Consider the following 72,089-nt stretch of genomic DNA (forward strand, 5'->3'; position numbering starts at 1 on the left):
GGAGCCAGTGCAGAGAACGGAGAAGGATAGTTGTGTGGGAGAACCTGGGGCGGTTGAACACCAGACGAGCCGCAGCTTTCTGAACAAGCTCCAGAAGTCTGATGGCAGATGCCGGAGCACCAGCAAGGAGGGAGTTGCAGTAGTTCAGGCGGGAGATGACAAGAGCCTGGATGAGCACCTGGGCTGCCTTCTCCGTGAGGAAGTGGCGAATCCTCCTGATGTTGTAGAGGAGGAATCTGCAGGTCCGTGTCACTGATGCAATGTTAGCCTAGAACGACAGTTGATCGTCCAAGGTCACACCCAGATTCTTCGCAGTCCGAGTTGACGTCACCACAGCATTATCAATGGTGATGGCCATGTCTCGGTGCGGACAGCCCTTCCCCGGATCCCTTCCCCGGGAGGAACATCAGCTCGGTCTTGTCCAGGTTGAGCTTCAGGTGGTTCGTCGACATCCACTCCGAGAACAGTGGTACAGTGGTGTTATACAGTCAGTGAGACAGGGTTAAATAATGAATGTGTATCACTGTCTGATGACAATGTAAATATCACTCACCAAGTTGATCCAAGACTTTCATTTCATTTGCAGTGATGCCAATCTCCTCATATTTAACACCTTCATCCTCTTTGTCTTGTTGTGAGGATGTTCTTACTAAATGACAACACAGTTAGAAAACTACTGGTGCAAAGAAAGAAGAAAATTATATAATTGCTTTACTGTTGTACATGTACTATCATTGTACTTATACTGTACTTGCCACAGCAGAGCATTCTTATTATTATCATCATCATCACTATTATTCATACTATAGGATAACATGTCTTCACAACATGGTGCATGCACGCACGCACGTGCACACACATGACACGCACACGCACACGCACACACATGCACGCACAGGCTGTGTATCTGTCTGTTTCTTTTTTCAAATGTATTAAAAAAAAGGAAAAAAAAGTATTAAAACATGTCATTCATTGAATTTGCATGACATGATAAAAGAGAATATCCTATATGACTACAACCACGTTCATAGAATACATTAATATAACATTACTCACAGTTGCTGGCCTGGCCTGGAATCAAACCTGGACCAACCAGGGCCTCTGTCTCCACAGACTGGCTCTCTAATGATTCTGCTATGACCACTGCAAATATGCAGAATGGTATTTAAATAGATGCTAGGTTCATTGTTTACCTGGTATCATATGTTTTCTCTGACACACTATTGTTGTGTCCGCCAGGCCGAAAGGCATGGCGAGAGAGTATGTTTTGTGTCCGTCCGTCCGTCCTGTCCGTCCGTTAGCTAATCTCTGGCACTGTTGCCCCGGCCGCTGCGAAACTGTGCACGCTAGTGCACAGTTTCGCAGCACTGTGTTTTTGTTTGTGTTTGTGTTTTTAACTATAACTGCACCGATCTGTGTAAAACTTTGTATGCGCATTCCTTAGAGGTCAAGGAAAAACCTTTGCCCTGCATTTTTCACTTTTTTAGCGCTACCAGGAGGCCGACTTATGTAAAACACATGTTTTTATACTACTCCTTCCCATTTTATCCAAATTTCACGCAAATTGTTACACAGGATCTCTATGTGATGAAGACGGAGGTGTTTGATTTTTCATATTCCATCCTGATTGGCTAAGATTGACATCTAAAGTTTGCATCAGTGGCATGTTTTGAACAAAATTCTGCAAATCATGAACGCACCGTCCGATTGCGGTCAAACTGTCCACACACATTCACACTATGTTGAGGAACAAATGCTACCCTTTTAACATTGGCCTGTTATAGCGCCACCAGCAGGTCTAATTTAGCAAAACAAATGTTTTTAACAAAATGCCTCAAATCATGAATGCAGTCAGTTTCCGATTGCCGTGCAAGGCCTAAGAAGAAATGGTACCCTTTTCACATTGGCCTATTATAGCGCCACCAGGAGGCCACAATAACCTACCTGACCTGGCGGAGACCTGTGCTCCGAGGAGCACTTTTTCTAGTTCTCTCTGAACTCTATTTATGTAATTATTTACCTTGGGTATATGATTTGGGAATCATGACATTTTGCTAAACATTCATGCTAAACGCACTATAATCTATAGTGGTAAAAATGTATACCCTGTCCCTGTTACAATGTTTAGAAGAAACAGGAGCACATCTATCATAAGACTGAATAATACGTGTGTGTTTGTGGGGGGAATTTTATTTTCTTTGTTTCTTAAAAAGCATATTTGCCAATAACAGTGCACTTTCAAATATGTAAAGCATTAATTTTCTTTAATGAAGAAAATACACAAATGCAAATCAAATGCACATCCACATGATGTTGTCAGCCAGGTATGGGGAGGGGAGGGGGAGGTGGTGAGATGGTCAGGGGAGAAGCAAACCACGCCTACTTAGGAGACCATTGGATTTGTGTACTACTTCGACTCTAGTGGCGAGAAGGTGTAGACACTGAAAAAAAAAAGAACAATTAGTGACCCAATAATAGTACAAGGCAAGCAAAACTGAGGTGTGTACATGCAGTGGTGGAAAGTAACTAAGTACAGTTAATTAAGTACTGTACTTAAGTACAATTTTGCGGTATTTGTACTTTACTCGAGTATTTCCAATTTCCAATACTTTTTCCAATACCTGCAGATCTAAGTTATAATATTAGGAAACATACATTAACCACTTTAGCCCTATTTTATACATACGCTATTTGAAAATAGCAAATCTACAAACTCACGCAATGCGTTGTGAGCTTGTAGGTCTGCTATTTTCAAACATTTTAGTACTTTTACTTTTGGTACTTTAAGTACATTTTGATGGCAATACGTTTGTACTTTTACTCAAGTACATTTTTAATTATGGACTTTTACTTGTAACAGAGTATTTCTATATTGCAGTATTGGTACTTTTACTTAAATAAAGAATTTGACTACTTTTTCCACCACTGTGTACATGTGCAAGCACATAACATGTCAAATAATGAGAAAAAGGAAGAAATTGTGAAAATAACCAATCTTCAAGCTCTGTTATTTTCACAATACTTATCTGTGGAACTGAAAATGTAACGCCTCAACTACATTCCAAGGTGGGGGGTCCCCAGTTCAAATATGATTATTTTGTGGGGGTCGCGGCCTGAATAACTAAATAACTAAATAACTTGAACAGATCTAACAGACAGAACACATGAGCCAAGGTTCTCTGTCCCATTTATTAATGATACATTTGGGATTCCAGTGGTGGAAAAAGTACTCCAATGTTTTACTTAAAAGTATCAATACTGCAATGTAGAAGTACTCTATTACAAATCAAAGTCCAGAATTAACAATTTACTTGAGTAAAAGTACAGAAGTATTGGTATCAACATGTACTTAAAGTACCAAAAGTAAAAGTACTAAAATGTTTGAAAATAGTCGATCTACAAGCTCACAACACGTTGCGATGCGACGCGTTGTGAGCTTGTAGATCGGCTATTTTCAAATAAGCTAGGTATAAAATAGAGCTAAAGTGGTTAATGTATGTTTTATTATGTAATAATGTATATCTGCAAAGTAACTACAGTAGTAATTAAAGTTTTCAAATAATTGTAATGGAGTAAAAGTAAAATTGTACTTAAGTACAGTACTTGAGTAAATGTACTTAGTTACTTTACACCTGTGGGATTCTCACAATTAGCATTAGAGCTTATCTGGGTTAATGTAAGCTAGCCTAGGCATGCTGTATGTAAATGAGCCAGCCAACTCAACACAAAAGGACATGTATCAGGCTCTTACATACCAGGAACTGTGACATGCAGGATGAATTCACTGATGAATGCACCGTCACTGCCATGGTAGGCGACTGTTAACTTAAAAAATAAAGTAAAATGAAAGATAATTACTTACACAGATAGAGGATGACAATGCCATTATGTAATTCTTATTTTCCTATAAACCAGTTTCTCTGAGCACGCTTAATCCTTCCAGTAAAAAGTTGACAACATTTTGGACAGCCATAGCTGAATGCGTATAGAGAGTCCGCATAACTGTTTGAAAGAACCATCTGAATATGAAAATATTCAATTATTTGCATATTTTCTCAGGAATAAACTTTCCTCTTGCATAAAGCGTTTTCACTTTATGCAAAATGCATACATTTCACTTTATTTGTGTTCAAGATATTTCCAGGTTAATAATGGGTGTGCTGTTGTGTGAGGGCCTGGGGCCATCCTGTGTTCTGCTTAACTCACCTTGTTGTCATTGTCAAACTAACTGGCATCCTTCAAGGTGATGGGAAGAACTGTGTCCCCAGAAAGAGGAATGGCAGTCCAAGTCGGAACATTGTAGTTCACGTTGGGACTGCCCTTCACAGCAAAAGTCGTTGCGTTGGAAGGGGCACTCCTGAAAGAAAGAACGATTGTGATTCAGGGCTGATGAGCAAATGAGTGTCTTCTTACAAATAAAGTGTGTCAACAACAGTAGAGTATATGTGGAAAGTACATAATATTCTATTTCAACAGGCAACAGCTGGATAGCCAGCTCTAAATGAACTGTTGGATGCATGCATCAAGCTGGGGATGGGACTATTTGTCTTATGACTTCATAGAGAAATACTGTCACGGCAAAAATTAGTTCATTTAAATGTTCATTTATTTATTTTTTATGTTGTTTTTGCAATGCTGTTTATTTTTTATGGTGTTTTTATCATGCTGTACAGCACTTTGGTCAACCTGGTTGTTTTTAAACGTGCTTTATACATAAAATTGACTTGACTTGATTTGACTTAACTTAATGACTGACATGGGGTGGTGAATAAGTGGAGCTATAAAGTGAAAGTTTTCTTATGGACTATCCCTTAAAATGATATGTCTCCTTGGGCCTCATGCATAGCTCTGGAAGGAAGATTCAAAATGGTATGTTTAATATAACAAACACAATCAACACATGTATTTGGGTTGTATTTTATCTTCCTGAGATAAGCAGTGGGAGTTTCTCTCTCTCTCTCTATATATATATATATATATATATATATATAAAAGGCTGAACATTCACTAGCCTATGTCAACTAAGTAGGGCACACAACAGATTCAAATGTACCAAATCTAAACTCATACAGAGTAGAAATAACAGATATTACATTACATTATCTGACATATTCTGGTAATTGTTGGCTTACCCGCTGATATCAACAATGAGTTCCGTCCCGAGCACGTACACAACGTTTTTTTGAGTCAGTCTGATTGGTTTGGTCATGACTGTTCCTCTAAGTTGGCTGCAGGATTCTATGAATATAGCAATATAAAAGTGTATCAACATGTACTTAAAGTACTAAAATTAAAAGTACTAAAATGTTTGAAAATAGTCGATCTACAAGCTCACAACGCGTCACGATGCAACGTGTTGTGGGCTTGTAGATCGGCTATTTTCAAATAGCCTAGGTATAAAACAGGGCTAAAGTGGTTAATGTATGTTTTATTATGTAATAATGTATATCTGCAAAGTAACTAAAGTTTTCAAATAATTGTAGTGGAGTAAAAGTACAATATTTGCCTCTGAGATGTAGTGGAGTAAAAGTAAAATTATAGACAATAGGAAATACTCCAATAAAGTAAAAGTACCTCAAAATTGTACTTAAGTACAGTACTTGAGTAAATGTACTTAGTTACTTTACACCACTGTGGGATTCTCAAAGTTAGCATAAGAGCTTATCTGGGTTAATGTAAACTAGGCATACTGTATGTGAGCCAGCCAACTCAACACAAAAGGACATGAATCAGGCTCTTGCCTCTTACATACCAGGAACTGTGATATGCAGGATGAATTCACTGATGAATTTACCGTCTCCGCCATAGTAGACGACTGTTAACTTAAAAATAAAAATGAAGATAATTACTTACACATACAGAGGATGACAATGCCATTATGTCATTATTTACAGAATATATAAAGGTTTGTAAAAAGATTATGATTTTACACGTCAAGTGCATTCAAACTATTATCCATGAAATATCTCATTCAAGTAGCTTAGATACTAAATAGGTACTGAGCACATCACAAGCAGTGATATAAGGGAACATGATAATGAAAAGCTGCAGCTTAAAGGGATAGTTCACCCCCAAAATGACTTTCTCTCTATCGATTAGTCACCCCATGGAGACTTGAACTCATGGATATTTTTTGATGACCGGCAGTGGTTCCGGTAGGAGACACAAAGAGTCTCCTTTGGGTCTCCTACCAGAACTGCTGCCTACCGATCCGCTGATCCGAAAGAACCATCTGAATATGAAAATATTCAACTATTTGCATATTTTCTCATGAATAAACTTTCCTCTTGCATAAAGTGTGTTCACTTTATGCAAATGCATACATTTCACTTTATTTGTGTTCAAGATATTTCCAGGTTAGTAATTGGTGTGCTGTTCTGTGAGGGCCTGGGGCCATCCTGTGTTCTGCTTAACTCACCTTGTTGTCATTGTCAAACTGACTGGCATCCTTCAAGGTGATGCGGAGAACTGTGTCCCCAGAAAGAGGAATGGCAGTCCAAGTCGGAACATTGTAGTTCACGTTGGGACTGCCCTTCACAGCATAACTCTTGCCGTTGGAAGGGGCACTCCTGAAAGAAAGAACGATTGTGATTCAGGGCTGATGAGCAAATGAGTGTCTTCTTACAAATAAAGTGTGTCAACAACAGTAGAGTATTTATGTGGAAAGTACATAATATTCTATTTCAACAGGCAATAGCTGGATAGCCAGCTCTAAATTGACTGTTGGATGCATGCATCAAGCTGGGGATGGGACTATTTGTATTATGACTTGGTAGAGAAATACTGTCACGGCACATATTAGTTCATTTATGTCACCCTAAAAAAAAAAGTTGTGAGCTTGTAGATCTGCTATTTTCAAATATGTTAGTACTTTTACTTTTGGTACTTTAAGTACATTCTGATGCCAATACTTTTGTACTTTTACTCAAGTAAATTCTTAATTCTGGACCTTTACTTGTAAGGGCGCGCTCTCACCAAAAGTTGGCTGGCCGCTGTTAAACGCAGGTTGTGCGCGGCCCAGGGCCGTGTTAATGTCAAAATGCGCACTAGGCAACGGACAGTTTTCGGGCCCCCCCCCCCAGCGCGCGTGCATGTGCACGACCCACGCGCGCGCGCGAAGCGCGCGCGCGCGAAATTTTGCGGTTATTTCGCGGATTGTGGCCGTTTTTGGGCGTTTCTTTGTTACTTTATTTCGGTTTTAGGGTTAGGGTTAGGGTTAGGTTAGGCTTATGTTATTTAATAAAAATAAAAAAAAATAAAAAACTTTTTAATTTTTTTTTTTTTTTTTTTGGGGGGCATTTTTCGGCCCCCCCCCCCGACAAGACATAGGCATGTGCCTACATTGCCTGTGCATAAACACGGCCCTGGCGCGGCCACAGTTTTTTGCAGCCAGCGGATTCTAGAAAAACGCTGTGACGCACCTGTCACTCACATTCAAGACCGTCCCCGTAGCCCGCACCGCCACTAGACACTAGCCACTAGACAAAACAAATGTCTTTGCACTTTCACACTTAGGGTTCGTACATCTACATACACATTCAGATTTAAAATATAAAGTACTTACCCCATGGCCACGGATGTTACAATCATGTACGGACCCTCATAAGTATCCGTATCTTCCGTATTGTTCAATAAAAAGCATTTTAATCCAATCAGTGGTCATTTTCTCCGTATGCTTTCAACTGCGCGACCCTAGCGGTTAAGAGGTGTATTGCACTGTTGGTACATTATAAAATGGCCACCAATCGGATTAAAATGCTTTTTATTGAACAATACGGAAGATACGGGTACTTATGAGGGCCCGTACATGATACAGCGTAGCTGCCGGGCCCCTGGGCCTGAGACTGCCTCAGGCCCCCCCCCATCCCCCCACACATACAGTACATCTCAAAATGCAATGAGCAGATTTGCCATGAAACTTGCAGGGCACATTCATGCCCCCCAAGAGGATGAACCCTAATAATTTGAGAGACCCCATGACCTTTTCCCTACTATAGCACAAGGCCATAATGTCCACTTTGTACATAACGAAAAAACATCACATGGATGCACCTGGGACGTATCATCAGTGTTGTAGCCAACGGGTGTTTCGCACAGATATAGAAACCTGGATACCTCATTGGCCTCTGCAGTTCATTGGAGCGACGTGCTTGGTATGGTGGCCGCCATATTTCCGGGGGGCACGGGCACTGGCCAATCACAGCGCGTTGACTACTGGCCAATCACAGCGCGTCTTTTCCAGGACTTGTCAGAATCTAGTTGTCCCGCCCCCACCTGCCTCTCATTGGCCTACTGAACGCCCCCTTCTGTGACATACGCGGAAATTCCCAGCTGCCCCCCAGAAGCGGAAGTGCGTCCGCCATACACACGCTTTAGAGCCAGAGGAGGCGTCTACCTTTATATGTCTATGGTGTTTCGGGTCTTGCAACATACATCCTCGCCCAGGTGACCCAGCCGGGGTTGATCAAGCCCCGACTTACGTCCCAATAGCTACCCACCACGGTCAGTCCTCTTAGGGTAAGACAGATTTCTCATAATTGAATAGGCAGAATTACAGAAACTACCCCAGCAACATATAAGTGGTTTAGTTCTATATGGCAAAAAAAATCGTTATAAAATATAATAAACAAATACAGCTTCAGTCTTTAAGGATTAGAATAGGCTTTATTATTAAAAGCACATTTTGCCAGACAACACACAGGCTGCAGGGTGTATGTGATATTGTTGTGGTGAAAACAAAACAGTTTTTTTTTGGTTAAAAGGTTAAAGCACTATATTCTGTAATCGTTGAGTGTTTGTTCAGTACAGGGGTCTCCCCATCACTGACTCCAGCTCTTTAATAAACAGAAAATACATTACGGTGGGTTGCACATTTTCAACCAATCAGGAGAGAGTAGCCTATAGCCTACCCATTCATCAGCTTTTTTCTGTGTCATCACTTCCAATTTCACTTGTTGTCTCCGCCAGGCCGAAGGCATGGCGAGAGAGTATGTTTTACCCTCCGTCCGTCCGTCCGTGTGTGTGTGTGTGTGTGTGTCCGTCCGTCCTTCTGTCTGTTACCAGCTAATCTCCGCCACCGCTGCCCCAGTCGCTGTGAAACTGCACACACACACTCCCTCGATGCCACAGCAGAACCTCTGCCCCAAATTTTTCACATGGGCCTGTTATAGCGCCACCAGGAGGCCGATTTGTGCAAAACACATTTTTGGATATTACTCCTACAGATGTTATCCAAATATCACGCAAATCGGTACACAGTATCTCTATAGTCATGTGATCAAGACGGATCTGTCCGATATTTCATATTACATCCTGATTGGCTAAGGTTGGCTTCCAAAGTTGGCAGGATTGTTCCGTTTTGAACAAAATGTCTCAAATCATGAACGCAGTGTGTGATTTCCGTGAAATTGCACACACATTCCCACTAGGCCAAGGACGCAATGACCCCCTTTTCACATTGCCCTGTTATAGCGCCACCAGCAGGTCTAATTTAGCAAAACACATTTTTGCAACAAAATGCCTCAAATCATGAATGCACGCTCATTCCCACTAGGCAGAGGAAGAAATGCCACCCTTTTCACATTGTCCTATTATAGCGCCACCAGGAGGCCACAATAACGACGTGACCTGGCGGAGACCTGTGCTCCGAGGAGCACTTTTTCTAGTTTAATTTGTATCTTGTCTGAGTTCTCTATCCTGATTAGCTACAATAGGTATCCTGACCTGAAAATGTAATTTTAGGTTCATTAAAGAGCTGGAGAGACATGTTACTGGAGAGACATGTTACTGAACAAACAATAGCAATGGTTTCTATCTGAATAGCCTACATAGGCCTATATAGAAATTCAACACTTATTTTAACAAAGGAATATCACTGACTCTACCTTTAATCAACAAGCACCTGCCTCTGCAGCAGGAGATAAGCATCAGTGGTGGAAGAAGTACTCAGATATTTTACATAAGTAAAAGTAGCAATACCACATTATAAAAAAGACTCTGTTACAATTAAAAGGCCTGTGTTCAAAATGTTACTTGAGTAAAAGTACAAAAGCATTGGCATCAAAATAAAGTACCAAAAGTAAAAGTACAAAATTGTTTGAAAATACAGATCTACAAGCTCACAACAAGCTCACATCGCAACGCGGTATGAGCTTGTAGATCGGCTATTTTCAATTAGCCTAGGTATAAAATAGGGCTAAAGTGGTAAATGTATGTTTTATAATATAATAATTTATATCTGCAAAGTAACTAGTAAGTTTTTATTTTTTTGTGGAGTAAAAGTATAATATTTGCCTAGTGGAGTAGAAGTAAAAGTACCGAAAATTGGAAATACTCCAGGAAAGTAAAAATACCTCAAAACTGTACTTAAGTACAGTACTTGAGTAAATGTACTTAGTTACTTTACACCACTGATGTGATAAGCATGGAGATAAGCCATGAAGTGGACCTGTGGAAAAGGACAAAGTGACAAATTCGAAAGAGAAAGTGGAGTTGGATGGGTCACGGCATGCACACACTCAGACAACCAGACAGCTCCACATGTTAATGACAGCTGCCACAAACATCACCCCAACACCACCACCACCACAACTACAAGCCCTATGGTGGCCCCTGGCCTGCAATGGAACCCCTGCCCAGTTGGAGAAGGAAGGGAGGTCGCCCCATGAAACAGATGGAGAACCAGTGCCTGTCCAGTCCAGGCAGGAATGTTGTCCAAGAGTGGGCTTATAGCTCCATATGGGGGAGATCTCCACAGAACCACCTGGAGGACATATTGAAGTGGAGGACATATTGTCAACGGTAACTCGGTAAGTAATCATTACTATTACCTGCCCACGGTGGTTCCCAAACTTTTTCATGTCAAGGACCCCAAGCCCAAAATAATATGCATTTGTCCGCAAACCCTCATCTGTAAATATTGTGTGCAGGGAACGCCTAAGTATTTGGGTGGTTCAAATGTGGTTAAAACAACAGATAAAGCTGGTATAGATGAATAGGGTTAAAGTGATTGAACTGATTTTGTTGCTATATTATATATTATATTATATATTTAATTTATCAAGGACCCCTGGGGGTCCCCGGACCCCACTTTGAGAACCACTTATAGACCAAGCCTGAGAACGCACGAGGCAAAGCATGCATCATATTTTGCAGTGGTGGAAAGTAACTAAGTACATTTACTTAAGTACTGTGCTTAAGTACAATTTTGAGGTATTTGTACTTTACTTGAGTATTTCCAATTTCCAATACTTCTACTCCACTACATCTCAGAGGCAAATACTTTTACTCCACTACATTTACTTGAAAACTTTAGTTACTAGTTACTTTTCAGATCTAAACTATGATATAATAAAACGTACATTAACCACTTTAGCCCTATTTTATACCCAGGCTATTTGAAAATAGCAGATCTACAAGCTCACAACGCCTTGCAGCGCGACGCGTTGTGAGCTTGTAGATCAGCTATTTTTCAAATATTTTGTACTTTTACTTTTGTTACTTTAAGTACATTTTGATGCCAATACTTTTGTACTTTTACTCAAGTAATTTTTTTATTCTTGTAACAGAGTATTTTTATATTCCAGTATTGGTACTTTTACTTAGGTAAAGAATTTGAGTACTTTTTCCACCTCTGATATTTTGATATTATAACAGATCTAGCCTGGGATCAAGGCTATAATTTTGTTTAATCCAAGGGCAAGGCTATAACAGATCAAATGGAATGGAAAATGTCGTCCAACGTTTATTTATGTTGGTGTCTCCATCTATTCAGAAAAAAACAAAGACACGCTTCTATAATAAAGGCATTTATACGACGAATTATGACCATAGACCAATTATTTGTTTACTAACATTGAGCCTGGACGCACAGGTGATTGTTTCACGCAATCAATTCCCAACCTGTTTCGGGGTGCACTGGTTTCAGCACACCCCAACCCCCTCTTGTGTGTGTTGGCTAGTGAGACGCGTCCTAACGAGACCTGATATAATGGGTTTCGTTGCGCGCATACTGGCTGCGTGCAGCCAGTGTGACGTCGTCTGTTAAGGGGTCTATGAAATGGGCTCTAACTGGACGTCAAAAGAAAAGGGGCGGGGCACGTACGTACGTATGGCGTCACACACCCGGAAGTGTCTGCAGCCACGTCGCACAGATGAGAGCAGAGAGAAGCAGGAACTAAACATTCATTCACTATAACAGTAAGACATGATAATAATATTAATAATATACACTAACACCATGTTTATATGTTTAACTAAACATTCATTCACTGTAACAGTAAGACATGATAATAATATTAATAATATACACTAACACCATGTTTATATGTTTAACTAAACATTAATTCACTATAACAGTAAGAGATGATAATAATATTAATAATACTAAAAACATGTTTATATGTTTAACTAAACATTCATTCACTATAACAGTAAGAGATGATAATAATATTAATAATATACACTAACACCATGTTTATATGTTTAACTAAACATTCATTCACTATAACAGTAAGAGATGATAATAATATTAATAATATACACTAACACCATGTTTATATGTTTAACTAAACATTCATTCACTATAACAGTAAGAGATGATAATAATATTAATAATATACACTAACACCATGTTTATATGTTTAACTAAACATTCATTCACTATAACAGTAAGACATGATAATAATATTAATAATATACACTAACACCATGTTTATATGTTTATCTAAACATTCATTCACTATAACAGTAAGAGATGATAAAATTAATAATATACACTAACACCATGTTTATATGTTTATCTAAACATTCATTCACTATAACAGTGTGTATGTGTTCTTGTGCTGTGTTGTGTATGTGTATGTGTATATGTTCTTGTGTTGTGGATGTGTTCTTGTGCTGTGTTGTGTATGTGTATGTGTATATGTTCTTGTGTTGTGTTTGTGTGCTTGGCTGTGTTGTGTATGTGCTCTTGTGCTGTGTAGTGAATGTGTTGTTGTGTTGTGCTGTGTATGTTGTGTTGTGTTGTGTTGTGTATGTGTTCTTGTGTTGTGTTGTGTATGTGTTCTTGTGTTGTGTATGTGCTCTTGTGCTGTGTAGTGAATGTGTTGTTGTGCTGTGTATGTGTTCTTGTGTTGTGTTGTGTAGTGAATGTGTTGTGTTGTGTAGCTTTGGGTGTGTCCAGCATTGACGCTGTCAGCTCAGATTAAACTTTATTGAGCTGATCATGTATTTTATAATACCTCTGATAGCTCTTCATGTAAACTTTGTCCTCCGTCTCCATGGCTGTAACAACAACCTGCTTTATTCCATTAGAATTTAAAGCATTTTGCTTTGCTTTCTGCTATTGTCATGTGACAAACTGAAGTGCTGAAGTACTCTGTTACAAGTAGAAGTCCGGAATTCAACATTTACTTGAATAAAAGTACCAAAAGTAAAAGTACTAAAATATTTGAAAATAGCAGATCTACAAGCTCACAACGCGTCGCGACGCGTTGTGAGCTTGTAGATCGGCTATTTTCAAAGAGCCTAGGTACAAAATAGGGCTAAAGTGGTTAATGCATGTTTTATAGTGTAATAATTTACATCTGCAAAGTAACTAGTAACTAAAGTGGAGTAAAAGTACAATATTTACCCCTGAGATGTAGTGGAGTAGAAGTAAAAAGTATAGACAATTGGAAATACTCCAGTAAAGTAAAAAAAATACCTCAAAATTGTACTTAAGTATAGTACTTAGTTACGTTTACACCACTGCCATTTACCGATCAGGTTTTTCATGTTGTTTTGATGTTTTGGTATGTCTCAGCGATGGCCCAGTTTGAGGAAGTGTCCCTGAAGTCCACGCTGCATCCAAAGCCGGCAGGCTTGGTTTTGCAGTACGGCACGGCCGGCTTCAGGACCCACGCCGGACGGCTGGACCACGTCATGTTCAGGATGGGCCTGCTGGCCGCGCTGAGGTCCAAGAAGACCCGGGCCACCATCGGAGTCATGGTCACTGCGTCGCACAACCCAGAGGTAACAAAAAGAGATCCACCCCCCCCCAATATCTTTGTGTTTTTACTGCAAAGTTCCTCCTGGGTCATTTTGCATTGCAGTGTTCATGTACAACAGGCCTGTCACAATTATTTGAGACTAGACCATTGGTTCTCAAAGTGGGGTCCGGGGACCCCCAGGGGTCCTTGAGGGAGTTCCAGGGGGTCCCCAGCTAAATGATAGATTAGGCACCAAATGGACCCTTATGGGTCTGTAACTCTGAGAGTGTACAAATGGAACCAAATGGACCCTAACTGGGCGGAACCAATTTTGGCCTCACCACGCACTACACCACTACAGAGGTTTGTCATATTATAGGAGGATAGGAGGATAATCGCAATTATTTCACATAATCGTCATAATCATTTCCATGTCGAAAACATTTTCAAAAATAGTGGAAATAGCAGACAAGCTCACAATGTGTCGCGATGCGACAAAAAAAATACATTAAGAGAAACATGCGGAGTGGCATGATAGTGGAGTAGGCGGAGGGAAGGTCTTGATACTTTTCCTTAAAGGAGAGATCCAGTCATTTTAGGTGTTTGCTTTGATGTGTCGCTAATCACTCACCAACATACCAGGGGCAGTTGATTTTTTTCATAGAAGCCCCTGTTGTCCATTGTGGAGACCCCTTCCACTGGCATAATGGAGTAATGTGTATAAACGAAAATCGCCTATTTTAGCACCTCCAAAGTTTTTTTCCCCACTTATCCTCATTATGCAGTGTCCTGACACTCAAACATGCACTGAATGTCCCTTATGAGCTGCCGTTCATGCAGACCGACATGGAGCTGGTTGCTTGTTTCTCTCACAGAATCTGGCAACGCCGAGGACTAGCTTCCACGTCGTTCTGCATGAACTGCCCCTGGTATGTTGGTGAGTGATTAGCGACTCATCAAAGCAAACACCTAAAAGGACTGGATCTCTCCTTTAAGGAAAACGTTTGTGTACTTTTTCCACCACTGGCGAGGTGTCAAGTCCAAGTTGCATCCAGTCAAACCTCACTTCTTTTTTAACTTACTGTAACTTTACAATCCGTTCTTTCACGTTTACTGCACACGTTTACTCTCTGTGCGCGTGCTTCCTAACGATGACATTCCCCTATCATTCTACCATTGTTCTTCCTTCAGGAGGACAACGGCGTGAAGCTGATCGACCCCATGGGGGAGATGGTGACGGTGGCGTGGGAGGGCTACGCCACCCAGATGGCCAACGCCGAGCAGGACCACCTGCTGGGCGCTCTCGGGGACGTGGTGGACAAAGAGGACATCGACATGTCGCAGGAAGCCAGCGTCTTTGTGGGCAGAGACACCAGGTATGTCGCTACACTTTGATCAGGGCCTTTTGACTTCATACCTCGGGACAGTGCTTCCTAACCACGTGAACTCTAGCGCAGTGTTGATTTTGACAGCAAATTTTGATTTAGTTTTAGTCATAGTCTTTTGAATAAAATTGCATTTAGTTTTTGTCATATTTTAGTCACCTGAAATGTTTTACTGTTAGTCTAGTTTTAGTCGACTTAATGTACAGTTGATTTAGTCGACTAACATGTATGTTGGTGGTGCCTTGATGGCGTCGTGATGGCTGATTCTACACTTGGTTCTTGCTGAAAATAGCCGATCTACAAGCTCACAACGCGTCGCGGTGCGACGCGTTGTGAGCTTGTAGATCTGCTATTTTCAGAGCACAACACCCGAGCGCAACCAAACATAAAATGACTTGTCTTTCAGTTCTACTGGCTCTTTTCTCCACTAGTCCCTCACTAACATTTTAGTCTAGTTTTTATTTGTTGACAAAATTGTCAATATATTTAGTCTTAGTTTTAGTCATCGTAGCTTAGTTTTTATTTCGTTTCTATTTAGTTTTAGTCAAGTGAAAAAAATGTAGTCGACAAACATTTTTCGTCATAGTTTTGGTCGACGAAATCAACACTGCTCTAGTGTCCCTCTTCTGAGACAAATATTTGGCGATAATAGCAGATCTACAAGGCCTGAAAAAACATCCATCAGGAGGCCACCAGGGGAGTTTAAATGCAAATTCCCATAGAAAGGAGGTGTCATTCACTGCCGCAGTTTTTCCTTTTTCTCCTTTGTACATAACACAATAATACATGTTATCAACAAACACAACACACTATATTAGCATTTTGTATTTGTTGATGACATGTATTATTGTGTACATTTGTTATGCTATGTTGGGACCCCCCCCCCCCGGGAAAGTCCCCAGGTATTTTTTGTGTTATCCTTCACCCATTAAGACCTGAAGCCGATTCTACAAATGTCTTCTAAATCCCAACAGTATTCGGAAAAAACGTATGTTTCTATATAAGTGGTGCTCAAACTTTTCCATGTCAAGGACCCCCAAAATTATATATATTTGGCTGCCGAGCCCATCTCAAAATATTTTCTTCCAGGGACCCCCCAGAAGCAAAGATTTGAGTTACAATGTTCATTTTAAAACAATATATATTGAAAGATTTGCACACATTTCCACGATTTTTGAATAGCCAAAGTGTAAAATAATGCTTTTTAGCTTAAATCAAAACATGACACAGATGCGTTCCCGGTCTTAACACATTGGGTGCCAAAACCGTATATATACGGTTTTTGAAAAGGAGATATCATTTTTCGAAGATTTAGACTTGAATCCACTTCCTGGTTAACTTATGACTTCAAAAGCCTGTATCTCTGCTCCTGTGTACTTTTTTTTTTACAATGTTAATTTGACTATTTTCAACTGGCTGCAACTATTCGGATTACAGAATGTTTTTAATTTTTCCCCCCTGATTGTATGAGACCTCTATGTGTGTAATGAGGGGATCACCGTGAGGACGGTGATCACTGAAAATATTTTGTGACTACTTGAAAAAGGTTCAAAAATGGTTAAAAATCCAGGCACTCAACGTACATTTTTTTTATAAACCTCTGGCACCTCACATTCAGTGCCAAACTTATTTCTGGCTTTATCATCCCTGTGCCAAGGCCAAAAATACATTGTAAAAAAAAAGTGCTTAGGAAGCAAGATACAGCCTTTTTCAGTAAGAAGTTAAACAAGAAGTGAATGGAGCAGCAAATCTTCAAATCATGATATCTTGGGTTCTGAACATTTAAAAAAAAAAAAAAAAAGAATGACGTTGGCGACGTCATTGGCTAGCCTGGCGTAGCTAGACTATATCACTGCATGGATATGAGTCTGGTGCTTCCATGAGGACGTTTTGTTTCCCAAGGGGCGGGATCAAAACAATGTCCCTCGACGCAATTGGTTAGACCTACAACCAACTACCAATTACAGTCGCCCATATTCGAATACTGGGCCCTGATTGGTGCCCCACGTCTTCTGGGACAGGAAATGGATTCTCTATGGAGCGGTGCCAGACCCACTCGCAGATTCGTCTGGTCCCAGGCTAGTCATTGGCACTCTGGGCTTATAAAAAACGTGACGTCGGCGACGTCATTGGCACTGAATGAGTTAATGGGTTAACTGTACCTTGTGCTGTTTTACATTTCTGACTAATAAACAGGTCTAAGCCACAATGTCACCTGTCCTGTTTGTTCTTGTCATTCCAGGAGCAGCAGTGCGATTCTGTCCCAGGCTGTGTTGGATGGAGTGTCTGCCCTCAGTGGTCAGAGCAAAGGTAACCTAGTGACACTACTACAGTATACTGTATCCCTGAGTGTGTAATGGATTATTTATGGTTAAAGGTAGGGTAAGTGCATTTTTTTGTTGATTCTTTTTTAGGGGGAAAACGTAATATTCTGTTTGTTAAAAGCTTAAAGCTCAGTTCAGTAACACTGGTTCTCAACGTCTCTCCATCTTTTTAGTAAAGATAAAATACCTTTTGGGCTCTATGCACAGCAGCCATGTTATCACTTCTTTCACAGGTGTTACCAATGATACTAATGAAGGCTCTGTTCCATTTAGTCTAGCACAGTGGTTTCCACGACCCCCATAACTCTGAGAGTGTACAAATGGAACCAAATGGACCCGTATTTGTACACTCAGAGTTACACACCTGTAAGGGGCCATTTGGAAGCCCATGAGGGTCCCTGGACCCCAACTGTAGACCCACTGGTGTAACAGAGTCTTTCCAGTGAGCCAACATGCACAATATCAGCACCCTGACTCTGTTTGACCAGAATGGAACAGAGCCTTCATTAGTATCATTGGTAACACCTGTGAATGTCTTCATAATATGGCTGCTGTGAATAGAGCCTACAGGAGAGAGATCCCCAAAAGGATCATTTATGAACTTTATAGCTTTATAGTGTTCCAGTTCCAATTTGGTCACAATGGACTTGAAACTTTATTTTTTGGTTTTGTTTCATCACTTCCGATTTAACTTATCTCTCTCCTCCTGATTGGCTTTAGCAATGATTACTATGAGTGTAGAGCTATTTGACACTTATTTTAACAAATAAATATCACTTACACCACCTTAAGTACATCCAGTTCAGTATCATTAATATAATTGTTTTAATGTTCTGTCGTTCTCTCCTCTCCTCTCCTCTCCTCTCCTCCAGACTATGGTCTGGTGACCACCCCACAGCTGCACTACATGGTGCGCTGTCAGAACACACAGGGGGACTACGGCGAGGCCACGGTGGAGGGATACTACAGTAAACTGTCCAAGGCCTTTATTCAGCTCACCAGGAATGTAAGAGCATCGCATGCAAAAACACTTCCTAACAGGCAATGCAAAACGGATGCTTTTCAACGATAATCGCCCGATAATATTGCCCATCTCTATTCGTGCAGAACCGAGGAGAAGTTGTCTGTGGGGTGGGGGGGGGGGGGGGGGTGTCTGACAAGACAGACTCAAAGCGATTTCCATACTAGACAACGGAGCGTGGTCTTACAGTATGTGCTGGATCCGTGGCTTGCTCGCACATTGTTTGAATCCAGTCAGATAACTGCTGAGGGTCACTTTGTAAAACCGAATGAGTGTGTACTACACTGTGTGTACCGGGTTAACAGCTTAAACGTCCCATCCCTGTTTTCACGTGCATGGTTTTCAGGTCGGTAAAAATCTATTTAAAGGTAGGGTAAGGGATTTTCTTTGGTTAAAATAATTGTTATATAGCTCTATATTCTGATAGTACTCATTGATATTGAGTGTTTGTTTAGTAACAGGAGTCTCCATGTCTCTCCAGCTCTTTATTAAACAGAAAATGCATCTTCAGGTCAGGATACCAATTTTATCCAATCAGGACAGAGATGTCAGACAGGATATAGATTAAACAAGTCAAATTGGAAGTGATGACACAAAGAAATGAGCAGACAAAATTGGAACTAGAACACTATAAAAATGAAGCTGATAAATGGGTACTCTCTCCTGATTGGCTGAAATGTTGTCACGTACCTGAAAATGTATTTTCTGTTTGTTAAAGAGCTGGAGAGACAGGGAGACTCCTGGTACTGATTGAACAAACACTCTATAGCAATGATTACTATCAGAATATAGTGCTTTAACCTTTTAACAAAAAAAAATGTTTTCACCAAAAAATATCACTTACCCAACCTTTTAAGCTTGTTCTGGTTGCTACCCGCACCACGTACAAAACACTGATGTTGGACTATAAGGCAAGGGCATTGTACCCCCATGTCATCAACACTATGTGAGCTATCTGAGCCTCCCCTAAAATTGGCCTTGTGGTTAGAGTGTCCGCCCTGAGACTGGGAGGTTGGGGTTCGATCCCCGGCCGGGTCATACCAAAGACAAAGACTCTTAAAAATCACACCCAGTGTGAAGTGGCCGGTGTGTGGTCATCACAACATGACTCACTTAAAAAAAGGAAAAATGACTTTTTTTAAAGTCCATACTGCAATTCATAGGGCTATATGTGTCATGTGTTTCGCTAGCCAATCACAGTCCTGAATTTGCAAAGTCAGCCAATCACATTACAGTTAGTGGTGATGACACTAGCTGTAATGTGATTGGCTGACTTTGCAAAAGTATCGATTTGCATTAACACATTAGCTGCCAAAGACGTATATATACGTCTTTTAATTATCAGCTGTTGGAAAAAAGGAAAAAAAAAAATTTTTTTTTCAAAAATTTTTTTTTATTTTATTTTTTTGCATTTTTTTATAATTTCAACCCTTGTCGAATTATGAACAGATTAGGAGCTAAAAATGTTCGAAGATTTGCTGCTCCATTCACTTCAATGTTAAAATTCAAACGGACAAACAATTCACTTTGTTTTTTGGTTTAAAACTACTGCTTTTGAGCTATATTGAAACATCAACCAAACATGTCAACGAGGTCAAAATGACCTCGTTGACATTTGTGAAACCACACCTGAATCTCATCTGTGATTAGAAACCATCTGGGGATCAATCATACTGGAGGAAAAAAATCTGTGGCTACGCGAACAGGTACCAAAATCATGGCAAAACCCTGGCAGAGGCTACAGACTTTTCTGAAAAAACTCTGGCAGGCAATGTGTTAACAATGGAAGGGTTAGGGGGTATACACATTTTTTGGTCGGTGTCCAAAACTCACTTATAGGGGGCGGCTACACCGCCCCAAAAATGGGAACCAATGCCTCCCTGCTTGGCACTCAGCACCAAGGGTTTGATTGGTGGTAAGTCCCTGCCACATACAGTACTAGCGTCATGTCCTGGGGATGTACTTGTACATCATGGCTGGGAGGTGTACTTGTGCATCAAGCCGCCTCACGCTACAGAAACAGGAGACACAGGCTCCTGCCCTATGGGCCTCATGGCTCGGCAAGGCTTACTTACTTCCCTAAAACGACCTGGACAAATCCCCACACGTCCTAGAATTTTCTCCCTCCTTGTATCTGTAGCCGTCTGTCTGTCTGCAGGTCTGTGGAGGACCCACTGGATCTCTCTGTATGTGTGTAGGGGGGGGCTGTAGGCATCGGCTTCACTGATTGGCCAGCCCAACCCATCGGCTTAGTGGATTGGCCGAGCTTTGCGTCAACCGCTGCGCCGTTATACAAGCGGTAGCGGGCACAATAGAAATCCATTCTTTCACAGGGCAATCTCTCTCCCATTTATGACCATGCACGTCATCAACAGTTTATGATGACATCAGGGATCCCCATAACTCCACATTTAGTAAGTCGGGGGTATAGTGGTGGGTACCACACTGGGTGCTCCGACCCAGCAAGCGTGACGGGTGTTGCATAAAAGGGTGGGGCATGCATTCCCAACTTGGATCGTTCCCGAATTAAAGTAAAAAATCACACCCTGTGTGAAGGTAGCGGCGCCTTTGATACATTTTGTCATCGATATGTGTTTATAATGTGTTTATAGCCATGTGTCACGTGAAGCTTGACCAATCACTTTGTTGACGTGTCTGACCAATCAGAACGTTGACGCAAAAGCCAGGTATAGAGGGCTAATATCCGCTCTATACCTAAAGGTATAGAGCGGCTAGCGCCGCTAAAAAATACGTTAGTAGTAGTTAGACAGGCATTGCATGTGACGTCAGACCTGAGCCTATATTAGGCTTTTCCGTACATTCGGCATACATTTCATACATACAACATCGGAGATTCAAAGCAAGTGAACCATAGAAGTAAAAGAGCCATAAAGGAAAAGGAACCCTAGGTTTTTTAGGAAGCCGAGGCAGCAACTTGACGATTGCCTTACTTCTCGGTTTGACCAACGGAGAAGGGGTCCAGTAACGGCAGCAGAGCCAGGGAAACCTCCGAGGACCATATCGAGAGCTCCCCTCCCTGATTAATAGGACTTCTGATTAATAGGACTTCTCAACCCGGCCAGCATGCCCGGCGGCGAACCCCCTCCTCCTTACCCCGGAGATCCCAGCGCGCCTCCTCCACTCAACGATCTGAAGACCGACGATGATCAACCGGTCGCCTCTGAAGCAGCAGCAGCAGCTCCCGCGGGATCGGCCCGTCCTCCTCCAGAAGGTCCGCCGCCCTCCTACGAGGCCTCCCTGGCCCTCTTCCCCCACCACCACGTCCCGGAGGGGGGGGTCGAGGAGGGACCCACGCCGGCGCCGGCACCGCGGGCGCACGTCAACGCCTTCCCTCCGCACGGACAGGTGAGCTTCAGGACCAAAGCGGTGGGGACGGTGTGCCCGCAGTGCGAGCGCGAGATCGTCACCAACCTGGAGTACCACGCGGGCCTCCTGAACGCGCTCTTCTGCGTCCTGTGCGTCTTCGCGCCGTGCTGGGCGCCGTGCCTCGTGGAGGCGCCCTGGGTGCCCGTCAGCTGCTCCCTGATCCCCTGTCTGATGGACGACCTCTCCGACGTGACGCACACCTGTCCCTACTGCATGCTGACCATCCACAAGCACAGGCGGCGCACCTGCTGCGGAGCTTAGGGTTCGCAGGCAGAGGGGTTGCCAGATCTGCTTATTATAATTTCCCCCCGCAATATTTTATTTGAAAATAGCCGATCTACAAGCTCACAACGCGTCGCGTTGTGAGCTTGTAGATCGTCCATTTGGTTCCATTTGTACGTACTGTTAGACTCTCCGAGTTACAGACCTGTAACATGGTATGGATCGGGCTGAAACCGTGCCCAGATTTGAAGTTATACGTCATGGACAACTGATCTAATTGGCTCTATTCACAGCAGCCTTCATTAGTATCATTGACAACACCTGTGAATTTCTCCACAAGATGGCTGCTGTGCATAGAGCCTATTGTAAAGTAAGTAAGCCAATCGGAGTGGCTTATTGTCGGTATTGGCCCCGAGAACGGGGAGAAGGGGTTTCCATCCACTTTCTAATGCACTAGACTAGACCCCTGCGAGATGGATTGCTGAGGTGGAGCGCAACACCTATCATCAGCTCCCAGTACTTAACGGCACGACTTCATTACCCAAGCCGTGCTACTCATGCGCTGAGTTGACGGTGACAGCGGAGCTAAACAGGCAGAGAGAGAGAAGTAACAAACTTTCCTTTTAGAAAGAGAGAAACGGTATTTATTTGACTTTACCCTAGCTCCACTCATACGCCCAAATGTCCAGTTTTTTTGGTTGTTGTTTTTAACAGGTTGTTGTTTTTTAACAAAATGAAGTATAGAATTTGGCTAAATGTTGAATGGAAACATGTCATGTGGGTGCAAAGCATGATATATACGACCATGTGACCTCTTTTCTACGCCGTCCTTGTTTCCTTTTTATGTACTTGGCCTGTCTGGCCTCCCCTTTTTTATCTTTCAATCTTTCTCTTACCATTTTTGAGCGGTGTAGCCGCTCCTATAAGTGGGGTGGGGAATTCGTCTTTCCCTGTACTGTGATTGGCTGGCTCTATTCACACCCTTTTCGCCGTACCGTGATTGGCTGACTCTATTCAGACCCTTTGCTTTGATTGGCTAGCGAGACGCATGATGAAATAATAACCTATAAATAGCACCACGCACTTCAATAAATCCTTTTTTTTTTTTAAGTGAGCTTCCATCACTGATGACCACTGTTGTTTCTAAATAACACCGCTCACTTCACACTGGGTGTGTTTTTTTTTTTTTTAATTAGCTGCAAGTCGCACTTGCAGACTGAAGCTTAAGGACGTGATCACGCTTTTAAAAGTGTACTGTCCGACCTGATGGCAGACACCATTGAACAATGTATTTCCTTCCCCACATTTTGGTCTTTTTTATCCCACAAGTTTGTAACCCATTTTTTCACCCAGTGCCAACTGCCTAAGCATGTAATCCTGGGCGCTACTCTCCCTCTGCCAGCCTGAGGAGAGCCCCGAACCGAGCTTCCTTCAACGCATGAGGAGCTTCTTATCACCTGACAGGGGGGAGTTTCCCCGGTAGGACGTACTGTAGCACGTGGACACGTTATTACCAACCAGTTCCTTTCCCCTCCATCAGGCTCCCGGATGGAGGCAGTATAGAGACCAGAATTACTGAATGTTTTTTTGTGAGGTTACCTACCTACCCTTGGGGACACGGGGAGAACATGCAAACTCCACACAGAAAGGACCTTTCGCCAACCCCACCTAGGGTATGGGCACTGACGACGTGGAGGAGAGAACACGCCCACAGCGTCCGAGGCGGGGATCGAACCCAGGACCTTCTAGCTGTGAGGCGACAGCGCTACAGACTGCACCACCTTGCCCCTGACTTATGTTTTTTAAGTCGTTTTTTTTTGTTAAAAAGATGTTTTTGTGTTTTGCCTACATGACATACATGGGCAACTGGCGGCCCGGGGGCCACATGCGGCCCCCAACCTTCACTTAATGCGGCCCGCAGGTTAATATCGGTATATATTATATAATATACTGATATATTATTGATTTCAGCTGTTACAATTCCAAACATGCAAACATGACCCGCTTTCATTACTTCAGTCTATATTAGTAGCTTAAAGTTATACAGTGCAGGTCCACAAATAACGATGTTTAGCAGCCTCTGCTGGTCATTACCGTCACTGCAGGCCGTTTTCCGGCTACATGACGTCATTTTCGCGGGAAAGACACCCCTATCACCGTTCAATTGAAAATATATGTATAAAAGGCTTTCGGGGGTGAAATTCATGGAGTGGGTGTTGTGAAACTTTCGCCACTCACAAAAGATATACAATTTAACTTTAGTTTTGTTGAAAAAGTTACCTAGTATTACTTTAATGACTAGTATTAGAATATTTTTTATGTCCAATGTATTTGTGTTTAAGTTCATAAAGTTAACATGAGTATTACTAAATGCATTTGAAATTAAATATAAATGTTACTTTTCAGGATTCCAATTCAAAAATAGCAAAAATAGCAGATCTACAAGCTCAATAGATCTGCTATTTTTGCTACTTTGTGTGACGAAAAAAGTGAAAATACGGAGAGACAGTATATGTATATCCCCTTCAGGCGCCGAACCGCACGGACGACCAGAAGCGTCTGTCGGTGGACGGGGCCAACGGCATCGGGGCCCTGAAGGTGCGGGAGATGGAGGCACACCTGCACAAAGAGCTGCAGATCTCCCTGTTCAACGACGGCAGCGCGGGCCAGCTCAACCACGAGTGTGGTGCCGACTACGTCAAGGTGCAACAACGACCCTCCACAGGTATTACCCTTTACAATTTATACAGTCAACGGTGGAAGAAGTACGTACTCAAATGTAGTAAGTCCGGAATTCAAAATCTTGAGTAAAAGTACAAAAGTATTATAGCAACCAGAAGCCAATGAAAGCTCAACCACGTCAAGGCACAACAACTGAGCTCAACCCACACCCACGGGTACTTGGTGTTTGGAGAAGGTCACTGGTTTGCCAGCGGTCTGACCAGTATTTATGTGTCGAAGTGTCCCTGACCAAAGACACTTAACCCTTTTTCCTTTAACAGGAAAATTATAATAATAATTAATATAATTAATAAATAATTATAATAATATAAACAGACAGCGTGTTTTCAGCATTCTATGATACATTTTTGTCAGATAGGAGAGAGTAGAGAGACGGGGTACCATGAGGTGGAATTATATATATAAACTACTTTTGAAAGCATCTATCTATCTTATATACAATTTGAATGTCGGTTGTCAGTATGTATGTAGCCAGTGTGACGTAATCTGACATCACGCCAGTGTGACGTAATCTCACGACAGCATGACATCACGCATGACATCACATCCTACCTATAAATTCTAGGATGCCGTCAGATCGCACCAGTTCGACGGCTTCCATAGTGGGTTTTGGTCATTGGAGAGGTGATGCACGTCACCTCTTTCTGAAGTGGGTACTTTCAAAGCCTGCCGTGGATTTAGGAGAGCACAAAACTCTCTCTCACACTGTGAGGTGCCTGTAAGGTGGCACTGCAAAGTGAACGACGCGTCACGCTAGACGTTCGGGCCGCTACGCGGCCCGAACTTCTAGTTACATACATTACATTAAAAAACCCGTTCAAATCGGGATGTTAAAAACAGGATAAATCCGTTGGCAAAGACACATTACTAAACAAAACGCTTATGAAACAAGTGGGTTTTTATCGTTTTATATCACATTGTTTTTAATATAACTGGGGGAAGGTGATTCTATAGAGTGGCAATCCGGGAACCCATCGCCAAATGAAAAGGAAAAACAGCGCCCTCTTTTTAGCGGCGCTAGCCGCTCTATACCTTTAGGTATAGAGCGGATATTAGCCCTCTATGCCTGGCTTTTGCGTCAACGTTCTGATTGGTCAGGTGCGCCAACGTTCTGATTGGTCAGGTGCGTCAACGTTCTGATTGGTCAGGTGCGCCAAAGTTGTGATTGGTCACTATTCATGACATCACTATGATGTCATGAATATAGAATTCGATGTCTATATAAACGATGACAATGACTTCATCTTATTATTCATTTGGCTAAAGTCTCCGTCTAGGTAAGTTATTTAAAGTTAATATGACGAATAGAAAGAGAAAGATACAAGAACAGATGAAGGGTGAATGTATAGAAAGTCTGAGTTCGGGACCCAGTCATCCGTTATGACAGAATGGTTTGATAGAGACGATCGAGAATCCAAGAGTCCGTTAAGGTTCTGATTGGTCAGGCCCGTCAAGGTTCTGATTGGTCAGGCCCGTCAAGGTTCTGATTGGTCAGGCCCGTCAAGGTTGTGATTTGTCAGGCAAGGGGACTATTCATGACATCACTATGATGTCAAGGTTTATTTTTTATTTCCTCATGTTTTTTTTTGTATATATTTTTATTTGGCTAAAGTCTCCTTCTAGGTAAGTTATTTAAAGTTAGATCCTCAATTTAACTTTATCTGTCGTCGACGCTCTGATTGGTCAGACCCGTCAACAAAGTGATTGGTCAAGCTTCACATGACACATGGCTATAAACACATTATAAACACATATCGATGACATAATGTATTCAAAGGCGCCGCTACCTTCACACAGGGTGTGATTTTTTTACTATCTCACTTGGCTCTGGGAGGAAGTCGACGTAGCACACGTACGCAAGGAAACCAGGGTTTTGGTCTGCCTTCAGCCTTTCACTTCTGGTGGTGCGACTGTTTTCATTCCCTCTAACAATATTTCTACACGGAACACTAACACCACTTCTCCCAGAGAACATGGATCGTTTTGGTTATAAGCCCACTTGTTTCTATGATGAAAGAGCATGTTAAAATGTGAACATCTTTCCGTGGTTTTGTCTGCTCCGAGGACGCTATTGTTAAATGAGTTTCGGTTTGTTTCTAGTGGGGAAGGATCGGCAGACACGTAAATCCTGCCCACTACATTTGATTGGGTAAAGCACGGCCTGCTTCCTGATCTGAAGGCACGGCACGCCCACTTGTAGGCCAGTGTGCACGCGATATGACGAACCCCCCCGACAGATTCAAACGCAGAGCAGAATCTGTTCTTGAGAGATTAATAGAGTGGTGGCTGCAACTGTGAAGGCTCGTTCACCCATAGTTTTAATTCAAAAAAGTAAACTGGGGCCAACCCATTAAAATTATTTTACCCTCAGTATCAAATCTCTTAGGGCAAAAACAGCAGGTCTACAAGCTCACGATGCATTGCAACCCACAGAATAGGGTCGCTAGGGTTCATGCGATTGGCTCATGCGATAAAACTCGATTCTGCCAGAGGAGAGACATGACAGGGCCGGTGTCGGAATCGCACTCGTGGGTCCACGTGGCTCACAACAGTAGCGTTATGATCTGTGCACCAATTGCCTGACCAAGACACACCTTTTTAGAACGTCTTACAACTTTTTACCGATGCTGTTACAAGGCTTGTGTCATTGATGTCATTAAATATATTGTTGCTGTCGGGCAGAAACCTCTTATCTCCATATTTGAACTTCTTGTGTTTTTTCGTAAATGAACGCCCCCCTACTTGATCACACTACAGTGTCGCTCGAAAGCATCAAAAGTAGCAGATCTACAAGCTTGAAACGCGGCGGTAAGCGACACGTTTTGAGCTTGTAGATCGGCTACTTTTGCTATTTTTGTATTTAAATCCCGAAAAGAAACGGTTTTCCATCCGACAGAGACGATATCTATTACTTAAGGGTGTGTCTATGTCCCCTGGCAGCTTCCGATTATTGATCTGAATGAGGAGGATGATTCACATAAGTAGAAAGTGAACTATGCACCCTAAACTTTGATAACTTTGTCGTATTATCGACTTTGAAGTTGATAATACGACACAGATATGAATGATCTAATAACCTTTGGGCTGTCAGCTCATTTTTCACTAGTCTCGCGTTGCCATGTGTAGGATTCAATGTAGGAGCTAGAACAGTGAAAAAAAACTCAGGTGAAGTTGCTGTAAGATATTTTCTTTGTTTAGTTTTTAGTTGTAAGAAAATAAGTGTTAATATTAATCATACTTAGAGTATGATTAAAAGAGTGATAGTGTGTTTGTTGCAGTAGTGAAATTGGAAGAAAGAAATGAGCAGACTACGTCCAACTGCTTTAAAAACTAATCCTGATACCACCACCCTGGTATCGACCGCGCCCTCAAGTCTTTGCATTGGTTGTGAAATGCAGTAAAACAAATTTAACCCATTCAATCGGGAAACGCATCGCTGTCATTTTAGATTTCTTTGGCTATTCAAAAATAGCAGATCTACAAGCTCATAGCGCGGCACTCAGTGCCGCACTATGAGCTTGTAGATCTGCTATTTTTGAAACAACTTTGAATATATATTTTCTGAAGCAAACATTTGTAACTCAAATCTTTGCATAAAAAACTCAGGTGAAGTTGCTGTAAGATATTTTCTTTGTTTAGTTTTTAGTTGTAAGAAAATAAGTGTTAATATTAATCATACTTAGAGTATGATTAAAAGAGTGATAGTGTGTTTGTTGCAGTAGTGAAATTGGAAGAAAGAAATGAGCAGACTACGTCCAACTGCTTTAAAAACTAATCCTGATACCACCACCCTGGTATCGACCGCGCCCTCAAGTCTTTGCATTGGTTGTGAAATGCAGTAAAACAAATTTAACCCATTCAATCGGGAAACGCATCGCTGTCATTTTAGATTTCTTTGGCTATTCAAAAATAGCAGATCTACAAGCTCATAGCGCGGCACTCAGTGCCGCGCTATGAGCTTGTAGATCTGCTATTTTTGAAACAACTTTGAATATATATTTTCTGAAGCAAACATTTGTAACTCAAATCTTTGCATTTTGGGGGGGTCCCTGGAACAAAATATTTGACAAATGTTCGCTTTAAAAATGTTATATTCAAAGATTTGCACACATTTTCACGATTTTTCAAAAATAGCAGATCTACAAGCTCATAGTGCGGCACTCGCAGAACACTGGATTCTTTTAAAATGGCCTGAAAAAGCATCCGTCAGAAAACGTGGACATAAATATTAATGTCCTGTAAGTTCTCCCATTGAGATGAGAGGATGTATTATTGTGTTCATATTCTATGCTCTGTTGATGACTTGAATACATAGGACCACAATGGAATCTAGTCCCCAGGCCCTTTTTTGTGTTATCCTTTTCGCCTAAACGTGCTGGTTAAATTATTGACTATTAAAGTATTCAATCAATCACTCAAACCAGTCTGTTGAGCGATGAGACTTGCTCGTGACTAGTGGCCAATGTTTGGCCACTAGGTGGAGACAGTTGATCAACAGCGTGCTGAAACAGTGGGGGAGATTGATCTTGGTCACATTATAAAGTACTGTATAATGACTTAAATAAGTTCAAGGATAAATGCATTATGCTCTGCTTATAACACTGTATCATTGCAGTTATAAACAATCATAAGCACTCATAATGCTTTGCAACGATTATCATAACACATTATAAAGCATTTTGTAATGACATACGGTTCCTAATACTCCCTAAAGTCACTCACAGGCTTTTACTTTTGGCCAGGATTATAGTGTACTATAATTCTCATAGTTGTAATTATAATGTTATAATGCATTCTAATCGCTGTTGTAATGTGTTGTAGTGTGGTTATAAGTCACTTTAAGTGGTCTGTGTGTGTGTGTGTGTGTGTGTGTGTGTGTGTGTGTGTGTGTGCGTGTGCGTGTGCGTGCGTGTGTGTGTTTGTGTGTGCGCAGGTATTCAGGTGCGTGTGGGGGAGCGTTGTTGTTCGTTCGACGGAGACGCCGACCGCATCGTGTATTACTACAGCGACCCTGAAGGACGGTTCCACCTGCTGGACGGCGACAAGATTGCAACTCTCATCAGCACCTTCCTCAAAGAGCTGCTCACACAGGTGCTCTGTCACACACCGTCACACACACTAGAGTGCTCAAACGGGCCTGAAAATTAAGGCCCGTCCCTAACTGGACCCTACTGGGCCGGCCCGAGGCCCGAACAATAGGCTCTATTCACAGCAGCCATATTATGAAGACATTCATAGGTGTTACCAATGATACTAATGAAGGCTCTGTTCCATTCTGGTCAAACAGAGTCAGGGTGCTGATATTGTGCATGTTGGCTCACTGGAAACACTCTGTTACACCAGTGGGTCTAAAGTTGGGGTCCAGGGACCCTCATGGTCTTCCAAATGGCCCCTTACAGGTGTGTAACTCTTGAGAGTGTACAAATGGAACCAAATGGACCCGTAAGGGTCCATTTGGTTCCAGTTGTACACTCTCAGAGTTATGGGGGTCGTGGAAACCAGAAACCACTGTGCTACACTAAATGGAACAGAGCCTTCATTAGTATCATTGGTAACACCTGTGAAGGAAGTGATAATATGGCTGCTGTGTATAGAGCCTATAACCATACTTATAGGCCCGAAAACCCAGAAAGCTGTTATGTGTTTAATATCCTCATAGTCACGCATTCCAACAAGCTTTGAACTTGAGCAGAGATAATGGCCAAAACATCTTGAAAACGGCAACTTTCGATTGAGTTTTGGCCATTGTCGCCCGTTTTTCTTTTTAACACAGGCTCGGAAGGTCGGACGGTGACAAACTGTTTTTTTTTGGGGAGGGTAATATATATTGTTTTCTTTTTTTTTTCTTCTTTCCACTTTTCCCCCTTTTCCCCGTTCTCAAATTCAGGGAGAATTTGAGAACTTTGACATACAGACAGCTGTCACGTATCGTCTTTGTCGGGTGGAATTATGTCATTATGTCATTATGTCCAAAACTGTTACTTTTCCGGATTCAAATTCAAAAGCAGCACAAGTAGAGGATCTACAAGCTCGGAAGGCGTCGCTTCGCGCCACGTTTTGAGCTTGTAGATCTGCTACTTTTGATACTGTTGTGTGATGCCGTGGTATGATCAAGCAGGGCGTTAGTTTACCCTCCTTTTATGTTGTTTCAGAAATCACAGATTAGGACTTTGCCTGATAGAAAGATTTCAGTCAGATTTGATTATGCTTTAGTCTGTCTGTCTGTCTGTCTGTCTGTCTGTCTGTCTACCTGTCTACGTCTCTTCATATGTCTCTGTGTCTCTTTCTTTCTCTCTGTCTCCCTCTCTCTTTGTCTCTGTCTCTCTCTCCCTCTCTCTGTGTGTGTGTGTGTGTGTGTGTGTGTGTGTGTGTGTGTGTGTGTGTGTGTGTGTGTGTGTGTGTGTGTGTGTGTGTGTGTGTGTGTGTGTGTGTGTGTGTGTGTGTGTGTGTGTGTGTGTCTCTCTCTCTCTCTCTCTCTCTAACTTAGCCTTTGTTTGTTGTTACACACACAGGCTGGTCTAGACCTGAACATAGCTGTGGTGCAGACAGCGTACGCTAACGGCAGCTCCACACGCTACCTAGAGGACACTATGAAGGTGAACACACACGCACACACACACGCACACACAGAAAATGCATGTTCAGGTCGGGATACCAATTTTACATAATCAGGAGAGAGAGCACCCACAAGATACAGGATAAACAAGTGAAATTGGAAGTGATGACACAAGGAAATGAGCTGAACAAAATTGGAACTGGGAGCTCGATATAATAAAGCGGATAAATGGGTAATCTCTCCTGATTGGAGGAAATTGGCAACCCACTTGAAAATGTATTTTCTGTTCATTAAAAAGCCACTCTGGGCAAGACCTGGGCTGTTTGGTTGTCTAGGTGGAAGTGGTTGAATTTGGTGGAAGTAACCGCCCAAGGAAATGACGTTGATGCTTTACAAATCTGCTATCATTTTCCGTGAATGAAACGAGTGTCGTGATTGGTAAAAAAATATTGTTTCCGGGGGAAACACGTACGACGGAAGTCTTGTCCCTATAGACACTCGCTGGTTTAGGTCGTGACCAGGCTCTTCTCTTCGCAGATGAGTGAGGCTGGGAACAAGGCTATTAAAAAGCTGGAGAGACAGGGAGACTTCTGTTACTGAACAAATACTCCATAGCATTGATTGCTATCACAATATGGAGCTTTGAAGGATCTACACCATGCATTAAAAAAAAAACAATAATAATATTTAATATCATATTGTTTATGTCCCTCAAACGTTTTTCAAAAGGTTTGAGCCTAAATCAAGCCTCAGATATACTCAGTCCAACTAACTTCTCTCTGGCTTATAAAGCACTTTCACCTGCAATACCATATTGTCCTGATTTGACACGTGGCGCTATTGAGCCAGTTTGCATGCATGTTATCTCCTGGTTTTGTGTGGAAAAAGTAAAAAAATAAAAATAAAAAAAGAGAGAAAGAGAGAGAAAAAAAACCTTTTTTAAAATGTTTTTTTTTAATGTTGGAACTGAAAAACGGGACGGATTGTATCGCTTGTGACGTCACGTGCAGGGGCAAATCATTCTGGCCTGTTTTGAGACCAATTTACATAAAACCCCAGATATGCTATGAAAGCCTGAGTGCTCAAACTGGGGTATTTTGGGGGATAGAAGAGAGGTAGGGGAGACCAAAAACACACACAAAATGAAGGAAAAGTTCAAATTCATGGTGTAGTCCCTTTAACTTTTTAACAAAAATAAATATCACTTACACTACCTTTTTTAACACATTACCTACCAACAACGGTTATACTCGTTGTTGGAAAAATACCCCGTTATCTGCCCAACCACGAGTATAACCGTTTTTCAATTTTTATTTTTTTTCAATTTATCCACACAGAACCAGAGATATCGTGATCCAAAGATTTCTAGCTCCATTCACTCCTTGGTTAACTTATTACTTTAAAATCCTGTATCTCGGCTCCTGTGTACTTTTTTTTTTACCATGTTGTTTTGGGTGAAACTTGCTATTTTCAATTGGCTGCAATTATGGAACGGATTACCGCAATCGGATTATTTTTTTCCACGATTCTACGAGACTCCTGTGTGTGTGTAAGGGGATCACCGTGAGGACGGTGATCATGGAAAATATTTTGTGACTACTTAAAAAATGTTTTTTTAACATTGAATGTAATGCTGGCAGTGGGGGAAGTAAAAAAAAAAAACCTCTGGCAGAGTGATGATTGTACTGTGTACCTTGTGTCCTGACCTCAGGTAACAGTGAGATGCACTAAGACAGGAGTGAAACACCTGCACCACGCGGCGCAGCAGTTTGACATCGGTGTGTACTTTGAGGCCAACGGCCATGGAACTGTAAGTAGCACACAGGAATGCATGCACACACACGCACACGCACGCACGCACCCCCCCCCCCCCACACACACACACACACACACACACACACACACACACACAGTGGTATTGAAGGCTCTGTTCCATTTAGTGTAGCACAGTGGTTTCCACGACCCCCATAACTCTGAGAGTGTACAAATGGAACCAAATGGACCCTTACGAGGAGAGGAGGCTTGCTGAATCTGTGCCCCGTTTTAAATTCCCCTCTGAAAACTCACCTTTTCATAAAGCCGCTTTCAATCCCCAGCGCTCTGTTGCTCATTCCACGAATGCACGATCATTACAAGTTGTACCTCGTGGTAAAGGTCACTAATCAGCCTTCCCCACGATATAAAATACAATACCAATGGGTCTTATTGAAGGGGAGAAATAACCGACCGAAATAACGTTTCCAAACTATTTTTATAGGAGTTTAGATTAACTGCTGTTAATCCATATTAAAGGGATAGTTCACCCCCAAAATGAATAAAAGCCTCCATGAGGTGACTAATCAATAGAAAAAAAAAGTTTTTTTGGGTGAACTATCCCTTTAACACATCCACTGCCAAGGGCTAATCTCAGAATGTAATCACCAGTGCCAAGGTTTTTTTTGTTGTTTTTTTCACGTCGCCATAGACCTTGTTAAAATCCAAAAAAGTGAGCTCTGCTTTGTTTACATACATCGCCGACATCTGCCTGCGTCTAGCAGTGCAGACCACGTGTCAAACGGGGCAGCCATGTTTGAGTTCTGAGCGTTTATGTTAACATGGGAAATGCGAGGAGAAAAAACTACAAGGACTAAAATGGAGTTTTAGTGTGCGCCTTAGAATGGAGGCCGACGGGAAACGAAAAACGGGATCGCAAATAGTTCCGACTTCCGGTGGTGTTACACTGAAATGTGCCGTACCGAAAATTGAATAAAGTTTTTTTTTTTCTCGAAAAAAAGTAAAGCACCCGGACCGTAGGGCTACGGTCTCGGCGCTTAATCTCACTTATCTCCTATTCTCCTATTAGCGCCTGCGGTGGTCCACGTATGTGAAGTCCTACAGTCGGTGTCATTACGTGTGTGTTGTGTTCAGGTGTTGTTCAGTAAGGAGGCTGAACAGAATATCCTACAGTGTGTGTGTGTGTGTGTGTGTGTGTGTGTGTGTGTGTGTGTGTGTGTGTGTGTGTGTGTGTGTGTGTGTGTGTGTGTGTGTGTGTGTGTGTGTGTGTGTGTGTGTGTGTGTGTGTGTGTGTGTGTGTGTTGTGTTCAGGTGTTGTTCAGTAAGGAGGCTGAACAGAAGATCCACCAGCTGGCTGTGGACCCCAACTCCAACGACGAGAGGAAGAGAGCCACCGCACTGCTCCAGAACACTGTCAACCTCATCAACCAGGTACACATTTAACACTTGCGTGACTAAGCCATCAATATGACCGATTTTGAGACTTGGATTGTCTTCTCTCATGAAGCTCTGAGAAAGTTCCCCTTTCATGACTTTTCCTAAATATTTGTTTCAAATCATCTCCGTTTTTCTTTCTTTTTTCTGAAACGTATTATAAATATGAAATATATACCATATATACAGGGGTGCACATAACTGGTGCGCAGGTGCGCATGCGCACCCAAAATAAAAAATGAGCACCACATCAGACGACGCGAGGCGCTTTTGCGTACCAACAGCTGGGACAGGAATTTCCAAGCTTTTATTTTTTAGCAAAACTAAAAAATAAAAGCCTGGAGATCGAGGCTAGGAATACTTCCTGAAGCCACACTCAAACAATCACGCTAAAGCACCCGTCGGCCCCATGTACAGCCAGTAGGCGCAGGGGGAGAGATGCATGCTGCACGTGATTGTGTGAGTGTCTCGCATCGCCTCGCATTGCCCCGCTGCGTGCACGCAGCCAGCAGCGGCTGTTAGAGGCACTCGTCGTCACCGATGATGAACGCACCGTGATGGTGCAAAATATGCCGCGAACGTCCCAATCTGGCGGATAAAAGCAGCGCTGCACAGGGCACCAACCTTGGGGGCTTCACCAAACGGTGTGAGAGAAAAAAAAACGGCGAAAATCGGCGGAATTTGCAAGAAGAGCGTCCTTTTTTTTGTTCTTGTGCGCAGCTGCACCCCCCCCCCCGTTGACAAAATGGGACGGGAGCATTTATTTGTTGCGCACCAAGTCACATCTCCAGGTGCTCTTCTGAGTACTAGACCTAAAAAGTTATGTGCACCCCTGCATATATACCATCCCAGCCGTTATATTTCGGCTAAATTGACCACTGTCACCCTCTCTCCCCCATGGAAGAGCAGTTCACACCTCGGGACCCCCCCGCAGAGCGGCCCGTAGACGAGCAGACTCTGCTGCGCAGCGAGTCTATGTTGCCATGTCTGCTTATTATAAGCGACTTTGGGCTTGTTTTTTCACGTCTTTCTATTATTATTATTATTATTATTATAATTATATATATAATTAGATTATAATGGTAATAATTTTCTACTCCACTACAGCTCAGAGGCAAATCTTGTACTTTTACTCCACTATAATTATTTGAAAACTGTAGTTACTAGTTACTTTGCAGATATAAATATCTTTTCATACTTGTTTAGATTAGAGCTTCATGCATGTCCTTTTGTAAATTATTTTTTATTATGTAAATATTTATATAGAAAGGTCTAACCAGGGACTGGGGTTGCAAATTAGCCTCGGCTATGACTGCTTATTTCTCTCGCAAAATTTGGCAACCCATTTTCAACTTTCACTTTCATTGCAAAGCGGCGGAAAAAAGATCAGATCTACAAGCATACAGCTTGTCACGCAGCAACTGTTTGTTTTTTTATAGCCTGATTTGGGGATTAAAATGACCGTTTTTCAGGCAGTGTGTGGGACAATGAAACCCCAGTCATGCTAGTGTTAACAAGACATTCTTGAACACAAACCAATAGTAGAGTAGATGCACAAACTTGGGAAAGTCAACAACAACAAGTGTTTCAGGATACAGATCACAGATAAAGGAAGCATCGCCTCCTCCATATAATGGCGACTGCCAATTATCACGGACACTGAACAGAATATCACACATATTTGTCGGGCTTCGACAAATATTTGACAAATTCGGCCAGGCCCGGGCCGGGCTGGGCTCGACCCAGAAATGTTAAGCTTCTATGGTGGATATCACTGATACAGTCCTCCCATGTCTCATCTGAAAAAAGTGAGCAAATCTTTGAATATATATATTTTTTAAAGCAAACATTTGTAACTCAAATCTTTGCGTCTGGGGGGTCCCTGGAACAACATATTTTACAAATGTTTGCTTAAAAAATATATGTATTCAAAGATTTGCGCAAAATCTTCACGCACAATTTAAAAAAAATAGCAGATCTACAATCTGCTATTTTTGAATAGCCCAAAGAAATCTAAAATGACACGGCATGCGTTCCCGGATTGAGTTAAAGGTTAAAGTAACACGGTCGTACCGTTATGTGACTCTCTGCAGACGGTGGGCGACGCCATCTCCGACATGCTGCTGATCGAAGCCATCCTCGCCCTCAAAGGCATGACGGTGCAACAGTGGGACTCCATGTACACCGACCTGCCCAACAGACAGCTCAAAGTCAAGGTGTGTGTGTGTGTGTGTGTGTGTGTGTGTGTGTGTGTGTGTGTGTTTGATTTAGTTTTAGTCAAAGTCTATTGAATAAAATACTAGGTTGTCATATTTGAGTCGTTTGAAATGTTGAACTTTTAGTTTAGTTTTAGTTGACTAAATAGCATAAGATCTTAGTTGACTAAATCTACTGTTGATTTACATTGAGAACCAGTGCAGAGTAAAAAAAGAAATAATAATTCCCCAAAATTAAAGGTAGGGTAAGTGATTTTCTTTGGTTAGAATAAGTGTTAAATAGCTCTATATTCTGATAGTACTCATTGCTATAGAGTGTTTGTTCAGTAAAAGGAGTCTCCTTGTCTCTCCAGCTCTTTATTAAACAGAAAATGCATTTTCGTTTCAGTTTCAGTTTCATTTCCAATTTTATCCAATCAGGATAGAGAACTCAATCAGGATATAGATTAAACAAGTGGAATTGGAAGTGATGACACTAAGAAATGAGCAGGCAAAATTGGAACTGGAACACTATAAAAATTAAGCTTAAAAATGGGTACTTTCTCCTGATTGGCTGAGATTTTGACACCTACCGGAAAATGTATTTTCTGTTTATTAAAGAGCTGGAGAGACAGGGAGACTCCTGTTACTGAACAAACACTCTATAGCAATGATTACTATCATAATATAGTGCTTTAACCTTTTAACAACATACTTTTTGTTTTAACCAAAAAATATCACTTACCCTACCTTTAATTATTTAATTAAATTCAAATTATTTGTTATTATCGATTAAATCGGATTAGATCAATTAACTGTTGCATCCCTAATAATGCCTTCACTTTATCAACAGTCACACAAATAGTTTGAGCAGTCAGTCAGCAGTGGTTCTTCAAAGAGGGGCCAGGGTGTCCCCAGCGTAATTAGTTAATAGCACTATCATTTTAACCACTTTAACCATATGTTATATGTTACTTCTTAAAAAATAGCAACTATACAAGCTCACAGCGCGTCACTTGTACGTCTGGGGGGGAAAAAAAGAATGTTTGGAAGATTTTGAATAATCTTTGTTTTTTTTTTACATAAATCTTCTGTTCTGGGGGTCCCAGGCACAAAACATTTACAGATGGGGGTTCCGCGGGCCAAATACAGCATACAGATATCAATTTGAGTGTTCTTGACATGAAAAAGTTTGAGACCCAGTGTTCTACAAGAATTCAGCAGCTTTTCTGTTCCGTCTCTGCGTTTTGCAGGTGTCCGACCGCCGGCTGATCGACACGGCCGACGCAGAGAGACGAGCGGTGAGCCCCCCGGGCCTGCAGGACGCCATCGACGGCCTGGTGGGGGACTACCGACAGGCACGCTCTTTTGTTAGACCCTCAGGGACCGAGGACGTGGTCCGAGTGTACGCCGAGGCCGAGACTCAGGTAAGAGCGGTAGCCAAAACGGGTGGCTTTTAATAACCATTTTGTCTTCATTTCTCAGGCTGTGACCCCCCCAAATAATCATCTTTGAACTGGGGACCCCCCCACCCTGACAAACACTTAGAATTGTAGGAGTTGAGGCATTACTTTTAGTTTGAATAGCTCACAACGCATTGTGAGCTTGTAGATCGGCTATTTTCAAAATGTTTGCCTCTTTCTTAGGTAGTATTTGACAATTTGGCCAATGTTTTTTATAGTACAGTTTGTTGTTACTTTTGACGTAGAAATGGCCTTATTATTATTTTATTTTATTTTATTTTAGAGGTATTAAAAAAGGTCTTACAAGTCCTTAACTCATTTCCTGCGATGGACGCATAAAGTCGTTCTATTAAATAGTCCACTTGCCCGCCAAGACGCATAAAGTCGTTCTATTAAAAAAATGATGCACGCTGTTTTAGGCACCGTAACACAGCTCTGTGATGATCCATCGTCACTCAGAGAAGAAGTATGTGGATGTGACATCAATTCCAAAAAACGTCACATCCATCCACCCTGACTATGGGATTTTCAGAAAAACACCTCTAACTTAGTTGCAGTTTTTTTGCATTGGAAAACCACTGTTTTCAGCGGGCCGTAGCCCCCAAATGGCGGTTGGAATGTTGTTGTTCCTCTGAATACACAGATCCCTCTGCCTACCCACAGGGATTATGTTTTTATTATTTTTTTGTGCACAATGTCGCTTCAACAGCGTTTCAAAGATCATCATCGCATTAAGGTAATTACGCTGGCAAGGGGATAACAAACAATGTTTAATACCTTGGCGGGTGATGTGTTAAGTTGTAACTTTATAAATGTGCAGATACCCTGTGTACACTTATACTGTATGTTGGTTTGTTTACTGTTGAGTGAGAAAACAATTGGGTCCCGACCCCCAGTTTGGGAACCTCTGGTCTAGAACAGGCTGTGATCGTTATAATTGTGTTATAACTGTTCGTGTTTCTTCCGTTTGCTCTGTTGGTGTGTCTGTTTGGTTGCGCGTTGAGCGTTTTTATGGACCGCGACGGAAACGAGCTTCGGCTTCTTTGTGACTTGATCCATGTTGGCGCTTTTAACCCATTGAGACCTGAGGCCGCTTATAAACATTTTCTAAATCCTAACAGTTTTTCGGGGAAAAAAAATATAAAAAAAATATTTTCACGATTTTTCAAAAATAGCAGATCTGCAAGCTCATAGCGCGGCACTCGGTGCCGCGCTATGAGCTTGTAGATCTGCTATTTCCGGTTCTCTTTTTTTTTCCGCGGTCATTTTCGGCCAGAATAGGGAAAGTCACGGTTTTTCACACGGTGTACAAAACCAACGGAGAGCTCCACTTCCATTCTCTTTGGTCTGGGTGACGATCAGTCATCGTAGTCGTGTATCACATCGTATTTTAGCCCGATCACAGATTGTCGAAAACGTCACTTCCGTTTTTTTTTACCGGATGTGACGTAGGCCTGTTTGGGAGGGGGCGAGCGAGTCAGCGAGGTAATCAATGTGTCGATTTGCTGCTCTCTACTGGTAGAACTGTCGTAGGTGTTTAGAACTGCAGAAGAGAAGCTATTTAAAAATTAAATTACAAAATAGCAACAAAAAAAAACGAAAATTGCTGGCACTGGGGGAGTACTTTATGAAAATACTCTGGCACTGAGAGAGTTAAGGTGCATCGTTTCAATTGATGCCAATCTAATACTCCAGTCTATCTGTATCGATGCTCGGCCCGGTCTTTGAATCTGCCTTTTGTGCCCCGCAACATGATGGTAAATTGCAGATGTGTGACTGCACTGTACCCTAAATCTGCCTTGTGGTGTTTGTGTGTGTGTGTTTTTTAGGAAAGCGCTGATGACTTGGCTCATGATGTCAGCCTGGCAGTGTATCGACTGGCAGGTGGAGTAGGGGACCAACCCAAACCTGTGCAATAACACGTACACACACACACACACACACACACACACGCACACGCACACGCACACACACACACACACACACACACACACACACACACGCACACGCACACGCAATATCCATGCAATCTATTGAACAATCCTCTTCTTTTGTATCTGCCCCTGACTGATCATATCATGTTCTAAAGCGATGGTGAATGTACTGTACAAACTTATTCTCAACCTTTTCTTGTCAAGAGTTAACTTTTTTTCCTTTTCTTTTTGTACGATTTAACTGCACGACATCCAGCCTTTCTATGTCTTTATATACTGTACTTTTTTGTCACTGTGAATAAAAAGGGCATGCACTATGGCAGTTGTTTCCCAACCCCCGGGGGAAGATCACACACATTTGTGAGGCTTTGGGCCCTATCTGGCTCCGTATCCCTTATGCCTAATCTCTTTAGGTATTGTTTTGTATTTTGAAAAACATTTTAAAATTGTGAAAATTGCCGATTTTCACTATTTTCACCTTTTTCCAAAGCCCAGAGTGCCAAAGACATGTAACACGTCCAAACCGTGTTTTCACTGTTTATGCTAGATGTTCCCCAACCTGAGCGATCCTATGACTTCTGGAGAGGAATAGATCCGGAAATAATGTGATCACAACAAACCGCGCCTGTCCGATCTAATGTTAACTCATACACTGCCACTGACGTAATAAACGTAATTATTAATTTTTCCAAAAAAAAATCTTTTTTTAATTCTTTTTTTTTTTTTTACCCAAAGACCAAGGAGATATGATTTTTCGAAGGAAAAGACTCCCATCCACTTCCTTGTTAACTTAAAGCTTAAATTCTATATCTCAGCTCCTGAGTACTTTTTTTTTTCAATGAAAAATCTCTGGCAGTGGGCAAACGCGGCCAGCAATAAGTCTGGCAGTGAATGAGTTAAAGGATACATTTTTCTCTGCAGTCTTGTTTTTTCTCTGCGTTTTTGGCGAGATCAAGCTATATTCAAAGCCAATAACTAAAGAACGGAGGGTCGCGTTGACAACCTTTTTCCCCCCGATGGAAGCAGAGACACTCGTCCGTCTTTTGCGACGCTCTGTGTGTCGATCGTCCTCGAACGAAATATTCTGTGGCTCTTGAAAGGTTTGTAAAAAAGGCTCAAAAACGCTGGCACTGGCTGACTTAAATAATAAATGAATTCTAGCACTCAATGACATTTTATTTTTTTAAGGATCAGATAAGGCGCCGTGCAAGATAGAGCCCAGTCTGTATGGAGGGATCCAAAAAAAATGTTTAAAGGAGACACACCATGAATTTCACTTTTTTTTTTTTTTTTTGTATTTTTTGGGCTCCCCAGTGTCTCTTGTACCCCAAAAAATATATTTTTTTAACATTCAGTCATTCATTCTCATTTCAGAGATTTTCAGAATGGGCGTGTCTAAACAGGCCATCTCAGAATGGCAAGTTTGCTTACATCACGAAACTTTCTGCCCATGTATTTTGACAGACAGAATTGCTCAGTACCGCAGTACAGCACCCCTCTGCCCAACAGGACATTTTGGTATTGCAGCTGAAAGTGCTTTATAAGCCTGAGAGAATTGACTTGGGATGAGTATATCTGAGTGTTGATTTAGGCTCAAACCTTTTGAAAAGGGTTTGAGGGACATACACCATATGATATTAAATATCAAATATTTTTTTTAAATTCATGGTGTGTCTCCTTTAGCACGTTGCACAAAATCATAGTTAACTCCTACATAATGTACATTAACATCATTGTGAAGCACACTAATAACATAACGCGTTATGCCATGCGACATGTTAAACTATTTTCCCGCTATTCGTCGTATAGGACTTCAGTGGTTTAATGTCATTGTGTGCATGTCAGCTGTAAGAAGGAAAGAAAGGTTGGGAAGCACTGCACTATGGGACACATTGAAGGGAGTATATTAGTCAAATCATGCTTTTGCTTTCGTATTTTATTACTTTGCACTGTTACTGTAAGAAAAATAAATAATAATAAACACGGTTATTGTGGAAATAGTCTCGCGAGCCAGTTGTCTGCCACAATGTTCAAATGACGTTTCCGTCATACTGTCTGGAGCAAACAGAAGCTCTGATAATTATCCGGAGGTAAAGCGGATGCCTCTTCCCCACTTCTGTTTCATCTTTACAGTCACGTGAATTTGTCCCACTGTAAATCAAATTTAGTTGAAGCATAATAGCTCGCTGCTTAGCAGACATGGGAATTCAGAAATACGTTTTAAAGGTATTTTAAAGTCTTATGTTTGTGAATGGATGACAGCTTCCTTTCTCGGCTTTCGGGAGGTGTAGTTCCAGACTCTGTATAGCATTGGTTCTCAAAGTGGGGTCTGGGGACCCCCAGGGGTCCTTGAGGGAGTTCCAGGAAGTCCCCGGTTAAATGATGGATAGTTAAGAACCAAATGGACCCTTAAGTGTCTGTAACTCTGAGAGTGTACGAATGGAACCAAATGGACCCTAACTGGTCCATCTATATTATATATATACAATTTGAATCCTGCGCCATGTCGGTATGTACGTTGTAACGTTATATGTAGCCAGTGTGACGTCATATGACATCACGGTCGTGACATCACGATGAGACACGCCAGTGTGACGTAATCTCACGACAGCATGACATCACATCCTACCTATAAATAGGTAGGATGCACCAGTTCGACGGCTTCCATCCTCAACACAACCCACGCCGACGACCCTTTACACAAATAAACTGCTAACTTCATCTCCTGCGATTTCAACTATCTTTTCACATTGTACACCACTGCACACTCCCCACAGGTCTGCCATACCAGGTCTGAGTAATCACAAAGTGGGTTTTGGTCATTGGAGAGGTGATGCACGTCACCTCTTTCTGAAGTGGGTACTTTCAAAGCCTGCCGTGGATTTAGGAGAGCACAAAACTCTCTCTCACACTGTGAGGTGCCTGTAAGGTGGCACTGCAAAGTGAACGACGCGTCACGCTAGACGTTCGGGCCGCGTAGCGGCCCGAACTTCTAGTTTGGTTACATTTGTACACTCTCAGAGTTAAATTAACATTGATTTTACAATATAAATTGGGGTCCCACTGTCCCAGAGATAGAAATACCATTCAATGGGGGCCCGTAGCCCTAATGCATGTCAAACTGGGGGTCCTTGAAATTAAAATGGTTTAAAATCACTGCTGGAGCCGTACAAATCTTCTCTTATGGGGGTCCCTGGCGTGCATATCCTTTCAAATGGGGGCCGCGGGCTAATAAGTGTCAATTTGGGGGTCCTTGACATGGAAAAGTTTGTGAACCACTGCTGTATAGCATTCGGAGATTGTGGAATAGTTGTCTGGCTACGCGACACTAATGGTGGAACCTAACTAAGCTACTGTATTAATATATGGATTGCCTTGCCAACAAATCGAGATTGATATCCAATGCCAAGTAGGTTCTGTTATCCTCTTTGAATGGATTTTTGGATGATGTTGCCAATGTATTGTAACAATATATACTGGTACTAACTGGAATACTTTTTGTCCAGTTGGAGCGTTCATCGTTGTACGTTGTACAGTATGTAATTATTATGAAACGTTTACACAAGGATTGTTCTCATTCCTCTTCCTTGAACCTGAAACTGGAAAGATTGCGCTGCTCTGATTTATAAACCATAAAGATGTTTCAAGATGAAAACAATGAAACTGTCTCTTTCATGACCAGTAGCAACAGAACTATTATGTGTGCACCAAATCACCTTACTAATTCAAATGAAGACCACCACACTGACATCATGTTTGCTTGCAGTTTATTATTGTTATTAAATGGCTTTCAAATATATATGCTTCTGACACACAGGAGGATTAAGAGGACTAACAGAGAGGTGATGAGAGGCTGCGAGGGGAGAAGGTTAAATGCAGGCAGAGCAGAGGACTTGAGGATGACATCAGAAAACGTTTAAAGGAGTAGTTCGCCCAAAAAATGACTTATTTTCTATCAATTGCACACCCCATGAAGCCTTGAATCCATGGATTTATTTGTGTTTTTGTCACATTCCTAAGCTAATAATTTGATTCCTGTCTAATGTATCCGGTAGGAGACACAAAGTAGATTCTTTGTGTCTCCTACCGGAAATACACCCGGGCATCAAATTATTGGCTTAGGAATGCGACAAAAAACAAAATAAATCCATGTATTCAAGGCTTCATGGGGTGTGCAAATTGATAGAAAATAAATCATTTTTTGGGTGAACTCCTCCTTTAAGATCATCTGTTATTTGTTCATTCAGGATTTTGAGTCGCAAACAAAAACAGGAATTATAACCCCACCATTGAAATAAATCAAAGGCTTAGGCGGATTGTTTAATCTATGTGTGTAGGGGTTCCCCAGAAAAAGTCGTTAACATAGCATCACAATCATATTAACCACTTTATCCATTTATATGTTGGCTATTAAAAAAATAGCAGATCTACAAGCTCACAGCGCGTCACTTAGTGCCGCGCTGCAAGCTTGTACATCTGCTATTTTTGAACATTTCTGAAAAATATTGAAAATGTTTTTTGAATAATTTTGATATATTTTTTTGTGGGGGTCTCTGGCACAAAACATTTTCAGATGGGGGTCCGCGGCCAAATGCATATCAATTTGGGTGGTCCGTGGCACTAAAATGTTTGAGAACCACTGGGTGACAGTGATGGTTAGATGAGTTGAATTTGGGGGAGGGGTTGTCTATTGGTCATCTGTGCCGTCCGCTGCTCCAGGCATGGTGATGGTGCGTTCCAGTGAGTCACTCTCATATGTCTCCTCATCGCTCTGAACTGTTCTGGGAGGAAAGGCCGAGAAGGAGGAGTGATGAGTTCAACAAACAGTTAGTGATTATTGACTGACTGGTAAGGGTTAAAGGAGCTACAGCATGAATTTAAAAAATAATAATAATATTTGATATCATATTGTTTATGTCCCTCAAACGTTTTTCAAAAGGTTTGAGCCTAAATCAAGCCTCAGATATACTCATTCCAACTAACTTCTCTCTGGCTTATAAAGCACTTTCACCTGCAATACCACATTGTCCTGTTTGGCACGGGGCGCTATTGAGCCAGTTTGTATGCATGTTATGTCCTGGTTATGTGTGGAAAAAGTAAAAAAAAAAAAATAAGAAAACATTAAAAAAAAAAAAAAAAATGTTTTTTTTTCTTTTTTTTTTCTGTCAAAGTATTTTTTTATTTGTTAAATGTTCACAAATAGAAACTTAAATTCAAAAATATATATGTTTTTTTGAGCGGTGTAGACGCTGTGATTGGCTGATAAGTATTCAGACCCTTTGCTCAGTATTGTGATTGGCTAGCGAGACGCATGATGAAATTCATAACCAATAAATAGCACCACGCACTTCAAAAAAAATATTTTTTTTTTTAAGTGAGCTTCCATCACTGTGATGACCTTAAATAACACCGCTCACTTCACATTGAGTGATTTTTTTTAAATATCTCGTCAAAACATGGTTTTGTGAGGTTCAGTAAACAGAGTTTTATGGCCATGTGGGCCCTCACCTGACGAGGAGGCTCTTCCGCTCTGACGTCTCGGTGGCCCCGTCCTCCTAAGAGTCTGTCTGGGACGACGCTAGTGCCGTGCCCGGTGCCAGCGGGGCGTCCTCCTCGGTGCCCGTGGCGGTCTTATGAGCCGGGGAAGGTCCCATCAGGGACATGACACGCACCAGGGTGCTGAGGCGGCTGTCCTCGCTGTCGATCAGCATCCTGCCAGACGAGATGTACGATCAATCACACTTAAGCTTGAATTGTCTCTATTCACAGCAGCCACATTATCACTTCCTTCACAGGTGTTACCAATGATACTAATGAAGGCTCTGTTCCATTTAGTGTAGCACAGTGGTTCTTAGACTTCTCATAACTCTGAGAGTGTACAAATGGAACCAAATGGACCCTTACGGCTCCATTTGGTTCCATTTGTACACTCTCAGAGTTACACACCCATCAAGGGGCCATTTGGAACCCCCTCAGAGTGTTTCCAGTGAGCCAACATGCACAATATGAGCCAACAGCACATTGACTCTGTTTGACCAGAATGGAACAGAGCCTTCATTAGTATCATTGACAACACCTGTGAATTTCTCCACACTATGGCTGCTGTGCATAGAGCCTATTACACTTTCGCTTGAGCTTGTAGATCGGTTATTTTCAAACAGCTTTGATGTATTTACGGTTCAAGTGGTTAGACTTTAACTTCAACCACTGTGAAGCGACTTTGAGTACCTAGAAAAGTGCTATGTAAATCTGAGATATTTTTTTTTTATCCACACATTTTGCCTGGGACTGCCTGTAAAACCCCTCAAGGACCCCTGTGGGGGGTCCCCGGACCCCACTCCGTGAGAAGCACTGAGGTGAATCACCTGTAGGTGGTGATCTCGATCTCCAAGGACATCTTGATGTTCAGCAGCTCCTGGTATTCCTTCAGCAGCAGAGCGATCTTCTCCTTCGTCACCCTCAGGTCTGTTTGGATGTTGTCTATACGCACCTGTGGGAATAGAACACAGTACAATATCAATATGGACACTGGTATCAGTATCATGGACACGGGGACACTGGTCCTAAATCCCAACAGTATTCTGAAAAACGTATATTTCTATATCAGCGGTGCTCAATCTTTTTCATGTCAAGGACCCCCAAAATTATATGTATTTGGCCACGGACCCCCATCAAAATATTTTTTTCCCAGGGACCCCCAGAAGCAAAGATTTGAGTTAAAGATGTTCGCTTTAAAAATGTATCTATTCAAAGATTTGCACACATTTTCACGAATTTTCAAAAATAGCAGATCTACAAGCTCATAGCGCGGCACTCGGTGCCGCGGTACGAGCTTGTATATCTGCTATTTTTGAATAGCCCAAAGTGTAAAATAATGCTTTTTAGCTCAAATCTAAAAATGACAGTTCCAGGTCTTAATGGGTTAAAAAGGGTTAATTTTGTGTCCTGGTAGCTCAAGTCGGCAGAGCTCTCGCCTTTGGACCACAAGGTCATGGGGTTTGATCCCGGGAAACGCATTTGTGTGTATCCCTCCCGAGCAAATCAAACCCTAGCTGGTTCTATAGGAATCTACGTCCATAAGGAGGAGTAAGTCCGTTTTTATATTACCTGCAGGTCGTTCTCCTCCTTCTTGTATCTCTCCAATGTGTCGCGGATCTGAGCCTCCAGCATCTCGTTCTTTGTCTTCGCCGCCTCCAGCGCACGTTCCTTGTTAAGGATCTACACACACACACACATTCTGAATGTCTGCGTACAACAGCAGTTACTGTATATTGTATTAACATATTCGACCACACAGATTGGTCGAAATTACATTTTATTCATAAAATGACGCTCTGGATTAGAGAGATTTTAATGAGTGGTGGTAATACTCGTTGAGTAGAAGGGAGAATCATACTCACGTCTTTCTTATAATTTGCGATTTCTGATCTCACACCTCGGACGCTTTGAACGTGACTGGTCGACTTAGAGCTCATGTCCTGGAACTTTGTCTTGTACCACACGTCCATTTCCTGAGGTAGGAGGACAAACATGAAGGGTTTTATGAAGTGTTCTGATTGTTAGCCCGATAAAGAGATTATTTTTTCAAATTATTTCCCCCAAAATGGATTATTACATTTTAATATTATTGCGTTTTTAGGAAAAGTCCTTTTGCACACCTACAAACGGAGAGGTGCGTCGGAGTATAGATGCTGACTATGGAAGAAAAAGGGAGAAGGGAGAGGGAGTCCCGCACACTGTCTTCACTTACAAAGAGGTTTGTATTTAGGATGCAACGTTTCGGGCCGCTTGGACCTTCATCAGGCATGCCTGACCATTGCCTGTGAGCTTGTGAGCAGCTGTTTTCAAACAGCCAAAGATTAAATAGGGCTGAAGTGGTTAATGCATGTTTTGTAATAATAATCCAAATCTACAAAGTAACTCAAGTTTTCAAATAATTGTAGTGGAGTAAAAGTACCATATTTGTCTCTGAGATGTTGTGGAGTAGAGGTAAAAGTACCTCAAAATTGTACTTAAGTACAGTACTTGAGTAAATGCACTTTGTTACTGTACACCACTGTCTATGACACAGATAACTTCAATCGACTATTGCACCCCTTAGTTGCTGCATCGTACTTACCTGGAGGTTTCTGGCAGCGATGCTGTCGTACTGGGCCTGGATGTCTCTGATGGCCGAGGACAGGTCTGGAAGGCCGAAGCTCACCTCCGCCCGGGCCGTTACCGAGTAGATCTGCTGCATCAGCTCCTCGATTTCCTGTCCGAGTATACCGTACGTTAAGGGCTGGGCAATAGAGCAATATCATAATGGATATCGTGATACGAGACTAGATGTAATGTAAATCTGAGAGTGTCAAAATGGAGATGAATGAACCCTTTTTCCGGTCCATTTGGTTCCATTTATACACTCTCAAAGTTAAATTAATATTGAGGATTCTGTAAAATTGGGGTTCCAGAGAAGGTCCTTATATCAAATGGGGTGCTGTGGCCTAATCAAACTGGAGGTCCTTGAAATGAAAAAGAGGTTGAGAATCATTGCCTTATGCAAATGATAATTATAATAAAGCTCACCTATTATTATGTTTGTCACTATAAACCAGGGGTCTCCAACGTTTTCAGGCCAAGGACCCCCTAGCTGAGAGAGAGAGAGATGAACCAGGGACCCCCTCTATATTGTATAAAATTGTGTTTCAGATAAACTTTTGCTGCTCTTTTTTCCCCTCTACACCTATAACTCTTTGCCAAAAATAGCCGATCTACAAGCTCACAACGCCTCGCAGCGCGAGGCGTTGTGAGCTTGTAGATCTGCTATTTTTGGCTAAAGTTCTCCCCAGAAAAGGGATGCTAGGGTTCAAGTGGTTAATGTTAAAAAAAAAATCATATCACACAAAGATTTGGCGGACCCCCTGTAGTAACTCTGAGGACCCCCTGTTGAAGACCCCTGCTATAAACCATAAAGAACTATGGGTTTGGTCATGACACATCGCTGTGACCCTTCACAGTCTGGTGTCTATCCTTCACACACTGCTGATACTTGCCACGATCACACTTGTACTCACATTACCCATCAACACCGTCTCTTACTGTATGAAGTACAATCTATCATAGCCATAATTAGTCGCTCGTTAAAGTACGTATGACAAAAACGAACGGCATGATGTTAGTGACCAGCTGTTGACTCACAGATGCCGAATAGATTGATGGACAGACACACACACACACACACACACACACACACACACACACACACGCTCGGTACCTCCTTGTGAATTCTTTGCAGGAAGGCCAGCTGAATGTTGAGGTTCTCCATCTGCTTCTCCAGTGCAATACGAGCTGAAGTAACTTTATCCACATCCTAACACACACACACACACACACACACAGCCATAGATGGTTTAAACGATACACAATTACTCTGAGAGTGTAAAACCATACCTTTACTGGCCAGTTTTACACAATGAATCAGTCAATCAAATAGCTCAGTATTCTGATCGTAATCGTTCTAGTGTTTGCTCAGTAACACAGGTCTCCCTGTCTCTCCAGCTCTTTAGCAAACAGAAAATATGCTGTCAGGTTGGGATACCAATTTCATCCAACCAGGAATTGAGAACAAGTGAAACTGGAAAATATGCTTATTTCCTGTTCACTACAAAGCTGGAGTGACAGGGTTAAACCCCTGTCACTTACATTGTTTTAACAAAACCCTATTTGTTTCAACCAGAAAATACAGCAACTTTAATCGCTATATACGATATGATGAATAGTGAAAATGACAACGAGCTCACAACGTGTTGTGCTGTGAGCATCAGCTCAAAACATTTAAGAAAAATAAGAACTCCAGCTCCATGTCCAGTGTCACTCACCGGGCGGAAGGCCTCGATCACCAGCTCAGCTTTCTTCCTGGCCTCCACAGCCTCTTCATACTTGATCTTCAGCACCTCCACCTGACCTCCCATGGCCTCCTTAGCGGCCAGAGCCAAGTCCTACACACACACACACACACACACACACACACACACACTTTTATTTGTGGTGAAAATTTGACCTAGTTTCAGACACAAAAAGCACTTTATCGCCAGTTTAAATGCATCAAAATCGCATGAAAATAACACTCATGGTGTGTACGGACCTTTAGTAAGTGAGTTTTAAACAACTTAAACCCTATGTATTTCATTGACCGGAGTCACCCAGGAGTCTATAGAGGATATGCGCATGCTTAAAGTGAATGGCACATCGAGTGGCAAAGCAACATGCAAAGTGAGTTTAACATTGTTTAATGTTGTTTAATGCAATCAGATATGACTTTTCTGTTTGGATGCATGGGCTGTCAAGGCCAGAAAGATTTTTTTTGACACTCAGTAGGCATTCCTGCATAACTTCCGGGTTTGATGATGATGTCACACGCATATCCTCTATACTACAGTAGACCCCCTTATTTGTTTCCCTCTATATACTGTACCAAATCTCTTCACCGAAAATAGCCAGTCTACAAAGCTCACAGCTTGTAGATCTGCTATTTTCGCCGGAAGTTGGACCTAGATTAAGGCGGGTATAAGGTTTCATGTGGTTTTTAATGGAGATTGTGTGATGATGCACCTTCTGGACTCTGGTCTGCTCGGCTGTCCTGAGGAGGTCTTTGAGCTGGGACTCGTACATCTGGCGGAGGCCCGAGGGCTTCACGTAGCGGTTCCTCATGGACTCGATCTCAGCCTCCAGCAGCTTGTTGGCGCTCTCCAGGCTACGCACCTACAGTGCCCAAAGGAACAAAACACATGTGTAAGGAACATAGAACTGAAGGAACGCGGGCGTCGAGATCGACATTCTGAGGGAAAGGGAAGAGGAGGTAATCGCAACTGTAACACGAGATTCTCCCACTCAAAGGGGTTATAACCAAACGTCTATCACTAAGCCTAGAGCAGTGTTTCCCAAACAGTGGGTCGGACCCATTTTTGTTTCAGGGGAGGTCAAACAGCAGGTGTCCTGAGAAGGGAGACCAACCTCCAACCACTGAAGATGTACTATAGTTCTATATGTTATATTTAGAACATACTCTACCATAATGTTCCAAAAGAAGTTCCAGATTACAGCTTTAAAGATATGTGTTTTCTTCCAAATGCTCATAGATTTCTGTTTATCACAGCGTTGCGTGCATGCGTGTGTGCCTACAGTATGTGCGTCTTGCCTTTTCTATGTAGACAGCCAGTCGGTCGTTGAGGACGATCATCTCCTGCCTCTCACCGGTCCGGGTGCTGATGAAGGCCTGGTTCTCTGCGGCCGCTGCATCCAGGTCCAGCTTGGGCCCGAGCCCCATGGAGATACCGAAACACAGCGCATTCATGCTGGAGCTGTTGGTAGGACAGGGACAACCCTTACTTGACCTTTTAACCACATTACATGCAGGGGCAACAGATCATGTTAAATGCTGGATATTCAAATAATGTGAATTATTATTATTTGTATTATTATTATTATTAATAGCTGCAGCTGTGTTGCTATAAGGTCAGCCTTATATGGGTCCTGTCATGTTTTACCCTGCTGGAGCTTTTAACCTGAACTGAAAAATGAGCCCATACTGTAGGGTTTATAAAACTTCACCTATACTTTTTGTCACATTCCTGAGCCAATAATCCAATATTTGTTAGTAAGGAGACCGATCTTAGGAGACCAATCTTGACAATACATGATGATGCATTATAGGTCAAGCTACCCAGCACAACATAAAGTAATTTAAATCAACCCCACCCTGCAACATTAAAGCAACATGAATACATTAGGCTACTAGTTACAATCCAATAATATGATTGTGAAATGGACCATTCTACATAATGAGAAACCTCATTTTACGCACTGGACTGCAAGTATATTTTGATGCCAATTGGCTACTTTAGTACTTTTACTCAAGTCAAATTTGAATACAGAACTTTTACTCGTAACAGAGTAGCCTATCCACATTGTGTGGTATTGTTGAGTACTGTACATGTATCCATAAATGTATCCATTTGTAACTCTAAGAGTGCGCATATGGAACCAAATGGACCCTCAGAGAACTCATGCAGCAGGATAGAGGATTTAAACAAGTGAAATTGGAAGTGATGAAACAAAAAGCAGACAAAATTGGAAGGCTACAGTATAACTGAAGCTGATAAAATTGGGTTTTCTAGTCTAGGAAGACCCCTCAGTCCCCTCTATAGCATTGGTTCTCAAAGTGGGGTCCGGGGACCCCCAGGGGTCCATGGGGGGGGTTCCAGGGGGTCCCCAGCAAAATGTGTTCATATAGCATCACAATCATTTTAACCACTTTAACCACTTTTTTATACATTGGCTATTCAAAAATAGCAGATCTATAGCGCGATCATAGCGCGGCACCGAGTGCCGCTATGAGCTTGTAGATCTGCTATTTTTGAAAACTCTTGAAAATGTGCGCAAACCTTTGAATATATATATATTTTCAAGCGAACATTTGAAACTCAAATCTTTGCTTTTAAGGGTCCATGGAACAAAATATTTGAGATGGGGGTCCATCCACGGCCAAATACATATAATTTTGGGGGTCCTTGGCATGAAAAAGTGTGAGAACCACTGCTCTATACAGCAACGATTCCTCTGCTATCAGAATATAAAAGCTTTAACTTTTTAACAAACCAAAAAAAAAAGAAGAAAAGAAATCTCTTGCATAATAATCTTTAATAGAACAGAGCACCTACCTAGTCATGCGGGACTTGGCGGAGAGACCCCCGGCTCTGCTGCTGCGCCCCAGGGACCCTCCGCTGCGGGAGTAGCTGGCCGAGCGGGTGCCCCTGCGGGTGGGAGAGGGGCTGGACACCCGCACCTGATAGACGGCAGGTGCAGCGGCAGCCACCATGCCCTCGAAATGGCGGCGGTAGGAGGACATTCTTTCTGGACTGCGGCTCATGTTGTCGTGGCTCCTGTGTGGGACAGTGGCAAAGTGAAACAGTGGAACTCAGCGGCTGGGGAGGAACAAGGTCATTCACATCCCTGACCAGAGGCAACAGGGGCTGTTTAAATAGAGCCGTGGTGATGAGCCCTTCCCTTCTCCGGGATAAAGACGCACCACCGGCCAGGAATGTAGAACCTTCCCATGCATCCCCCACCACGGCTGATGATGGTCCAAGCAAATATCTGTCGATGCTCCGTGAAGAGATACTTATTATTAAAACACATGGATGAGTTGCAATTATTTAATTATACCCATAATAGGCCTGGATATGTTTCCTGACTCTGACTTCACAGACTTTCTGTAAAGACTCTATTTTTATATATATATATATATATATATATATATATATATATATATATATATATATATATATATATATATATATATATATATATATATATATATAGCTTAATTTTATATTTTCATGGAAAGAAAGAAATACGATGGATTCATGTGCACATGAATCATGGTGGGAACATTTGAAATGAATTATACAGAGAAACTGCTTGAACACCGACATGTTTATGTATACAATATGACTTCGACATAGGCCTAGTAATAATATTTTAAGCCTCAGTTACCTCATTGCCTTGGTTAACAAGTAGGCATGTAACGATATACCAGCTCAGTGGCCTTGTGGTTAGAGTGTCCGCCCTGAGACTGTGAGTTTGGGGTCTGGATCATACCGAAAATGGGCCTCCCTGATTGGCACGCAGCATCAAGGGTCGGATAGAGGGTAAATCCCTGCCTTGCGTCATGTCCTGGGGGCGTACTTGTACGTCATGGCTGGGAGGTGTACTTGTACATCAAGCTGCCTCACGCAAAGGAAACAGGAGATAGGCTCCTGACCCTATGGGCCTCAGGCATCAGCAAGGAGTTAGGAGGTTTTGTTCATCATTGATAAGAACAGCTGAATGGACCTCCAAGCTCTCAATGAGGTTGGAGGTCAAAAGGGGGTGGAGCCTGGAGTCAGCAAAAACAGCTAACTCCACCCCCCTTTGGTGGAGTTAGCTGGTTTAGCAGAAAGTTTGAGGATCCAATGGAGTTAGCTGGTTTTGTCAGAAGCACTTTTTAATACTTTTCATTGGTTCAATATTTGTTTTACCAACACACAGACGTAAAGGGTGTTCAATGGCACTGATATGGAAAAAATGCAAAAGCGGAAAAATGGAGTTTAGCTGGTTCCTGCCGGACAGCAACGATATGCAACGATAATATTTAAAAAAACACGATACGATATCATGAACAAGTCCATGATACGATTTTTATCATGATATCTAAAAAAGAAAGAAAGAGATGACTGAAATCTGTTGGACACCTTTCATTTCAGTGGTATAATGAGATGCACTGTGCTTGATCTCTAATCCTACAGCTCTGGTCGTACATAAAAATAGATCTTCAGACAATAGACTCTATGCACAGCATCCATATTGGAAGGAAACTGGGCCTCTTCCTTACTTCCTTCACAGGTGTTACCAATGATACTAATGAAGGCTCTGTTCCATTTTGTGTAGCACAGTGGTTCTCAAACTTTTTAATTTCAAGGACCCCCAGAACTCTGAGAGTGTACAAATGGAACCAAATGGACCCATGCGTACATACTCAGAGTTACACACCCGTAAGGGGCCATTTGGAACCCCCTCAAGGAAACATGAGGGTCCCTGGACCACACTTTGAGACCCACTGGTGTAACAGAGTGTTTCCAGTGAGCCAACATGCACAACATCAGCACCCTGACTCTGTTTGCCAGAATGGAACAAAGCCTTCATTAGTATCATTGTAACACCTGTGAAGTAAGTAAGAAGAGGCCCAATCTCTTTCCAATATGGCTGTTGTGCATAGAATCTATTTAGCTTTCTTGTCTTTTGATACAGAGCTGGTACTGTCTGACTGACGCCTGATTTATACTGTTTCACACCGGTGTCTCGCACCAAATATAGCCTTTTTTGCTTTTTACCCCTTTTTCTCCCCAATTTAGTCGTTATGCCGATGAATTCCCCCCAACCACACACATTTGTGTGGTGTCACTGCGGTTGTATCTTATTGACTCACTTGCCAGTGAGGAGCCCCCACGGGGAGGACCGAGGACGTAGAGCCTCCGTCCTACTCCTCCCTCCCAACACTCCCATAGAAAGGAGGTGTCATTCACCGCTGCCGTTTTCTTTCCTTTTTCTCTGTAGTGTTTGTTTGTTGATGACATGTTATTTCTTTTCATGCTATGTTGATGAATTGGATACATATATAGGACCACAATGGAAACAAGTCCCCTGGTCTTTTTTTGTGTTATCCTTTTAGCATTAAAGGAGTAGTTCACCCAAACAATTACTTATTTTCTATCAATTACACACCCCATGAAGCCTGAATTCATGGAGATGTTTTTGTTTTTGTCGCATTCCTAAGCCAATAATTTGATGCTAATGTATCCGGTAGGAGACTCAAAGGAGTCTCTTTGAGTCTCCTACCGGAAATACACCCGGTCATCAAATTATTGGCTTAGGAATGTGTCAAAAACAAAAGAATCTCCATGAATTCAAGGCTTCATGGGGTGTGTAATTGAAAGAAAATAAGTTCTTTTTTGGGTGAAGTATTCCTTTAATGTCTGACTGTACCACGTGCTGTTTACACTTCTGATTAATAAAGTATTTAATCAATCCCTGCTGACAGGTGCCTACCCCAGCCCATATAGGAATACATGCAGTGACAAAATGTCACCTTCTCTCCCCCGAGCACGGGTCAATTATGGGCGTATTGGCGCTCGACAAAGCCGGATGCACCGCTGTGGATTCGAACCCCCAGCCTCCGCGGAGGTGGGCAGGCACTTTACCAAAGCGCGACCTGAGTGCCGTAGCCTCGTGCAGATCTCCGCCAGGCTGGGTTTGCCTATCGGGGCTGTGTCAGCTGTGGGTTGCAGGCACAGCCTGCTCGTCGGGAGCAGTTATAGAGGTTCAGTGTGTGTCTTGCTCAAGGACACTTTGACACACAGCTTGGAGGAGCCAGGGATTGAACGGGAAAGCTTCCGATTCCAAGACAACTAAGCTCCTGTTGTGGCGGACCGCCCTAGTCATCTCCGTCATGAGGCCATACAAGGCAGAGATTATGTTTTTGCCCCTGTCCGTGAGTCCATTGAGATGCCACGTAATTGTGAGTATCAGCTATTTTCGAAACATTTTGACAAATGTTGACAAATCTCCTATAGGGGTCCCTGGCATAAAATCTCTTCAAATGGGGGGGTCCACAGATGAATTTTATTTCCCAGCCAGTTTCTTGTACAGTTTGGGAACATAGTCGTCCCACTCGGCCTGGTAGCAGGTCCCGGCCACGGGGGCTCCCAGCCCGTACTTCTTCCTGAAGGCCTTGACCTTGAACTTGCCGCGGTTGTCCCCGGAGCTGTCCGGCAGGACGCGCTCCGTGCACGCCAGCGGGCCGCCCGGCTGCTCGTACACCAGCCACACGTAGCGGTGCAGCCCGCTGCCTTTGGGCGGGCCGGAGCCCACGTAGTCGGACATCACCTTGCCGCCGGACACGTCGTTGCCCTTCACGTTGACCACCAGGAAGTGGTGCCACTCCCTGAATTTGGGGTCTTTCCTGCTGGGGGCGTCGGGGTCGGTCAGAGCCAGGGTGTACAGCTTGTTGGGGTCACAGCCTTCCCAGTCGACGGCGGTGGGCCGGTTCTGCACCTGGGTCGGCGTGAGCACTTTGCCCAGGCTGTCGATGTCGACCGAGCCGTACTTGACGGCGAGCGCGCGCGCTGGCTGCTCCTCCACCTCCGTCAGCTTCAGAGAGCCGCTCCACTTGCTCACGTCCACAGGCATGGATGATGATGATGATGATGATGATGATGTACAAACTGCACGTGTCGCTCTGGTCCTGTGGTTCTGGTCTTGTGTGATCTGCGGGTGAAATTGCTACAGACGGATTTATGTTTTGCTGAGAGTTTCTAAATGATGTTTTGTTAATATGACAATTCATTTTAAAGGATGTACTTGAGATGTTGATGTTGTGATGTCATTTCCTGTTATTAGACCCTGTCTTATCTTATTCCACAGTATATTACAATTAGCTAAAAGGAGGGTTGGCTGGGGGCCTTCGGGCCTCTAGTATTTATTAAAATTGCCATGTGGGTAAGCAACATCCGGATTTGATTGGCCAACAAATGTCACAGAAAAAAATCTCAAAACGGGACATCTGGATTAGATTTCTCCAGATCCGGTCACAAACGTGACATCCACATTTGACATAATGATTTGATCAATTCAACACTACTAGATTTTCAGGCTGCAGCGTGAAGTTCAGGCCCTGAACACTTGGTCTTAACATCTCGGTCTTAACATTGTGTAAATCATGTTTGTGTCTGAATTTGTTTCACATTTTGTGACTTCATAATGTCAGATACACCAAACAACGATCAATCCAAATATGGAGCCATGTGGCGCACCATATAAGGACGTCAATTATGACATCTTACTGATGACGTCAGAGATGATCTTGTGGATGATATGCGCTCCTCTGAGCTCACCTCTCCAGTTTGACTCTCTTTAATCAGATCACTGGCTGTCATGACCAGGAGGAAGTGCCACCAAGACAAGTTTATTTGTATTGCACATTTCATACACAAAAGCAATTTAATGTGCTTTACATAAGGCATTCAAATGCATTCAAAGTAGACATTGGAGATTTTTTAGTCTGGATTTAAATCCTGTGGAAGTTTGTTTGTTTGTTTGTTTGTTTGTATGTTTGTAAGTCTGGCATTAAACTAAATTAATTTAAATGCTACCTCACCAGTCCATCCATATATTAACCCACTCACTCACCCACCCACCCATTCAAAAGTCATTTTAAATATCAATAATGCAGTATGTTAAATATCAACGTGAACCACTCTTTTACCATCTTTATTCTTTATTATTTTAGCTACAGTGTCAGATTTGGCCATGACCCACCCTCATGGGACACAGTTTTGGGAGGAACCATTCAAATATTTGAAGGAGATTATTTTGTCCCTCTTTAAGTATTAGTAAGTATAATTAAGAATTACTATATTATTATTATTATTATTATTATTATTATCATCATCATCAATTAGAATAATTAAATGGTTAGTATTAAGTAGTTTTAATTATTTATTTGCTTAACGATGTGAAGAAGTAATGCAGGCCAGGGACTCAAAACTACAATAACTGTATTTCAGCGGAACAAAAGTTTGGGAGGAACCAGTGTTGCCATGTCGGCTTATTATAAGCGACTGGCCTTCTTTTTCTGTAAAGTTGGTAGTTGCGGGTTGCATCTTTTGGGGGGGCTTGTGTAGTTGCTTATTTGGGCTTGTTTCCTAAATGTTGTTTTAACCAGTAGTACTAGTTCTTAAACATTTTCATGTCATGGATATGTATTTGTCCACAGATCATGATCAGACCCCCATCTAAAAAATACTTTGTGCCAGGGATTTGTGTTGTAAAAAATGTTCCAAAAATAATAACCTATTTTTTTTCTCAAGATATATCCTTTTTTTATGAAAACAGCAGATCTACAAGCTCGTACAGCTTGTAGATTGGCTATTTTCAAATGCCTAGGAGTCGCTTCTTTTGGGCTTGTTTTCATAGACCCTGGCTGCTTATATCTCTCGCACAATCTGGCAACACCCAAGGAACCCTTGTGCCTGCTGTTCGTTGTTTCCGCCCGGTACGTTTTAGTGCGTCGCACTCACAAGAGCTTATTTTGTCTCACTTTTCTTTGGAACATTCTCTTGTAGATCTAGTGATTAGATCTCCTTCTGATCACCTTCCCTTCTACCTCACCCACCACGACATGGCTGGCAACTTCTGGCAGAGCTCCCACTAGTGAGTAGTACCGCCCTGATCTCATCTTGAGCCGATCAGGACTTTATTTAATGAAAGATCCGCTGGTTGTTTTGAGGCCTAGCTTTAGAGTCTCAGTGCCTCCCTTTCGTTATCATTATGGGCAGGGTTGCCAGATCTGCTTATTATAATTTTATTTGAAAATAGCCGATCTACAAGCGACGCGTTGTGAGCTTGTAGATCGGCTATTTTCAAATAGCTGATGTATATGTTAAAGTGCTCATGTTGGCCCATAGTCGCTTGTTTTGGGCTGGTTTTCCTAGACCTGGTTGCTTGTTTCTCTCACAGAATCTGGCAACACTGATTATGGGTCATAAAAGTATTAATACCACCACGATAGAAATACTCTTGTTACAAGTAACCGAAAACATGAATAAATAGGGCTTAAGTATTTAAACTGTTTGCTGCTGCTTAAAATGTTCCGTGTTAAAAGCTGCAATCCGGAATGTATTTTAGTGAATAAAATTGTGTTTTATATAGTATTTGATCATATTTTTAAACATATGTATGTGTTTTTGTAAATGAATGCCCCCCTAAAAGTAATGAAAATAGCAGATCTACAAGCTCAAAATGAGCTTGAGCTTGTAGATCGGCTATTTTCACTATATATGTAAAAACATAATGAAAGAGGAACTGCTTTGGACATGCAAGGTTTCCACCTAACAATAACAATACACAACTTGTTGTGAATTTGGCACCACAATAACATTGAATTGTTTGAGAAATACCTGCATAAATAATCGAGGTTAAATCAAATGAAATAATTAATGTGCTGTCTCCTTTTAGTCTGCAGTGGGTTCTGGACAAGCAGGACCTGATGAAAGAACGACAGAAGGATCTCAAGTTTCTGTCGGAGGAAGAGTACTGGAAGATCCAGATCTTCTTCGCCAACGGTACCAAGATCCTATTATTTTCTACTGTCATGCGTAGCCAGACACACTGATAGTTCAGTTCAAAGTGGTGCACAGACTACAGCAGGGGTCTTCAACAGGGGGTCCGGGACCCCTAGGGGGTCTTCAGAGTTACTACAGGGGGTCTGCCAAATCTTTGTGTGATATGATTTTTCTTTTTACCTTAACCTCTTGAACCCAAGCATCCCTTTTCTGAGTAGAACTTTTGCCAAAAATAGCAGATCTACAAGCTCACAACGCCTCGCGCTGCGAGGCGTTGTGGGCTTGTAGATCGGCTATTTTTGGCAAAGAGGTGTAGAGGGGAAAAAAGAGCCGACCAAGTAAACAAAAAGTATAATCTGAAACACAATTTTATACACTATAGAGGGGGTCCCTGCTTCATCTCTCTCTCAGTTAGGGGGTCCTTGGCCTGAAAACGTTGAAGACCCCTGGACTACACTATTCGAAGTCAAGGCTGTGGGTTAAGCATTCTCTGTGCATTTCCTGTATACGAGCGTCACGTATGCTCTCATGTCATCCACTCTGATACTCTTTTGGCTGTTTTTTTATTTTTATTTTTTCTGTTTTTTCCTTTTTGTCCCCCCCCTCCACCCTTTTTCCACTTTTTGCCCACTTCCCTGTACCTTTTTCTTTCACCGTCAATGCATTCTTTTGTGAGAGGGTTGGGTGGGAGGGTTTGTGTTTGTGTCTTGTTCGTTTGTTTGTTTTCTTTCAGAAAACTTGAAGGGTTTCTTATCACTGTTTGTCCCTTTCTGTAAGCTGTGACAATCCTTCAATAAAAAAAAAAAATCGCACCATACCATGAGCGGTATGGTCATCACAGTGATGGAAGCTCACTTTTTTAAAGTTGCACAGTCCTATTTATAGGTTATTAATTTCATCATGTGTCTCGCTAGCCAATCACAGTGCTGAATAGAGTCAGCCAATAGTCAGCCAATCACAGTACAGCTAGGGGTGTACTAATGTAGAGGGGTGTGCTATTATGAGCCAATCACAGTACAGCGAAGGGTGTACTAATGAGGTGTCCCAACCCCACTTATAGGACCGGCTACACCGCTCAAATATATTAAAATGAAAATATACTGTCACGCGTACAGTATTCAAATACCAACCCGCTAACTTCAGCAACAAAATGCTTCTAATTACAAAGCCATTTATTTCATAGATCATCACATGTCCAATAATAATGTCATCTAGCATATCCTTGCCTGTTAATACACCATGATGGTGTATTTATTATCTTAATAATGGGTTTTGGTGCAGGATCTTAATAACTACAGTACATTAACCCTGGCATCCCTATGTTAGGCATGGCATACAGTAGGTGACATTATAGGCGAAAATAGCTCACAAGTGAGCTTGTAGATCGACTACTTTCAGTCATCCCATGCTGTATAAGTCAAGCGTAAAGGTTGTTACACACCGGGGCGATTTTTTTCGTGCGAATAATGCAGGTTTTTTTAAAACCTTATAAAGTCAATGGTTCCGTACATGGAGCGAAAAAGCGAAGCGAAAAAGCGTCTTTTAATTATTCGGAACGAGTCCGAATTTTGCGTATATTCGCTATTTTCGCCGGTGTCGCCCGGTGTGTAAGGACCTTAAGAGGTAAATGGCCGTTATGAGATATAAACATACATGACCGTAACTGAATGACCATGATGGTGCAGTATGTGTGATGTGCACAGATTTAATTGGTTTATTTGCATCTTATTTGCATATCTCAGTCATCCAGGCCCTGGGGGAACACCTGAAGCTACGGCAGCAGGTCATCGCCACGGCAACCGTCTACTTCAAACGCTTCTATGCCAGGTACAATGGAAAGCATGCTGTGCCCTCCCCCCCTTCCAAATGTGAGGCCACTGTGGGCTTTGGGTAGATAGTGGGGTATTCAGATTCTCTCTCTCATACACACATAGCCTAGAAACCAGACGAATCTGCCATTGCAGATTTGTTCTGGTACCGCTCAGTTGTGTTTGGATTTCACTCCTTCCGAAGTAGTAAGGGACCAATCGGGGCCCAGTATGCAAATGTGGGACGGGTGGGACGGGTTTATCACCGGAGGCACTTTTTTGAATTCGCCCCTTGGAACTGCAGGTTCCACACAGAGATTCCAGACTAATACCTACGCAGTGTTATTAGACTTTAGTCTGGCCATAACACACACATACTGTACACATAATATACTGTAGTTTTTTTTACAGTGTGAAAACGAAGGGGTCAGCCATCTAGAACAGCGTCTGTATGTATGTATGTGTGTATACATGTACATATGTATTTACATCCATCCAAATGGATGGAGCTGACTGACCGTGTCAATATGACGTCAGTCTTGCATAATAGGCTCTATTCACAGCAGCCATATTATGAAGACATTCACAGGTGTTACCAATGATACTAATGAAGGCTCTGTTCCATTCTGGTCAAACAGAGTCAGGGTGCTGATATTGTGTGCATGTTGGCCCACTGGAAACACTCTGCTACACCAGTGGGTCTAAAGTTGGGCTCCAGGGACCCTCATGGGCTTCCAAATGGTCCCTTATGGGTGTGTAACTCTGAGAGTGTACAAATGGATTACGGGTCCATTTGGTTCCATTTGTACACTCAGAGTTATGGGGGTTGTGGAAACCACTGTGCTACACATGGAACAGAGCCTTCATTAGTATCATTGGTAACACCTGTGAAGGAAGTGATAATATGGCTGCTGTGCATAGAGCCTATTGAATTCCAGTCTGGCCTCCAAGTACTGACTGCACAGGTTAGTTAATCCGCTATTAGACCGGCTCTTAATTAGGGCTGTCACGATTACCGATTTAAGTTGACGATTCATTGTCACACAAATAATTGCGAGTAACGATTTTAATTGTGTTGTTGGCATCGAACATATGAATAAAAACTAATTTCTGTTTGGCTTTTAGGCTTCATAATCAAAACCTATTTGACAAATAACTTAAATATACAAAGAAATGACTTTCTGACTTAATAATTTTGTACTGATCTACAAGCTTACAGCGCGTCACGGAAGCTTATAGATTTTTTTTTTTTAATTTTGACTGTATGACTTATTAATGCAAAAATAATTGCGATGATCTCAAATAATTGCGATTAGGTGATTATGTTATGATTGTGACAGACCTACTTTTAACTCAGCATCTCTTTTCAGGGCATGTTAGAATGGGTGACCTTTCGACAGAAATATATCTACAAGCCCACAACACATCGCACTGCTATTGTGTGTGCTCTTTAGATAAATAGTTTCGACAAAGACATTTGGTGTAGAGGTAAAAAAAAGAAGGGCACCAGATTGCAGAATATTTATTTTCGTATATGAAAAAAATAAATGGGGTTTAAGTTGGATCCCACATTTGGAGTCATGCGTCATAGATACATCACAGATGACCGACATCGTTCTCATGTGGATCCCGAGATTACATTTTGTATTATTAAAAGGCTTGTGATTTGTGTTGATTAATGTGGCGTTGTTTTTTTTCAGGTACTCACTGAAGAGTATAGACCCAGTGCTCATGGCTCCAACCTGTGTATTCCTGGCCTCTAAAGTTGAGGTGAGGGAACTTCACAACACATTTGCATTAGTTTAAATGGAAATTAGACACCTCAGACCATGGTAAATCATGGAAGTAGAACTCAAGTCTTTCTCCTTTGCCGTTGTTCTCTTGTAAAAACCAAAAAGTTGCCATTTAGAGACTGAACATATTTTTTTCTTGCAGGAATTTGGAGTTGTGTCCAACACAAGGCTGATCTCGGCGGCAACATCTGTATGTACGTAATGAGACACTAATATGTGTCCTTTATTTATTCTACGCACACGTATACATAAGTACAGCCAGTATATTGTCTAACATTTAAGAAAATAGTGTGAATAGCAGATCTAAAGCTCAAAACGCAAATGTGTAGATATTTCCACAATTTTTTTTTCATATCTGCCCTGTGCAACTTAAGTTTACGAAGCCTAAAAGCCGAACAGAACAGAAATGTAATTTCTATTCATAATGTTCCAGTGTACACTGTTCAATGACAGAAACGCAATTAAATCGTTATTTTATTGAGTGACAATTAATCGTGGAGTAAAATGTCATAATCGTGACAGGCCTAGAATGCATCCAATGTTTCTTTTCTCTTTGCTTTCAAACACAGTGAAAACCAGATTTTCGTATGCCTTCCCAAAGGAGTTCCCATACAGAATGAATCATGTAAGTTAAACCCTTCTGTGCTGCGTACTAGTCCCTAACCCCACCCCACCGATATTGGCCATTGTTTCATTTTTAAAGGACATTGGAATTGGCAATTATGCAGCTGATTTATCTTGATTTTTAACCGCTTTCAATATGCCATCCTTATTTATCCTTGTAGGCGAACACTTCCAACCTTTTTGAAAAATGTTTTAATAGGGCTTAAGTGGTTAAATGAAATTATACGTTTTGGTTTGTGTGTATTTTACAGTACGGTATATTTACTTGTTTGCTTGTTCATTGTATAATTAAAGTTCAACGTTATTTTCATATATTGAAGTTAAACTCATTTACATTTGATACATCATATTTGCATTTATTTATATTTATTTGTTTGCTTATAAGTTACATATCCTCAAGTAGAAAGTTTTTCAAATTAGAAGCTGTTGCACTTTTCTTTGGTAATCGGTGGTCAATGACAGTGGTTCTCAAAGTGGGGTCAAGGGACCCCCAGGGGTCCTGGAGGAGTTACGGGTCTGTAACCCTGAGAGCGTACACATGGAACCAGAGTTGTGGTTTTATAATGTAGAGTGGGGCCGCAGAGATATACATGTATATCAATTGGGGGTCCTTGGCCTAATGCATAACAAACTGGGGGTCCTTGAAATAAAAAAAAAGTTTGAGAATCACTGGGACTAAGACTCTTCCTAAGCCGGTAATGGCATTGGAGTCAGACCTACAATCTAAATCTGGCGTCGGTCGGTCATGCTCTTATTATTGTAAAAGGAGTCGCTACGATGAGCAACAAACACTCTGGCTCTGTTTGTTTGGCTGCTTCCTCTGCATAGATATGTACTCCTGCACCACATTGCTAACAGCGGCGCTACAGCATTGTCACAAACACACTCCACCGTGCGCGGGCAGTCAGTGTCCTTAAGTCGGTGTCAGCCGGTTCGTGACATTCCACAGCTAATGTTCACACTCGTGCGCTGAAACTCCCGTTGCTCCGGGAGATGGCTTTGACAAGTGGCTAAACGCCGGCGCGCGTACGCACGCTCATTGTTGCCCCGCACATTCCTCGTCGCGGCGTCGCGTAATTACTTCTCACCCGCCGGCGACTTATTTATCGAGTTACCGGGACTTCCCGTTCGGGCGGTCCTCAACGCCTGTCCAGATCTGTGTAAATGATTATTAATAGTCAGCTGGCACGGACTGAAACGGGGGAGGGAACGGTTCACACCACAGAGAATAAATTAGCAGAGTGATGTGACACTATAGCCTATTTTTTTAGGTCCCCAATTATAGAGAGAGAAGGTTTGTGGTTGGTGGTGTGGCAATGATGACAAAACAGTTTTTGTTTTGAAAAGATGCTCCTCAAGTGAAGTCATTGGTCCCAGAGACAAATGGAAAAAGTTCATTCAGTTCAAGAATTCATAATTTGTTTTATTGCTGGAAAGAATTTGAGAGTACTCCTTAACCGCCCCATCCTGACATACAGAGACGCGAGCAATGGGGAAACGGTAATTAAAAGGCATGCGTTTCAATCAGACTGTCCTGACATGCTGCGAACGACAGCGCGCTGTGCAGCGATGACATCCACCCCTCAAATATTCGTTTGTCCCGTCTCTTATTTGACTGAATTTGACTGCGGACGTGTCACCACGCAAACTGAAGAGTGACTTTTCTACTAAATTAAGGAGGCCAGGTTAAAAGTGGTTAAGTCTGTCTGTAGACTAGATTTTGTATATTAAATACATGAAAAAGTATTAGGAGCCTCTGTCTAAATGAATATGCCAAATTACAACATATGTTTTTCACATTATTTTAATTTCCAGCATTTGAAATGATCTGTTGCCCTGGCGTAAAAGAATACTGGAGGGGGATGGGGGCTGGCTTTTATGTGTATTAACAGTTTTTATGACATTAATAAGACACAGAAGTGTAACATTTGACATACTGCATGTTGATATAATCTTAACTGCTCTGTTCTCTCTGCCTGACAACAGATATTAGAGTGTGAGTTCTACCTGCTAGAGTTGATGGTGAGTGGACACATGGTTGTTCTGAATCACGTGATTGGCTGCATTGTTTGAGTGGATGCTTGTGTGATTAGTGGGGGCATGCTTAAAGGTAGGATAAGTGATTTTCCCCTGTTAAAATAAGTGTTACTGTAAATAGCTTTATATTGTGATAGTAATCATTGCTAAAGAGTGTTTGTTCAGTAACAGGGGTCTCTCCAGCTCTTTAGTGAACAGAAAATGCATTTTTCGGTCGGGATACCAATTTGATCCAATTAGGATAGAGAGAACTCAACACAGGATACAGGATGAACAAGTGAAAGTGGAAGCGATGACACACAAAATTGAGCAGACACAAATGGAACTGTAACACTATAAAATTCAAGCTGATAAATGGGTACTGATTGGCTGAAATTTGCAAACCCACCCTTTTCAGTTTATTAGAGAGCTGGAGAGACAGTTACAAACAATTACTATCACAATATAGAGCTTTAAACTATTAACAAAAAGAAAGTTTTGTAAATCATTCACCCTGCCTTTTAAGTTATTCTCTGAGAATAACTGGTTTACAGCCAGTGTTGAGTCGGTGACTCAATCATACGGCAGTGTCTTGTGCCGAAAATTTGCCACTCTACAAGCTCACAGCGCTTCCATGACGCGTTGTGAGCTTGTAGACTGATTTTTTTTTTTGCAGCGCGACACCATCGTCTATGAATCTGCTGTATTTTTGATAATATATGGTGGATATGTTTTACATCTGTGTGAGAAGCATTTCTGCCTTCCGTAGTGCCACACATATCACCGCTGCAAATGTGTTTTAATCATGGACCTTGTGTAATAGTGGACTTTGTCTATCGTCTCTGTCGGGTGGAAACCTCATATCAAAAACTGTTACTTTTCAGGATTCAAATTCAAAAGCATCTAAAGTAGCAGATCTACAAGCTCAAAACACGTCGCTTCGCGCCGCGCTTCAAGCTTGCAGATCTGATGCTTTTGTGTGGCGCTGTAATATGATCAAGTATGGCGTTAATTTACGAAAAAACAACCTATTAGATTAGACTGTGCCTTCCTGTTATCTGACCTGTTTGAACTTCTGTATTCCTTTCCTCTATAATCTCTCTTCTCACTCTTCCTGTAACTGCAATGTTGGGAGCTCGTGTTTAGTGTATTTATTTAGTGTGTTCTGTATGCTATGAAGTATGAACACACATTTATGTAAAGGAGTGTCTCCCAATGCGTCCATTTAGAAGTATGTGGTAAAAGAGGTTTGGGCCTCGGGTCAGCAGAGATACTTTACCATGCAGCAATGCAGCATACAAGCTTGCATAAATGCAGTGTATACACAGAGACCAACGTTGGTTCACTGACCTGTCACATGGGCACTAAAGATGACCACTCTATATACTGTATGTAGTCAGTTAGTGTTGACCTATGGAACTATTTGTTAAGAAACATCAGCAGAACATGATGTTGGTCGTTTAAACACAACCTGGGGGGTGGCTCGTTGGGTTTTTGGTCGAAGGGAAAGGTTTCCGTTCCACAATTTGTCACAAAGCTCCATATCGTCTCTGTCGGGTGGAAACCTCGTACCTATGTCCAAAACTGTTACTTTTCAGGTTTCAAATTCAAAAAGCATCAAAGGTAGCAGATCTACAAGCTCCGAGCTTGTATGATCACGTAGGGTGAAAAAACACAAAAAGTTTGAATATGGAGATAAGAGATAACAGCAAAAAAAAAAAAAAAAAATATATATATATATATATATATATATTTATTATTATTATTATTATTATTATTATTATTATTATTATTTTTTTTTTTATTATTATTTTTTTGTATTATTCTAAACCACTTTGAATAGGAACAGACCTGGCTTGGACATTAGATCTCTCCTTGCAATGCTTTGCAAATTATAATGTAAAGAAAGTAGCTTCAACGACTACAGAAAGATACTAAACGCATAAAATAAAAAAAATCACCCACTTTGTCTCACACCTGTAATCATGTGATAATGAAGTTGATTCGGATTGTGACCTAACGTGTTTGTTTTGTCCCAGGACTGTTGCCTGATCGTCTACCACCCCTACAGACCTCTGCTGCAGTACGTACAGGACATGGGGCAGGAAGACATGCTGCTGCCCCTCGCCTGGTATGTGTGCTCATCTCTACATTTCCATGTCAAATAACCCCCAAATTAATACGCATTTGGCCCATTAGAAGGCATTAAAATCCTTTTAGCATTGTACAGTGGTCTGTCTGTCTCCTCTGTTATGCTCACAGTGTCAATAGGAGATAGAAAGTGTGTTCTCTCAGTGAGCCAACCATTTATGTGTGGTCACATTGCCCTCTACTGGCCACATTGGTGTACTGCTGTTATTGTATATATAAGTGTAGATGTTTTTTTTTCTATTATTGTTTGTCCTTATTACTTTTACTAATGCTGCTACAATGTCAGGAGCCGCACACAAATAAGTGTGTGTGTGTGTGTGTGTGTGTGTGTGTGTGCGTGCATGTGCGTGTTTTTACTTCACTTTGTAGTGCAGGTCGTCATCTTCTGACGTGAAATAAAAGTCATCTTCCCATGCTAATGTTGTGTAATGAGAATGTGTGCTTAATATGTTGTGTCTTCACCAGGCGAATAGTCAATGACACCTACAGGACAGACCTGTGTCTGCTCTACCCACCCTTCATGATCGCCCTGGGTAAGATCTGTCTCCGTGCCTTTCTACTGCAACCACATCCAGTAGGCCTATATAATATGAAAATGTGTGCAAATCTTTGAATATATATATATATATATATAGATATATATATATATTTTTTTTTAACTTACATTGAACCACTGATATAGAAACACAAGTTGTTTTAAAAAAACTGTTTTTGAAGACATTTGTAGAATCCCCCAAAAGCAAAAATTTGAGTTACAAATGTACTATTATTTAATTTAAACGTATTATTTAATATAATATTCAAAGATTTGTCAAAAATTGCAGATCTACAAGCTGTCCGCTGCACAAACAGACCACCAACACACAGGGATGTAATGATTGTTTGGGGGTGTACAACAACATGATGACCAGTGTCTTCTCTCTTGTGTCACAGCGTGTCTGCATGTAGCCTGTGTGGTGCAGCAGAAAGATGCCAGGCAGTGGTTTTCAGAGCTCTCTGTTGATATGGACAAGGTAAGCACAGGAACAGGCTGCAGTATGAAATACTATTCATGCTGTTGTTAGAGATGTACCATTTTTTCCCTTTCCCAATACCGATTCCGATACCAATAAACTTGTGTATCGGTCGATACCGAGTACCGATCCGATATCAGTGTGTGTGATTTCAAAATGATATAGGACAGTGGTTCTCAAAGTTGGGTTCAGGGACTCTCGGGGTTCCTTGAGGGGGTTCCGCATGGACCCTTACAGGTCTGTAACTCTGAGAGTTCGGGTCCATTTGGTTCCACTTGTACACTCTCAGAGTTATGGGGGTCCTTGAAATTAAAGAGTTTCAAAAGGAACCACTGCTCTAGGACTACATAAAAATGCCATTAATTAATACCATGCCATTCCGTCGGTGAAACCGAGCGCACCTTTTTCAACCTGACTGGTTTTCTAATCGTACTGTGACAGGTTGAACGTTGTTAATGACTTGCTGTGGGGATTCATTGAGTGGTGTTGTTGTGTTCACAGATTCTGGAGATCATCCGTGTGATACTGAAGCTGTACGACCAGTGGAAGAACTTCGACGACAGGAAGGAGATGGCTGGCGTCCTCAACAAGATGCCCAAACCCAAGCCCCCTCCCAACAGGTACAAGTTACAAAAGCCATCCAATCAGGAGCGTTGTCATTTTGCCATCCAGTCTAAATTGTTGTCACAAAGACACCCATGAAGACTTGCTGTATATAACCTAATAGGGGTGTAACGATACAGTAACTGCATCTGATCTTGAATTCCAACGATCCAACTCCACTATGTTTTGATACAAAACATCTTTATGGACTTGAAGGTGTATTTCATCTTTGTCAGTTAAGAATTTATTTATTTTTGATATTTTTGGGGCTTTTCTGCCTCTATTTGGATAGTACAGTGTAGAGTGACAGTGAATCGAATCCACGGCTTGCTTTCAGGCTGCATTAGAGCCTATAGGTGCCTTAACCACGAGGCCATTGGCTCTCCACTAGAGACAATAATTTAAGTGTCAGAGCAGATATGACAAATAACGAAGAAATACGAAGAAATTACTGTGTTTTTGCTTCTTAACCCTAAAAGGCCAAACAGAAATTGAATTTGTATTCATATGTTCCAATGTTCAACGGCAAAAGCACAATTAAATCGTTAATTGCAATTACTTGTGTGACAATTGATCGTCAACTTAAATGAATTAATTAAATTAATTTTGTAATGGTGACAGCCCATAACTGATGGTCTCCTCTCTGTGTCTGTGTCTTCTCCTCCCAGTGAGAACGACCAGAGCTCCAACGGCAACCAGAACAACTCCTACAGCCAGTCGTAGAACAACCGCAGTTTAACAACCGACAGCTTTGATGGCGAGACGGTGGACACGTTTTTCAACACGTCAACACGGTCCGCCGCAAACAAACGTTCTGCCGCGTCAGTTTGCGGTGGTGAATCGCACATTTTCAACACTGACGGAAGAAAATGTCCTTTCTCCTTTTTTTCTTTTCTTTTTTTTTGTGACAACCCCCAAAAAAATACAGTTTAGATGGACCTTGTCTTCACATTCTCAGTCCCCTTCTCTCTGTCTCTGTCTCTCTCTCTCTCTCTCTCTGTCTCTCTGTCTCTCGCTCTGGGGTTATTTGTCCAGGTAGTGGCCATCAGAACGCCCTTGTTCAGAGGTTCTCAAACTTTTTCCTTTCAAGGACCCCCAGTTTGATATGCATTAGGGCCACGTACCCCCCATAACTCAGAGAGTGTGGTTCCGCTTGTACACTCTGAGTTACAGAACTTTATGGGTCCATTTGGTTCCTAAACAATCAATCGTTTAGCTGGGGGACCACCTGGAAAATCCTTCAAGGACCCCCCTGAGATGAGATACCCCCCCGTACCCCACATTGAGACCCACTTGCCCTTTTGTTAACCGCCCCGGGACGCTGTCAAAGGGGGCGGTTTGAAGCAGGAGGCAAGGAAAGGTTAGCTGAGACGGGGGGAGGGGGGCAGGGTGTACAGCTGTGTCTAGAAAGTAATGGATTTAATTAATTGTGATGATCCTGACTTCCTTGAAACAGTCTCGGGGAGCGCGTCGTTTTATACGGAGCTCCGTGGGATCGGAAAACAAAAAAAAAGAAGAAAGAACTTGATCATTTATTACTGTGCGAACGTGTGAGTGTGTGTGTGCGAGCGTGTGTGTGTGTGTGTGCGAGTGGCCAATCTGGGAGTATTTTCATTCCTCAGGGACTAATAGTATAGTCTTCTCTACTGGCGTCTGTAAAGGTGATTCATACTTGGTTGCGTGACAGTGTTTGCGTATAGACATACTGTATACACGTAGATGCTGTATAAGCTGCTGCTGTTCATATCGTGCCAAAGCCGCTGGCATACCGTCGCTGAGACTTAAGACGCGTCAATTGCCGATGTTGTTTTGCGGATTGTAGGATCAACCGCGGCCGGCTCCATCCCTTTGCCCCCGTGCTATAGAAGTGAACGGGGGAAAACTGGCGCTTCTGACGCGTAGAAAGTGCACGTGTGACTGTGCCCCTAATGGTTATAAAACAGAAAAAAGGACCAATATGGCTACGGCGTTATAC

The 72,089-nt window shown here is 42.0% G+C and overlaps 4 protein-coding genes across 6 annotated transcripts in view; 2 read left to right on the top strand and 2 right to left on the bottom strand.

The window, feature by feature from the left end:
• Positions 1-12,123: 12,123 nt before the first annotated feature.
• On the top strand, positions 12,124-44,069 carry pgm3 (phosphoglucomutase 3). 3 transcript variants are annotated; one of them, XM_084081579.1, is made up of 13 exons: positions 12,124-12,198; positions 13,805-14,013; positions 15,162-15,346; positions 17,598-17,665; positions 18,552-18,685; positions 24,839-25,034; positions 29,985-30,142; positions 31,564-31,647; positions 33,319-33,417; positions 34,692-34,811; positions 36,908-37,030; positions 38,263-38,436; positions 40,302-44,069. In XM_084081579.1, the coding sequence occupies exons 2-13, from the start codon at positions 13,807-13,809 to the stop codon at positions 40,389-40,391; spliced, it is 1,638 nt and encodes a 545-aa protein (XP_083937705.1). In that variant the 5' UTR covers positions 12,124-12,198; positions 13,805-13,806; the 3' UTR covers positions 40,392-44,069. The 3 variants fall into 3 exon arrangements, with proteins under 3 accessions (XP_083937705.1, XP_083937707.1, XP_083937706.1); XM_084081581.1 differs by lacking the exon at positions 12,124-12,198 and adding an exon at positions 12,616-12,668; XM_084081580.1 differs by lacking the exon at positions 12,124-12,198 and adding an exon at positions 12,807-12,823.
• Positions 44,070-45,961: 1,892 nt separating this feature from the next.
• On the bottom strand, positions 45,962-53,316 carry ngs (notochord granular surface; the record flags this gene model as incomplete). Its single annotated transcript, XM_084081993.1, has 10 exons — positions 45,962-46,118; positions 46,772-46,896; positions 47,514-47,624; positions 47,807-47,917; positions 48,526-48,660; positions 49,663-49,758; positions 50,267-50,386; positions 51,000-51,149; positions 51,586-51,748; positions 53,108-53,316. 10 exons carry the CDS (start codon positions 53,314-53,316, stop codon positions 45,962-45,964), a joined length of 1,377 nt encoding a protein of 458 aa, XP_083938119.1.
• A 3,290-nt stretch (positions 53,317-56,606) lies between these two features.
• LOC311062541 (phosphatidylethanolamine-binding protein 1-like) lies at positions 56,607-57,188 on the bottom strand (the record flags this gene model as incomplete). Its single annotated transcript, XM_084081657.1, has 1 exon — positions 56,607-57,188. Exon 1 carries the CDS (start codon positions 57,171-57,173, stop codon positions 56,607-56,609), a length of 567 nt encoding a protein of 188 aa, XP_083937783.1. The 5' UTR covers positions 57,174-57,188.
• Positions 57,189-59,062: 1,874 nt separating this feature from the next.
• Positions 59,063-72,089, top strand: part of ccnc (cyclin C) — a 14,954-nt gene continuing 1,927 nt past the window's right edge. Inside the window, exons 1-12 of the mRNA XM_084081618.1 lie at positions 59,063-59,195; positions 60,000-60,106; positions 61,849-61,933; positions 63,615-63,684; positions 63,850-63,901; positions 64,277-64,332; positions 66,318-66,353; positions 68,387-68,478; positions 68,964-69,031; positions 69,432-69,511; positions 70,013-70,131; positions 70,783-72,089. The exon at positions 70,783-72,089 is cut by the window's right edge and continues 1,927 nt beyond it. Coding sequence (XP_083937744.1) covers positions 59,164-59,195; positions 60,000-60,106; positions 61,849-61,933; positions 63,615-63,684; positions 63,850-63,901; positions 64,277-64,332; positions 66,318-66,353; positions 68,387-68,478; positions 68,964-69,031; positions 69,432-69,511; positions 70,013-70,131; positions 70,783-70,837 — 852 coding nt within the window. The 5' untranslated portion in view covers positions 59,063-59,163 and the 3' untranslated portion in view covers positions 70,838-72,089. The remainder of the gene's footprint in view (positions 59,196-59,999; positions 60,107-61,848; positions 61,934-63,614; positions 63,685-63,849; positions 63,902-64,276; positions 64,333-66,317; positions 66,354-68,386; positions 68,479-68,963; positions 69,032-69,431; positions 69,512-70,012; positions 70,132-70,782) is intronic.

This window comes from Gymnoscopelus microlampas (genome assembly GCF_963454915.1).
Source record: "Gymnoscopelus microlampas genome assembly, chromosome: 16".
In the NCBI taxonomy this organism is placed as follows: Eukaryota; Metazoa; Chordata; class Actinopteri; order Myctophiformes; family Myctophidae; genus Gymnoscopelus; species Gymnoscopelus microlampas.

Excerpts from the sequence above, each read along its gene's own strand:
- pgm3 (XM_084081579.1), top strand. The coding sequence starts at position 13,807 with ATGGCCCAGTTTGAGGAAGTGTCCCTGAAGTCCACGCTGCATCCAAAG. Across the intron at positions 15,347-17,597 it reads TTTGTGGGCAGAGACACCAG|GAGCAGCAGTGCGATTCTGT; the intron begins GTATGTCGCTAC and ends TTGTCATTCCAG. Across the intron at positions 34,812-36,907 it reads CTGTCAACCTCATCAACCAG|ACGGTGGGCGACGCCATCTC; the intron begins GTACACATTTAA and ends GACTCTCTGCAG.